At 42.7% G+C, this 72,089-nt stretch overlaps 1 protein-coding gene and 1 long non-coding RNA gene across 2 annotated transcripts in view; both read left to right on the forward strand.

The window, feature by feature from the left end:
- LOC310875741 overlaps positions 1-5,305 on the forward strand; it is an 8,623-nt gene extending 3,318 nt beyond the window's left edge. Inside the window, exons 2-3 of the long non-coding RNA XR_014570681.1 lie at positions 2,039-2,243; positions 5,139-5,305. This is a non-coding gene — a long non-coding RNA (uncharacterized lncRNA). The remainder of the gene's footprint in view (positions 1-2,038; positions 2,244-5,138) is intronic.
- A 43,464-nt stretch (positions 5,306-48,769) lies between these two features.
- Positions 48,770-60,552, forward strand: caap1 (caspase activity and apoptosis inhibitor 1). Its single transcript, XM_083788421.1, has 6 exons — positions 48,770-49,010; positions 53,861-54,052; positions 57,761-57,845; positions 59,577-59,634; positions 59,747-59,814; positions 59,977-60,552. Exons 1-6 carry the CDS (start codon positions 48,903-48,905, stop codon positions 60,459-60,461), a joined length of 996 nt encoding a protein of 331 aa, XP_083644547.1. The 5' UTR covers positions 48,770-48,902; the 3' UTR covers positions 60,462-60,552.
- The last annotated feature ends 11,537 nt before the right edge of the window (positions 60,553-72,089 follow it).

A 72,089-nucleotide genomic window follows, 5' to 3' on the forward strand; every position in this document is an offset into this window, starting at 1 on the left:
ACAAACAAATTATAGACAAATCTTTATTTACAAAATGTTATGATGGTAAAAATGGTACACAGTTGCACATTGTTGGGTGTCCTTGGTAAAAATGAAAATGAACAATTACCTTAAATTAAAGAACGATGTCTCAGCTCTGTACAGCATGTCACCTTGTCTGTAAAATTAAATCAAATTCAAGTCAAATTTCTTTCAAATGTAACAGCAAACTTGAGGCAAGAGAGATTGTAGCATGCAACCTAAAACTACAACATTTCAGATGACCTAAATGACTGTTTCATGCTGTAATGATGCAGTGTGGACTGTGTGGTACCAGAGAGACAGCAGCAGGATCCAAGGGCCAATACTGTATATACAGAAGTTACACAAGATATATGGCTTAACCTTGTTATGTATAGCTGCTACTGTTGTGTAGTACTTTGCCATGAAGTAACTGGAGTATAAACCAGGGACAGGGCGGTAGAGAACGCAGGATTCCAGTCCTGAGAAGTTTAGAGACAGGAAAAGACAAAGATACAAAATTGATGTTTGTTTTCAGTAAAAAACGTTCAGTTGTTTCAAAAAGTAATTACTTAATTCAGTGGTTCCCACCAAATAACTGTTCAGACAGAGCAGAGAGTTTTTGTGAGTTCCTTTAGAGGAGACAAGAACAGAGAGAAGAGTAAAAGAAATGGCTCAGAACGTACCTGCATGGCAATGCTCATGTTGGTCACTGCATCTGCACCTGTAATAGAATAACAAAAAAAGTCTGTTTTAAACATTAGCCTACTATGTGATATTTTTTTACATTTGCAAGACAGACATTTTACGAAGATTTAGCCTTGCAGACCCCACATTTCCATGCTGTATTGATGTGGTAACATAGGATAAGTTCTGAAACAAAGAATGACAAAATAATTGATTTACAGCTAAATGCTGTTTATGTAGCCTACACAAGCAACGTATCAAATCTTATCTAATTAGAATAATTGTGTTTAAGGACTTATCAACACAAGAAGAAGTTACAAAAGAGGGGGGCTCAGAGTGCATCTACTAAGGAAAGTAGGCTTTAGTTTTTGTTTTGTCCTCAACGGCAGTAGAGTCCAGATTGGGCTATGGACCAGAGCTACCTTAATATAAAACACCATAAGGCTTAAGCTGCAGTAGCTTTCTCTTTCTTTCCAACGGAGCTAGATGTTTTTAAGCCTGTTAAAATAGCATGAGTTATACGTTTGCTAACCCTATCCCCCCGTCCAAACAATAGATTGCCCAGGTTGCTAGCTAGCGAGAGAGAGAGAGTCGAGTCGAGTCGGGCGGGGGAGGCAAGCCTTACGTCAGCGTGAGGAGGGGCTGTACATCGCTGTAAATTCACGAGGCATTAAAATTAAATGAGCGCGATCGTTTGACGTGAAGACAGCGGGGCGAAGTCCAAGCCAGCCCGGGCGTGCTACGCTGTGAAATAGACAGCGGGAGGCGGTAGCTAGCGGGGAAATGTTAGCTGGGGCATAGGTTTTGAAGGAATTTGAGATTCACATTTCTTAATTGCTGTTGGTAGGGCGTTCCACATTTTAGTGGCATAGGAGCAAAATTAATGTAATCCATTATTTGAGCCGAATCTGGGTTGCATGTGGTTTGTTTAACTCCCTCTGGTGTTGAGATTGTGGACTTGTGGGATTGTGGACATTTACATTAAGGAAGTATTTAGACAGGTACATGGGTATCTTAAGGTGTAGTGAATCTTGTAGGCCATTCCAGCAGCAGCCTATGGAAATGGGCAGGGGTGAGGTGGGTTCTGGGAGTGATGCCAAGTGGTAGCCTGACCAGTTTGTTTTGGGACATCTTGCCGTATATAGGTAATGGTATGGTCAAACCTTATAAAATACATTGCTCAATACCGACAGCCGGTCAGCAAGTGGACTCATTAATATAATATATAAGTATTTTTAAGTATATAGGCAATCTTTTAGGCCAATAAAAACACATTTCCCACTCCCCACCCCTGGCTGCCGGACTATAGATCTCCAGTTATTAAAGTCCTTCCTCATTCACTTGATTTCAGACCGGAGTCCAGACTGCAGGTGAAGAAGAACTCTTCAGACTCATAAGAACTACAATACCCATGATGCATCACTCCCAGGTGAAGATGAACTCTCCAGACTCAGCCAGGGACGTTTCTATTAAACAGGAAGCTGAAGACGTTTCTATTAAACAGGAAGCTGAAGACGTTTCTATTAAACAGGAAGCTGAAGACCAGCCACACCTCAGTAAGTTTCATGTTTTCTTCCTTTCTTTAATATGTTCTGTTCTGTGGGGCTGCCACAATGTCTTATTTTCACTGTACAATAACAATGGCAAGTTCCTGAAGAAACAATGTGGGCTGGCTGCATGTCATAACATAGTAGTATAAATTAGTGATGGGAAACAGGCAAACATCGGTATCGGCCGATTTTAATTGTTTTTAGATTAATCGGCATCAGTTTGATTAATCAATCAGACCGCTGAATTAATCGGTCTGTCTTTACAAATAAACAAGCCCAAAGTAACAGCTTGATCAGATCTACAAGCTCACAATATTAAATATAACAGTGTTTAGGTTAAAACTGACTTGCCTAAGCCTGCAGTGCAGACACCCTGTTACATGTATTTTTCAGAATGGATAAAATAATTATCATTTTTCAATACAGAATGAGATCATATCGATATCAGTTATTGGCCATAACGGCAATTAATTACATTGGATATCGATATCGTCCAAAATGTCTCTGTCACATCACTAGTATAAATAGTACAAATTCAGTTTGACTTGGTATCTCTGTCTGTGTGTTGTGTGGTTGAGGGTTAGTTCACTAAGTATAGTGTTTAAGTACAGATGGTGTAGATTTGCCTCCTCCGGATAATCAGATTGGAAGCACCTGTTTCCATTCTCCTAATTGTCGTCCGTTACACACCTGCTTGCATAGCTGATGGTAGTCAGGGGGTGGAGGGGTATGGGGGGCAGGAGTGATGGGTGTGGGGTGCTCCCCCTGGCTCAGGGGGTGGAGGGGTATGGGGTCAGGAATGATGGGTGTGGGGTGCTCCCCCTGGCTCCAGTGAGCTTGTAGATAAGATATTCCCAATGGTTTACACCAGAGGTTCCAAACCGCCGGTACATGTCCCACTGGTACGCGAGAAGGGAATCCCATATCCTAAGTTTTCCCGAGCGTCACCAGGACCTTTTCCAAAGTTGACTCTGTCCGGTTGAATGAAAATACCAAGGATTCGTCATCCACGCGTCACTGACTGTGGTTTTTAAACCGCTTCGAGTTACTTCCGTGTTGCATAACAGTGATGTCACTGTTGAATCCTTTGTATATTTACAGTTCACGTGTGTTCAGAGCAGCAGCAGCAGAACAACACCAAGCTGTAGCCTATTTTGTCACGCTTGAGCTAATGAAACATCACATGGTACGGGGTTATTATTTTAACAAAATGTAACCCAGCTTTACCTGAGTGCTGCATGTTTAATCAAAGTTTTCCACATGTCCAAAGTATTTTCTGAAAAAAGACAAAAGACAGCCTAACCCTATTTTAATGCTACTATCCTTGTTGATATAAAGCCATTTAGGTCAACGATATGACATTATGTTGATATAATATAATAGCAGCGCAGCAGGTAGGCTACTTAGGCCAGTCAATGGTCTTCCCCGTGGGTTAGGTTTTGGTATGCTGATGCGCAGCCCCCCCCCCCCCCCCCCCCCCCCGTTTGCCCCAGACACACAGGCAGACAGATTCACAGACTCACAGATACATTTACAGACGTGCTATGCTTGTTGATATAACAGCCATTTAGGTCAATGAAATCTCACAAACTGCTGTAGCGATGGTAGCTTAACAATCTATGTAAGAGAGTGGAAATCTTTTACATAGATTGTTAAGCTAACATCAGTCCACATTTCAAGCTTTCATTGTCAGAAGTGCTTCTGTTTCATAACGTCATGCTCTGAGTGGCATGACTAATTTACTTCCAAATCAGAGCCCAGGTGAGAAGTATCATGTTTTTAAAATTGTTTCAGAATTTCATGATTCAAATTAAATATTTGCTCTAACATCTTTATTAATTCTGTTGTTAAAGTAACAATATATTACTTCACACTAGAAGTAGGTCGGGAGTGGCTTATTGTCAGTATCAGCATCACCGGTAACATGCAGGAGGCTATCCCCGTCACAATGCGCTATACACCTGGGAGATGGATTCTGAGGTGGAGCGCCACACCTACCATCAGCTCCCAGTACTTCCCGCACGACTTGCTGCACCAAGCCGTGCTACTCATACGCTGAGTTGGCGGTGCCCGGGATCGAACCCATGACCTTGTAGTCCAAAGGCGAGAGCTCTACCGACCGAGCTACCCGGTGGAGGGCAGCACGGGTCCATAAAATTGGACCCGGTTCGAAACGGGACCGGTGATATCTGAACCGAACCGCTACGGATCCAAGAAACATTCTAATGTAACCGGAAACGGCCCCGAAATCTTTGGATCCGGCCCGAGAAGGATTTGACTGGCTAATATAGGCTAATATTAGTGCATTTTAGCGCACCGACATTCTTACCAGCGCTGTTGACAATCACAGCAAAACTGTCCCACATTTTTCCTCCGAGGTAGAAAGCCTGGTGACACGAGGTTAGTCCCACATTGCTAGTTGCTTTGCGCTTCACCTCGCTCGCTCAAGGGGGTCGTCATGATTGCATTATAGCCAGCGGGGGGGTCTATTTTTGAAACCTATTTTTAAAGTTGAATGGTTTAATATATAAAGCTCGGATCCTCACGGGTAATTTCGGGTAACTGCGTTCCAGACCCGCGGAAATTTGGAATGGATCCGACCATGCCCGAGGGACAAGTCAATATTTTGGGCCCGAACTGGCTCGGTTCTCGGTTCGGCTCTCGGGTATTCGCAGCCGGATGGACCCGTGCTGCCCTCTACTACCCGGACACAAAACTGCACATTACTCTTTTTGTATTTTGCAAAAAAAAATCTGAACAGTAATAAGCTGTAGTTGGTAATGGTTTAGTCAATCTTATCTTGGTAGGTAATAGCTCATTTAGTACATGGAACATGGAAGAAGAATGGTTTTACATTTTAGGAATCCAGTGTTGACCATAATGTTATGTTTCTGCTCCTAGACATCCTGCACATGTCTTCCCACTGCTCTGAGGTTGAAGTTCAACTTGAATCTGACACTGAAGTCACTGAAGACAGTGATGATTGGGAGGAGACCAGTGAAGACGATGATGACGAACGGCGTGACAAGAGTTTCATTGACTCAGGTTCTCTGAAGAAGCACCAGTATGTCCACACTGGGGAAAAACCTTTCCAATGTAAACATTGCGACAAGAGTTTCAAGTGCTCAAGTTATCTGAAAAGCCACCTCCGTGTCCACAATGGAGAAAAACCTTTCCAATGTAAACATTGTGACAAGAGTTTTAAATTTTCAAGTAATCTGAAGTCACACCTTCGTGTCCACACTGGAGAAAAACCTTTCCAATGTAAACATTGTGACAAGAGTTTTAAATATTCAAGTCATCTAAAGTCACACCAGCATATCCATACTGGAGAAAAACTTTTCCAATGTAAACATTGTGACAAGAGTTTCAAGGGCTCAAGTTATCTGAAGAGCCACCTCCGAGTCCACAATGGAGAAAAACCTTTCCAATGTAAACATTGTGACAAGAGTTTCAGTCAGTCAAGTTCTCTGACGCGACACCTTCTTGTCCACACTGGAGAAAAACCTTTCCAATGTAAACATTGTGACAAGAGTTTCAAGTGCTCAAGTTATCTGAAGCGACACCTTCTTGTCCACACTGGAGAAAAACCTTTACAATGTGAATTCTGTGGCAAGGGTTTCAGTTTCTCTACTCTCCTGAAGCAACACCTTCGTGTCCACACTGGAGAAAAACCTTTCCAATGTAAACATTGTGACAAGAGTTTTAACCGTTTAAGTCATCTGAAGTTACACCTTCGTGTCCACACTGGAGAAAAACCTTTCCAATGTAAACATTGTGACAAGAGTTTCTATAGTTCAATGGATCTGAAGAGACACCTTCGTGTCCACACTGGAGAAACACCTTTCCAATGTAAACATTGTGACAAGAGTTTTGACTCTTCAGGTCATCTAAAGTCACACCTTCGTGTCCATACTGGAGAAAAACCATTCCAATGTAAACATTGTGACAAGAGTTTCAAGCGTTCAAGTAATCTGAATTCACATCTTCGTGTCCACACTGGAGAAAAACCTTTCCAATGTAAACATTGTGACAAGAGTTTCAGGCGTTCAGATGACATGAACAGACACCAGTATGTCCACACTGGAGAAAAACCTTTCCAATGTAAACATTGTGACAAGAGTTTCAACTCTTCAAGTAATCTGAATTCACATCTTCGTCTCCACACTGGAGAAAAACCATTCCAATGTAAACATTGTGACAAGAGTTTCAGTGAGTCAGGTTCTCTGAAGCGACACCTTCTTGTCCACACTGGAGAAAAACCTTTCCAATGTAAACATTGTGACAAGAGTTTCAACTCTTCAAGTAATCTTAATTCACATCTTCGTCTCCACACTGGAGAAAAACCATTCCAATGTAAACATTGTGACAAGAGTTTCAAGTATTCAAGTAATCTGAATTCACATCTTCGTCTCCACACTGGAGAAAAACCTTTCCAATGTAAACATTGTGACAAGAGTTTCAGGCGTTCAGATGACATGAACAGACACCAGTATGTCCACACTGGAGAAAAACCTTTCCAATGTAAACATTGTGACAAGAGTTTCAGTAGTTTAGGTGAACTGAACAGACACCAGTATGTCCACACTGGAGAAAAACCTTTCCAATGTAAACATTGTGACAAGAGTTTCAGCAGGTCAGGTGAACTGAACAGACATCAGTATGTCCACACTGGAGAAAAAACTTTCCAATGTGAATTCTGTGGCAAGAGTTTCAGTTTCTCTACTCTCCTGAAGCAACACCTTCGTGTCCACACTGGAGAAAAACCTTTCCAATGTAAACATTGTGACAAGAGTTTTAACCTGGCCGGGAATCTGAAGTCACACCTTCGTGTCCACACTAAAGAAAAACCTTTCCAATGTGAATTATGTGGCAAGAGTTTTAGACAATCATCTGACCTAAAGGATCACCTCCGTGTCCACACTGGAGAATTCCAATGTGAATTCTGTAACAACAGTTTCAGAAATTCATATGTACTGAAGGAACACCAGCGTATCCATACTGGAGAAAGACCTTTCCAATGTAAACATTGCGACAAGAGTTTCAGGCACTCATCTCAACTGAAGGATCACCTCCGTGTCCACACTGGAGAAAATCCTTTCCAATGTAAACATTGTGACAAGAGTTTTACTAGATTATCTTCCCTGAAAACACACCAGAGTGTCCACACTGGAGAAAAACCTTTCCAATGTAAACATTGTGACAAGAGTTTCAGGGCATCAGGTGCTCTGAATATCCACCATCGTGTCCACACTGGAGAAAAACCTTTCCAATGTAAACATTGTGACAAGAGTTTTACTAGATTATCTTCCCTGAAATTTCACCAGTATGTCCATACTGGAGAAAAACCTTTCCAATGTAAACATTGTGACAAGAGTTTCAGTGCGTCAGGTGCTCTGAATATCCACCATCGTGTCCACACTGGAGAAAAACCTTTCCAATGTAAACATTGTAACAAGAGTTTCAGTCAATCAAGTTACCTAAAGACACACCTTCGTGTCCATACTGGAGAAAAACCTTTCCAATGTAAACATTGTGACAAGAGCTTCAGTCGGTCATCTCACCTGAAGACACACCAGAGTGTCCACACTGGAGAAAAACCTTTCCAATGTAAACATTGTGACAAGACTTTCAATTATTCAAGTAATCTGAATAAACACCTTCGTGTTCACACTGAAGAAAAACCTTTCCAATGTAAACATTGTGACAAGAGTTTCAGTCAGTCAGGTAACCTAAAGCAACACCAGCATGTCCACACTGGACAATAAAAAATATGTCTACTCTAAACGGTGAGACCTAAGTTTAAATAACTCGGTCACTTGCTAAGACACCATTGCATTCACATCATGGTGTAAAAAAAAAAAAAAAGTTCCTGTCTGATTATGGAGACATAATCTATAGACATGCAGCAGCATCCACTCTTAAATCCCTAGACTCTGTTTATCACTCATCGATTAGGTTTATTACGGGTGATGGCTATGGTACCCAATGTATCTTATATAACAAGGTTGGATGGCACCTGTTCATGTATATAAAGCCATGCTTGGAAATTGTCCTAAATACATCTCATCTTTTCTGAAGTACACCCGCACCCGGTCAAGTAGTTTCCCCAAATTCAAGGTACCAAAAGTTAGCTCTGAACTTGCTTTTGGCTTCTGTGGCCCTAATACATGGAACTACCTCCAAACGACATTGAAACTGACCACATTGGTACGCTTAAGTCGTTTTAAAACTTTGGTGAGCATACAGACCCCAACAATATGTAACTGTTAGGTTTACAAATGACTAAGAAACATTTCAAAACGATCTATGTAATTCACAATACAGTACCTATACATATCACCAACCACCAACAAGAGCTGTTTCGACATCGACTCATTTATCCCTGCGTAAGATCCACTATACCCGGTGCCTCAGTGGCCTTTTGAGTTTTATTGTTGTCGACAAATAGCCACTACAGCGATGATTTGATTGGCTGATGTACATATTGAGGATAGAAAGTGAGGGCAGAAAAAGTGAAGACGACAAAAATGATTGGCCGGAATTACATTTGTGATGATTTGATTGGCTGAGCATGGAATATGATGTGATAAGAGCGCCCCTCACTTCACAAAAAGTGTGATTTTTGTTCTTCTGCTATTATGAATTGATTACATAGGGCCTGAATGGAATTGTTTCGCAAGGACTCTGTTTTTGTGTTCTCCCTTTTGGAATCAGTGTTTGACTGAGCTGTTTTTACATTAATGTCTAATAAACTATTCAATCAATCCTGTCAATAGAGCCCTCCATTCTCCTGATCTTTTGTTTTTCTCATGTTAAACCTTAAAGGACAACTTTGGTTGTTTTTCAACCAAGGTTCATGTTTAGGTTATTAGAGAAAGTAAAAGATGAGTGTTATATATTGTTTTTTATTTGCTAGCTGCTTTCTTTCATTTTAACACTTTTTGGCAGGGGCCGGGGGCAGGGCTCGACGCTTAGCATTTTTCCAAGTAGCACGTGTGCGCCTAAGTTGAAAAATCTAGTAGCACACAAATTATTTTAGGAGCACGATGAAAAGTTATCAAATGATGTGTTTTTGAGGGGCGCTAGCCCCTCCTATATACAGCTTTAGTCCCCACACGTCTTAATATTTTCCATTGACAATGAACGGAGAAATTAGGTCAAAATTCCAATAATTATGACGTAAATTAAACCATGATGTATGATGATAAGAGTGCCCCTCACTTCACACAGGTGTGATTCTTCTTTAATAAAGTGATATGAGGTAGGGGCAGGCAATATGACAAAATATTATATCACAATATATTTTCAGAAATGATCACAATATTGATATTCATCTGGATATCATATTCTTTTTATATAATCTATATAATCAATTTGTTTTTATACTGATAGACTATTAGTTTGGTATGCAGAATTGCAGATAGATAGATAGATAGTCAATTCATTTTATGAATGGATGGACAGACAGACTATCCGTTTTTATCTTGCTGTTCCATCATGTGAGTGTGACATTTAAACAGTGCAGAGGCTACTCAATGGTGAATTAGTATTGTAACATTCTCCTTGGCTCTGACTGCTTCAGTTCAGACAGAACATCAGACATATAGGCTACACCTCGGCGTGGTGGAAGGAGGTGGTGGGGGGAACTTTGCCTTTTTTACGTTGCTCGTTATGCAGGCCAGTGAGGCCACTGACTAGCTCTGGTCCATAGCTCTAGTCTAATGCGTTGCATTTAGAGTTATGGACCTGAGCTAGCCACTGACTAATAATATATCCAGCCAGGTCGGTCATTCGTATTGCGCTGCGCACACGCTTTTAGCGAGGTGCTAAGCAAGGGTTGTTTTGGTATACCAATCAATCAGTCTACTCCATGTGCGTGTGCACGTGCACTCTTTACGTGCGCGGCTGCACGCTGTTTCACCCACGTTTGGTTAAAAGTTATATCATCAAGTGATGTTTTAACATTACAAACTTTCTAAATAACTTTAGTATTCAACGTGTCGGGGTCCTAGCAACTCCTTCTGTCTTCTGTGCTACCCTGCTGCGTTCGCTCCGCTGCTCAGTGGGGAAGAGAACTGAGCAGCAACACAGGGAGGGGCGGGCGGTGGGAGCAAAGGGGACAGATCTCCAAATGAACGCCGCATTGAGCCTCGACACGTTGTTAGCTTGTAGCTCTGCTCTGTTTGGCGAACGACACCGCCGTTCAGAAATATAGATTTAGGTATAGAACCGCGACTATAGAATGTGCACTTGCTGTAGACAGAGACTTCTCTTTATCACGATTGAATGGTCAAATCATGTAGTCGCACCTGTGCGACAAATTTAATTTTACAACTCGCACAGTGATATTTGTAGTCGCAAATGCGAGTACCTAGTCACACTGTCGAGCCCTGGCCGGGGGCATTAGAACAAGTGGGTAAATGTAATTGTTTTACCAAATTGTACAGCGATTTCTTAATTATTGTTTTCTATAGTCCTACTAGACCCCAGGAAATTACACCTGGCCACAAAAGATCACAGAATCTATTGAATGTGAAGTTGGAGGTGACAAACTGACATTTTTGGAAAACAGTGAATTGTATTCCAAATACTATAGGGATTCAGTTATTGAAATGTTAGCCCATGTTTTGAAATATCAGCTAATACCAATATTGCATTTTGAGGTCAACATCAGCCCATACCGATTTGATAAAATATTGTCCATCCCTAGATAAAATACTTTGGAAGTTTTCATTGTTAATGTGTGTGAAAAATGTATTGAATTAAAAAAATAAAGTCTGTATTCAGTTTGCTTTTTATTTTATTCTTATTTTTCTATTCTAAACCAATAGTTTTGATTGTATTCAAATGTCCTTTTATTGTGAATGCATCACACTTTACAGTGCTCTTAACCCATTTAGACCCCCATCTAAAAATATGTTGTTCCAGGGACCCCCAGGAGCAACGATTAGAGTTAAAAAAGTTCGCTGTGAAAGAATATATATTCAAAGATTTGCACCATATTTAAAAAATAAATAAAAAATAGCAGATCTACAAGCTCGTAGCGTGGCACCGAGTGCACAAGCTTGTAGATCTGCTATTTTTTTTTTTTTTTTTTTAATTGCCATTTTAAAATAGCCAATAGCTATTTTTCAATAGCTAAAGTATAACATAATGCTTAAAACACCAAAAGGGGTTTCCGCCCAGATGTTGTGTGTGTAAAGCACACTGCCTTCCTTGTTGAAATGTACAAATAAACATGCTTACTCTAACGGGCAAAGCAGTGCTGTAACTTCATTACACTGTTTAGTAAATCAATTCATAAATCTAAATCTTATTATTAGACAATGAATCAATTTGTATATTTATTCCAGAGTAAATTTGCCTTTTATGATCCAATAGAATAATAGAATAAAGTAAGTCTATGCCATAGACTATGGTACATGATGTGTATTGAAATCAGACACCTTGACGTCTCTCCATGTTGCAGTTGGCATACAGTCTGAGTCAGGATACACAAAGCAGCAGCAGATACAGTTAATTAAACACAGTCTGAGTTGGGATACACAAAACAGCAGCAGATACAGTTAATTAAACACAGTCTTAGTCAGGATACACAAAGCAGCAGCAGATGCAGTTAATTAAACACAGTCTGAGTCAGGATACACAAAGCAGCAGCAGATACCGTTAATTAAACATCTACTGATTCATGAACTTGGACACATCATCAGTGTTGTAAACCTGGGATCGTTGGGTGTTTCTGGGACTTACAACAGACACCCTCCTCCATGCGACTCAACCATATATACCATATAGTAGTATATATGTATAGTTTCATTATATAGATATTCCACCGTTACTTTCTTAGCTTACGCATGTTTCATGATAAATGCTTTTATGTGATGTATTCCCATGCTTTTTTTTGTTCTTGCTTAATGTAAATCGCTCTGGATTATGTCTGATAACTTAGCCCTGTTTTTGGCGCTCGCTGCATTTACAAGATTTCCGTATATAAACATTCACTCGCCTATTAATCTGTTTTGGCAGGGCGGTCAGCGTGCCTATATCGAACACACCGAGTGCCACCCTCCTCCCGACCGATAGGGGCGCGTAGTTGAAAGCCAATGGCAAAATAACACCTCGGATAAAAATGCTTTTTATTAAACAACGCGGGATGCAGAAATTCTAATCGCTGGAGCTGCTACTAACTAACACCCGTGGGACAAATTGTGAGTACTTTATATTTGAAATCTGAATGTTTATATATACGGAAATCTTGTAAATGCAGCGTTCGCCAAAAACAGGGTGAAGTTTCTTCATGACTCTCGTATGAATACGAGAGTCATGAACCATGGCTATAGTTGAGTAGAGTTGTGTTTCAGCAGAGCTGTAGATCTCAGCCTGTTGTCATGTATGTGTAATGTCCCTCAGAGCAGCAGAGCTGTAGATCTCAGCCTGTTGTCATGTATGTGTAATGTTCCCCAGAGTAGCAGAGCTGTAGATCTCAGCCTGTTGTCATGTATGTCTAATGTGTAATGTGCAGCAGAGCTGTAGTTGAGTAGAGTTGTGTTTCCTCACAGAGCAGAGTGACAGCAGAGCTGTATATCATGTTGTAATGTAGTGTGACTCAGAGCAGAAGAGCTGTAGTTGTAATGTGACTCAGAGACTCAGAGCAGCAGAGCTGTAGTTGTAATGTGACTCAGAGACTCAGAGCAGCAGTTTCTGTTATCAGCTTAAAGTCACACTGACTGAGGCTGAGCTGCGTTCAAGATAAACTGTGAAAACACAACCTGAGAGAATAACCTAGTAGTCCTAGAGCCAGGGACCCCCACCCTGACTATAGAATCAACCTGGGGACCCCACCCTGACTATAGAATCAACCTGGGGACCACCACCCTGACTATAGAATCAACCTGGGGACCACCACCCTGACTATAGAATCAACCTGGGGACCCCCACCCTGACTATAGAATCAACCTGGGGACCACCACCCTGACTATAGAATCAACCTGGGGACCACCACCCTGACTATATAATCAACCTGGGGACCCCCACCATGACTATATAATCAACCTGGGGACCCCCACCCTGACTATAGAATCAACCTGGGGACCACCACCCTGACTATAGAATCAACCTGGGGACCCCCACCCTGACTATAGAATCAACCTGGGAGTGGGGACCCCCACCCTGACTATAGAATCAACCTGGGGACCACCACCCTGACTATAGAATCAACCTGGGAGTGGGGACCCCCACCCTGACTATAGAATCAACCTGGGGACCCCCACCCTGACTATAGAATCAACCTGGGGACCACCACCCTGACTATAGAATCAACCTGGGGACCACCAGCCTGACTATAGAATCAACCTGGGGACCCCCACCCTGACTATAGAATCAACCTGGGGACCACTGTACATAAATATGTTTCTCAACCATAGAGAACCATCTAGATCACTGATTACCAAACCTTTTCATGTCAAGGATGTTGGATGTTGGATGTTGAACCAACAACATCCAATTGTGTTATAATAATAACACAATTATTATTATAAAATAATATATAATTATTATATATTATTATATATATATATAATATATAATAATATATTATATTATTATATATTAATAATAATATATATATATATATATATAATTAACACACACATTTTCCCCCCATAGAAAAAATGTATTATTAATAATGATAATAATAATTATTAATAATATATATATTAATTATTATTAATAATTATTATTATTATTATTAATAATAATATGATTAACACACACATTTTTTTTCACCATAGAAAATAAATAAAGATCTTCTCTTATGGGGGTCCCTGGCATGTCTTTTCAAATGGGGGTCCGTGGGGTAATTAGTGTCAATTTTCGGGGTCCTTGACATGAAAAAGTTTGGGAACCACTGCTTTATGGTGTCGTCCACAGTTAACAGTTTTGTTTTGAGTTGTGCTTGAAAGGCTACTGTAATTCTGCAATAATTATGTCAATGAATTCATCTAACAAACAATCAATCAATCAGACAGACAGGTCCATTTGGTTCCATTTGTACACTCTCAGAGTTAAATGATGATGATGATCCAATGTAAATGGGGGTCTCAGAATTATAAATGCCATTAAATGGGGGTCCGTAGACTAACGCATGTAAAACCGGGGGTCCACTGTTGTACAGAAGAAGTATAATTCTACATCTGTCAGTAAAATTCCACCACCAGATGGCGTTAATACCCACTTTTCCATGCATTCTGCAACACAGTGCAGCTCAAAGCACTGGTTCCATATTTACGGCTCTAGCAGTGATTCTCAACCCGTTTCATTTCAAGGACCCCCGGCGGTTTTACATGCGTTAGTCTACGGACCCCCATTTAATGGCATTTATATCTCTGAGACCCCCATTTACATTGTAACATCAAGGTTCATTTAACTCTGAGAGTGTACAAATGGAACGAAATGGACCTGGTCCTGTCTGATTGTTTGTTAGATGAATGGTGTGTGTGTGTGTGTGTGTGTGTGTGTGTGTGTGTGTGTGTGTGTGTGTGTGTGTGTGTGTGTGTGTGTGTGTGTGCGCACGCGCAAATTAGTGTGTCCTTCATGTATCTCGAAAACGGTTTGACCGATTCACTTCCAACTTGGTGTCTGTGTTGCTGAGATGCCTCTTCTATATAAATCCACACATCTGTCTGTATGCCCATATATGGATATCCATCTTGTCATCAATATGAAAAAGTGAAAATAGGGACCTCATAAGTGCACTCCTTAGAGAATAGGTCTCCACCAGGCCGGGTTACCTACCAAGGGCCTGCACATTTTCTGAAAGCGGTCATAGCCAATCCGAATGAATGCAGAATATCTGACTGATACATCTTAACCACTGATTAAGATGTATCAGTCAGATATTTTGATAATCACATGACCCCAGGGTTAATGTGTACCAATTTGTGTACACAAGTATTCTGACACTAAGTACGTACTCTGACAATGGAATGAAGGAATTGCATTACAAAAGGGCCATGCCTTCCAAACAGCATCGCACTTAGTGAGGATACAATTCCAAATGTCATTCAGGTTTTGAGATACAATTCTGAAATTGACCACTACTGCATCTACCAAGATTTGAAAAGTTTTTAAATTATTGAAGTAATTTGCTGTAGATGTTTGCAGCATTGTTTACAGTAAGTTGCATATGGGCTCCATTTTTCCTTTTTCAAAAGCAGTGAGTAGCATTCATTTTGAGGTTTAGTACAGAATATGATAAAAAGAGAGATGTACTTTATAATTCTCCCAAGTTGCAAACATTTCCGCTTTACTTGAACCTATATTTTGGTAAAGAATGCAGTTCTAAATGTTGCTGTCGTGTTGCTGTTGCTGTAGCCCTATCATTAGGACTATTAGTCCGCAATGCCAGTTGAGGAAGTTTGACATAGGACTGGACCTGAGTGACACGTTTCTTTGTCATGCATCAAAGGAAGGAAGGAAGGAAGGAAGGAAGGAAGGAAGGAAGGAAGGACGGACGGACGGACTACTGTTGCCTACAAGAGCGACAGGCTGCAAACAAGTCTAGTTCAGACTATATTTATTACATTTCTATGAAGAGATCATGGGTTTACACCAAGACTGCATTTTAGTTTTTATTCTTTTAGTTTACAACATGGAATGACGGACATTTCGGCTATCCAGCCTTCATCAGTGTCCAGACTGTCCACTGACAACTGATGAAGGCTGGATAACCGAAACGTCATTCGATCAATGAATAAAAACAAAAATGCAGTCTTGGTCTGTGCGACCCATCACCTTTATTACAATGTTGATTTGAACGGGTAACACACCTTAAGTCAGAGCGCGGTGGTCACAAGAAAAATGATCCGAGATCAGGTTTACCAAATATGTTATGCAGATGACAGAGGTTAAGGTTGTATTTGTTTGTTTATTTATTTATTTATTTATTTATTTATTTATTTATTTATTTATTTATTTATTTATTTATTTATTTATTTATTTATTTATTTATTTATTTATTTATTTATTGTGGCTCAGTGGCCCACTACGTATGCAGCTTGTATATGTCAGAGTTTTACATGTTCTCTTCACAATATACAATAATGACTCCACATTAAATATCAGGTAGAGGTTAAATATCATATTAAATATTCTTGTGGTACGTACGTACTGAGGTGAAGTTCCTGTTCACCAGCTTGACCAGCAACTTTAACATAAACAATGGGCTAAAATGCACACAGAATAACTGTTCCTACTTCTGGGCCGCTTCCCTACTTCCTTCAGGTGTTACTGATTATACTAATTAAGGCTCTGTTCCATTTCGTGTGCAGTGGTTCTCAAAATTTCAAGGACCCCCATAACTCAGACAGTGTACAAATAGAACCAAATGGACCCACTCAAGGACACTCTGAGAACCACTGGTGTGTCGGTGTCGCACAATAGCACTGCAGCACCCTGACTCTGTTTGACCAGAATGGAACGGAGCCTTCATTAGTATCAGCGGTAACACCTGTAAGGAAGTAGGCAAGTTCTTTCCAAAATGGTGTGTGTGCATTCTGTCACTGCATTAGTAAGTCCTACAGGGTCCTAAAGATTCACGTATTCCTCTGCATGTGTTACATCATCCCAGTGAATTGTCGGGTGAAAAGGGGATGGCAACATAACCGGTCTACCGAAAATCAGTAGGGGAAAGCAGTGATGTGGACTACTAACCCAAAAGGCCTTAATTAAGTAATACCAGTCCTGTGACGTAAGACACTTTCCAATGTTTAAAAGGAAGGTCGCAACAATAAAGCTGTCAGAATTCATATTATGCAAAAGAAATGAGTTGAGCTATTTTCTTGGCCTATTGTCAGTGTTCCAATCACTGTGCAACTATATTACAATACATTAGAATAGCATTCAATAGAATAGAGAAAAGATTAAAGAGAAGACGTGAGCATTTTTCTGTGATTCAAATAGGTCACTTAAAGAACATTCGGAGTTCAACAAGATGGTTTCATTAAAATGGGTCAAGACATTTCTAGGCAAGAGAAGAAATACAAAATACAGAGATAATCCTTTGATTCAAGGAAAGGTGAGAGAGGCAGAAAAAAGTAGACTGCTCCAGTATCACCTGAAATACACCCAGGATGAACAGAGACACAAAGTGAATCGTTGCTTCACGGAACAGAAGAAATGGGATGAGACGCAAATTAAACTAGATGGAGAAATAGTTCAAGACAAGTTTCCAGTGGCTGAAAAGAGTAGACAATTCCAGTATCCCCTGACATACAACCAGGGTAAGCCGAGACCCAAAGTGAATCTTTGCTTCATAGAGCAGAACAAATGTGAGGAGCGACAGCATCTAGTTGGACAACTTGTTCAAGAAAAAGTGCCAGTGGCTGAAAAGAGTAGACAATTCCTGTATCCTATGTCATACACACAGGACGAAGTGAAACCCAAAGTGAATCTTGGCTTTATGGAGCAGAAGACAGAAGACGAGGAGCGACAAAACCAAGTTGGACAACTGTTTCGAGAAAAGGTGGCAGGGGATCAAAAGAGTAGACAATTCCAGTATCCTATGTCATACACACAGGACGAAGTGAAGCCCAAAGTGAATCCTGGCTTTATGGAGCAGAAGACAGAAGACGAGGAGCGACAAAACCAAGTTGGACAACCGTTTCGAGAAAAGGTGGCAGGGGATCAAAAGAGTAGACAATTCCAGTACATAGAACAGAATAAATGTGAGGAGGAGCGACAGAATGTTTTCCAGTATCCCCTGAAACAATCCCTTGATGAACTGAGACCTAAAGATAAGCTTTTTATGGAGCAGAAGAAAGGTGCAACAAATTCTATTGATGACCTGAAGCTAAATGGAGAGCAATCACTTGGAAGAGTGCTGTTGCCCCCTAAAGAGGACATCTTCAACCCTGAGATCTTTGTGGAGAAACTCCACTGTGAAACGCCAGAGGTCTTTCTGGAGTTGGTGATTAGTAAAGTAATGAGTCTTATTGACCTGACCAAGACAGAGTGTCCTCCAGTGCTGGGAGAGGAGGGGCCCAAGACCCCCACTGGGGGAAAAGGAGTAGGAAGCATATTCTGTTCTTCAAATGTCCTCAAACGCACACCTCTGACAGAAGGGGGCATCGCACAGATCAAACAGCTAATTGTGTACCTAGACAAACTCCTCCCTGTGAAACCAGCACATTGTCCAGAGGTCGCAGCAGCCGAGGATGAATCTGGTGTGGCTGCCTGTCTTGAACTCTCGGTGGAGTCTGGCAACATGGCAAAGCCTTTAACCCTGCAGGTGAAAGCATACCCCGTCCCTTTCACCGTCCCCATCGCTCCCACCAAACTGACACCCTGTCCAGAGCCAGAGGTCCCAGTGGTTGAAGACAAGTCTGCGGTGGATACCAGCCCTGCACCCTTGATAAAAGCTCAGGAAAGGGATGCTTCCATGGAGCCAAAGTGTCAATCAGTCATCAAACTCAAGAAGACCTTTGAACTGGAGGATCCCAGAGAGAACGAGGAGGATGGAGATGATGGAGGACGCCATTCAGTCAACAAGCTCAAGAAGTTTTTTGAGTCGAAAGGGGAGCCAAAATATCCATCAGTCCTCAAGCTCAAGAACAACTATGAACACGACGAACCTAGCGACATTGAGGTGCCGAAACTCAAATATCAGTCATTCTCCAAGCCCAAGACATTCTTTGAACCTGTTGGCCAAGAGGGTCCCAGAGAGAGGAAAGCACGTCCAAAATCAGTCCTCCAGCTCAAGAACATCTTTGAACAGGAGGATCTTAGTGAGAGTGAAAAAATGAAGAAACTTAAATGTCAGTCAATCTCCAACACCAACATTGTCTCTGAACAGTTTGGCCAAGAGGGTCCCAAAGTGAGGAGAGGGAGGCAAAAATATCCATCAGTCCTCCAGCTCAAAAATATCTTTGAGCAGGAGAATCTTGGTGAGAGCGAGAATGTAATTAATCTCAGTCAGTCAATCATAAAGCCCAAGTTTGGCCAAGAGGGTGCCAGAGAGAGGAAATATCCATCAGTCCACAAGCTCAAGAATGCCTTTGAACAGGAGTATCCTACTGAGACTGAGAAGGTGGTGAACCTCAAATGTCAGCCTGTCCCCATACACAAGAAGTTATTTGAACAGTTTAGCAAAGAGGGTCCCAGAGAGTGGAAAGGGAGGATTGAGAAAGGGAGGCCTAAATATCCATCAGTCCTCCAGCTCAAGAACATATTTGAACAGGAGAATCCTTTCGAGAGTGAGAAGGTGATGCCCAAACATCCATTAGTCCCCAAGCCCAAGAATGTCTCTGAAAGGTTTGGCCATGAGGGCCCCAGAGAGAGGAATTATCCATCGGTCCTCAAGCTCAAGAATGCCTTTGAACAGGAGAATCCTAGTCAGAGTGAAAATGTTGCAATGGCCAAATGTCAGTCAGTGCCCAAGCCCAAGACACGCCTTGAACAGTTTGGTCAGAACAGTTTGAATCCTAGTGAGAGTGAAAATGTTGCAAAGGCCAAATGTCAGTCAGTGCCCAAGCCCAAGACGCGCCTTGAACAGTTTGGTCAGAACAGTTTGAATCCTAGTGAGAGTGAAAATGTTGCAAAGGCCAAATGTCAGTCAGTGCCCAAGCCCAGGACGCGCCTTGAACAGTTTGGTCAAGAGAGTCCCAGAGAGAGGGAAGTGAAGCCAAAATATCCATCAGTCCTCAACACCTCTGCACAGGAGAATCCCATTGAGAGCAAGATCCCATTGAGAGCAAATCTCAAATACCAACCAGTCCCCAAGCTCAAGACATTATTTGAACAACTTGATGGTCCCAGAGAGACCACCCAGGTCCTGCTCAGGTGATTCAGGGTATACACATGGTGGAGCTGTAGATATCTGCGTCTAAGTCCTATCAAAATCAATTTGAACACCTTTTATTAAATGCCTTCAAAGTCTTCAACACAGATATACGAGTATATCTACACAAGTATACGAGTCTGGTCTGAAATTGATAAAGTATGTAAAATTTTTTGTTCTTGTTCTGTGTAAATTTGTAAAAGTGGGTCTAAATCTCAAGAACAATTTATTTTTGAGCAGTTCTAGTCATTCCAACACGTGGCTTTGTGTGTTCCCCCCCCCCCCCCCCCCCCCCCCATGATGACATGTGGCCGCCAAGTCTATGGATTTTTACAGAACGTTTGATCCCGTATAAACTTTTCAGGCCAAGTCAATGGCAAAATAAAATTACTATGATGTCATGTAGTTATAGTGGGTGCCCCCTTTTATTCTGCATGAACTTTTTAGGGCATGTGGGCCTGAAAAGGGATGTATGATGACGTTAATCGTCTGGTTTCCTCCACTGAGTGGAGTCAGAGTCTGATAATCAGGCTAGTTAATCATACCATCATCATCATGATAAGAGGCACCGCTCACTTCACACAAGTGTATTTTTTTATTATTAGTCCTAGTAGAAATAGTAGTAGTAGTAGTAGTTGTAATAGTTTTAGTAGTAGTAGTAGTAGTGGACTACCCAGTTAGTGAGAGCCTAGTTATTTTATTTTCACTAATTGGGCTCATTAACATATATCTTTATTCTCTCGCCCGATTTCTTTTTGGGCTGTGACGTCATGTGGGTCAACCAATAGGAAGACGGATCGAGGGACGTCATGTGGGTCAACCAATAGGAAGACGGATCGAGGGACGTCATGTGGGTCAACCAATAGGAAGACGGATCGAGGGACGTCATGTGGGTCAACCAATAGGAAGACGGATCGAGGGACGTCATGTGGGTCAACCAATAGGAAGACAGATCGAGGGACGTCATGTGGGTCAATAAATCATCATCGTCGAGTAGGGAGCGACTCGAGCCCACACTGTTTCTTCAGGAACATTTTCTAGTCTTTTATTTATTATTTTAATTAATAAATAATGTATTTAATCATAGTTATGTTTTTCACTTTTCTTATTATTATTTTAATTAATTCATTATTAATTTATTAATTATTTTATTATATTTATATGTGCAGCTGGATACTGGACTTCCTGACGGTTCACTGCTGGTGACCGGTGACTATTAGCCTAATGCTAAGAATGCTGATAGTTTGTTAGTGTTGAGAGTGTTGAAAATGTTAATTATTTGTTATGAGTGTTGTTAGTGTTTGGTATTGTTAGCGTCATAGTTTTGTAATTTGATTGTTAGTCATTGCATGTAAAAACATAATTGTCAGTTAGTGTGGCCTGAAAAGCAGTAAATGGAAACTAAATAAAAACTAAGCTATGATGACTAAAACTAAGACTAAAGTAAATATATTGACAATTTTGGACAAGAGTCATTTTACAATTAGTTGCATGCTGAAAATAGACGATCTACAATAACGCGTCGCAACGCGACACTGCTGAAAAGGTATAGGTATGAAACAACACTGCTGAAAAGGTATATGGACAATTTTACTTCAGTGTAAACTAAGTGCACCTCACTTCACACCTGTGTGAAGTGAGGTGCGCCCACTGTATTTATATCGACCACATGCATGTCTTACATCGTCATTTAGTGCCCTGGCTGGCCACGTCACCTGAGGCTTGAAATCACAACAAATTAGGAACCAAGCAGTGTTGATTTCGTCGACTAAAACTAGGACGAAAAATATTCGTCGACTACCTTTTTCCACTGACGAAAACTAAATGAAAACGAAATAAAAACTAAGCTATGATGACTAAAACTGAGACTAAATATACTGACAATTTTGTCAACAAATAAAAACTAGACTAAAGTGTCAGGAAGGGACTAGTGGACAAGAGATCCAGTCATTTTACAATTAGTTGCATGCTGAAAATACAGTAGACGATCTATAAAGCGTTGTGGGCTTGTAGATCGGCTATTTTCAGCAAGTGAAATAAACGGTCATTGCGACGGCATCAAGGCCCGCCAAAATACATTTTGTTCGACTAAATCAACTGTAGATGTAAAACTACAGTAGACTAACACTAAAACATTCCGGGTGACTAAAATGTGACTAAAACTAAATGAAAACTATTCAACAGACTACAACTAAAACTAAAATCAAAATTTGCTGCCAAAAACAACACTTGGGCTGTAATGAACAGTCATGAACTTGCTAGGCTATAATGGAGCAGTGTCGTGATCAAATAGATCATAGAATGACAGCAACTGGAGATGAGGTTTGGAGGACAACTGCTATTATTGTTTTCACGCAACAGAAACGAAGGATTCAAGACCAAGCTCTAAAGATCACAGAAAAACTAATCCTCAGCATTTCCTCCATACTGGGAGAGAATGTGCATCTAAAAGTTTGGGATGCATTTTTACATGTGAGTGCAGTGAGCACTTTTCACGCATTCCTTTTCACGCATTGCTCGGAGCAATGCTCCGAGGTGCGCTGGGGGTCGGGAGAGCGTTGGGGTTAGATTTAGGTGTCTGCCCCGGGGGAGGTTAGGGTTAGGGTGAGGGTTAGGGTTAGGGTTTGAGGTAGGTTGTCGATCGGACCAATGCTCCGTCGGACCAAAGTATAGTAACCGCTTGCAACTGTTTTGTGTGTTGTCTGTTTGTGTGAACACAAGCACGATGATTTGCAGTGGTGGAAAGTAACTAAGTACATTTACTTAAGTGCTGTACTTAAGTACAATTTTGAATCATGTAGGTTCACACTCTATAACATACGACGAATTAGACCGTTCCTCACCCAGGAATCAGCCCAGCTCCTAATCCAGACAACAGTCTTGTCAAAACTCGACTATTGTAACTCCCTCCTTACTGGCCTACCAGCATGTGCACTTAAGCCTCTCCAGCTGATCCAAAATGCAGCAGCTCGCTTGGTCTTCAACCAGCCAAAATTCTCACATGTCTCCCCCCTGCTCCGCTCCCTCCACTGGCTCCCGGTCGCTGCCCGCACAGAATACAAAACTCTGATGCTGGCATTCAAAGCAACCAAAGGTATGGCTCCCCCATATCTTACAAGTATGATTGAACCCTACAAACCCTCCCGCGCACTCAGATCAGCCAACGCAGGGAAACTGGAAGTACCCTCACTAAAAACGCCGGGACAACGCTCCACACGTCCCAAACTCTTCTCCCTTCTGGCTCCAAAACTGTGGAATGCACTTCCCATTGCAGTCAGAACTGCAGCATCACTGCCAATCTTCCGCCGTAGCCTGAAAACCCACCTTTTCAGACTCCATCATGGCCCATAGCACTTACCCTAACCCCTTAGATAGTATTTCTGTTGGCTTAGATAGCATTTGACACAGACTTATAGCATGTTATGTAGACAGCACTATAATTGTATTGTATATAGTCATAGCACGCCATAGTACATGTGTATAGCATAGTAGTACTAGTAAATATGTATAGTTTATATGTATAGTGTATGTATAGTTTCATTATATAGATATTCCACTGTTACTTTCTTAGCTTACGCATGTTTCATGATATTGATAAATGCTTTTATGTGATGTATTCCCATGCTTTTGTTCTTGCTTAAATGTAAGTCGCTCTGGATTAAGAGCGTCTGCTAAATGCCTAAATTGTAAATTGTAAATTGTGAGTCATTTGTACTTTACTTGAGTATTTCCAATTTCCAATACTTTTACTTCTACTCCACCTCCACTACACCTCGAGGCAACAATTTTACTTTTACTCCACTCCACTACATTTATTTGAAATCTTTAGTTACTAGTTTCTTTGTAGATTTGGATTATTATGACAAAACGTACAGTAACCACTTCAGCCCTATAGACATTTTGGCCATTTTGAAAATGGCCGATCCACAAGCTCACAATGCATCGCTATGCAACACATTTTGAGCTTGTACATCTGCTTTTCTTCTTTTTTTGTTTGAGATTAAGATTTGCTTTTGGCTTTTGTGCCTTTATTGATAGTTACAGTGCAAGACAGACAGGAAAGAGAGAAGGGGAGAGACATGCAGCAAAGGTCGTCATGAACGGGACTCGAACACGTGACACGCTGTGAGGCAAGAGCCTATATGTGGCAATGGGGCATGCGCCTGGACCACTAGGCGGGCCAGTGGTCTTAATGTTTGTGTCGGACGGAAATCTACACTAATAGCTGAATATAGGAGGGGCTAGTAGTAACTCAACAATCACGCCTGTGTGAAGTGAGGGGCGCTAATATATTAAAGTCTAACTCATGTTGATTATGTGATGTAATGGTGTAAGCGTAAACAAACGGTGCCAACACAAACATTAAACGCCATTTAGCAATAAAGAGACAATATGACGTAATGAGGGACAATATGACGTACATTTTCCCTTCATTTTCAATGGCGTTTCTAAAACAAACATTTCCCACCACTGATGATTTGATTGGCTGATCACGGCCATAGCGATGATTTGATTGGCTGAGCATATTGAGGAACAATGATTGGCCCGGAATGAAATGTGTGATGATTTGATTGGCTGAGCACGGAATGGGATGTATGATGATGTTGATACACCCCTCACTTCACACAAGTGTGATTAAATCCATTTCATCCAGCTTTTGGTGTGTGTAACCCACCCCTATTTTGAAGTAGGCAAAAACTTCTATCTAAAGAACAAAAACAGTCCCATCGGTTTACAAGTATCTAGGATCCACTTGTAGAGATAAAAAATAAAATAAAGCAAGGATATCAGTTGAGGAATGCAAGCATAGGCGAGCGCGGCGAAGCGTCCTCACTGTACGTAGAGACAGTCGCAATGAGGAAACGACAGGAAGCAGAGCTGGAGGTAGCAGAGACTAAAATGTTCTCTCTTGGAGTAACAAGGATGGATAGGATCAGGAACGGGTACATCAGGAGATAAAGCCAGAGAGGCCAGACTGAGATGGTTTGGACACGTACAGAGGAGGGTACGTGAGGATGTTGAGGTTGGAACTGCCAGGCAGGAGGCCTAGAGGAAGACCAAAGAGAAGATTTATGGATGTAGTGAAAGAGGACATAAAGTTAGTTGGTGTGAAGAAGAGGAGGCAGAGGACAGGGTGAAGTGGAAGCAGATGATTCGCTGTGGCGACCCCTGAAGAGAAAAGAAGAAACTGCAAAAGATGGGTTGAAAAACGGAAAGGGCAAAAGCTGGGGTGAAAACGCAGAGGTAAAGGTGAGTGACGTCAGAGCACAGGCGTTCCGCAAATGTCCCGATTGTGAACACAAAAGTGCGAACAGGTGAAATTAAGTGGATGGTAATAATAGATTAGTATCGCTCGTTCATGTTTGGCCCAAGCTGCAGTACCTATATGATCAGCCAGCATGTCAATTTGGCTTCATTCTTCCTCTCGGCTCTGGGGGCTTGTACTGTAGGTGTAGGCATACCGTCAGACGTTCTATCTGAAGCAGAACATTACAGAGGTGACGACTGCAAGGTAAAAGCACACTAAATTATCCCAAAGTAAAACATTTATTTTAAAGAAAGGTCCATATTTGGCATTTTTACAACAGTTTGTGCTGTGATGACATTAAACCCCACTCGTTTAACCCCACAAGTGACATTAAACCCCACAAGTCAGATCCCAGCCGTAAATAACTGTTAGTTGTTGAACTGTTTGTGAAGTACATTAGTGAATACTAGCGATTCATTGTCTGCTTTTATCCCAACTCGTATATTTCTGAACAGGAAACTTTGTCTCCAGAGCCACTGTCAGTGTTCCAGGCAGAGTGGCAGCTTTTTGGGCATTTCAAAAAACGAATTAACTAAATTAACTAATTAACTAAAAAAGATAATTTTTCGAGTTCAACAAGATGAATCCAATAAAGTATGTCAGGAAGATGCAGGACAGAAGCAGAAGGCAAGAAAGCAAAGAACAGAAGAAATGTGATAAGGAGGAGCCAAAAGAAAAAGATGGAAGTGCACTATTGACCCCTTCAGCTAATCATGAAAGTGCCATGGTGGACAAACTTCACCATGAACATCCAGAGCTCTTCTTGCAATTGGTGATTTCTAATTTGAGTGAAATCACTAACATGCCTAGGACAGAGTTTGACCCAAATACCCCCAGGTCCCCCACTGTGGTAAATGAAGAAGGAGGCTTCCTACGCTCTCTGAACTTCCTCAAACACAAAGAGAAGAGAAGAGAAAAGAAGATGAAGAAGAAGATGAAGAAGAAGATGAAGAAACATGCCAAATGTGTCCTTGGGAGCACTGAAAAGATTAACAAGCTAATTGTGTGCCTCAGCAAAAATCTCCAGGTGGAGGATTTGTTCAGCATCAAAGTGATTAGCCATAATATCCAGAAGCTTCAGGAGAACCTGAACACTGGGGCTGATGTTGACCTGGAGTCCGCGGGCTTTCACCCCCGCGATGTGTCCCACGTACTCATGATCTTACTGGACAAGCTGCCTGAACCTTTGCTCACACACAGACACTTCAACGCCCATATGAAGATAGCAGACATGACTCTGTTCGATGAGCAAGGCAACAAGACAGACACCCCAGACGAGAAGCGTCAGATTGAGGCATTGCAACTGCTCTTCCTGCTCTTACCCGAGGCTAACCGATCATTGCTCGAACTGCTCTTGGATCTGCTGTACCACGCCAAGCAGCAGGACGAAAACAAGATGTCTCCCTGCAAATTGGCCAAAGTGTTTGCTCCACGCATCCTCTTGCCTAAATATATGACAGCTGGTGCCCAGAAGGCGAGCAACGAGCAAATTATGAATAATGTAGTAGTAGTAGTAGCCTTCCTCATCGAACACTACCAGAAACTCTTTAGGTCCCCAGTCTCCTTGCAGAGATTTGCAGATACACCCCTTGCTGGAAGCAAGACCCTTCAGACAAAGTATGAACTGGAGCTGTTGGATGTAGGCCAGGAAGAGCTGAAGTGCGTGATGAGTGCAAGCCCTGAACAGTCAGCAGAGGCAGAGAAGGTGGAAAAGCCCACCGACGACCCCACTCTTGTCACTCCCCCAACTTCTCCTGTCTTATATGAAACTACTACCTATTCAGAGCAAGAGGTCCCAACAGTCGAGGACGAGACTGTGGTGACTGACGGGCCTGAGCCCTCAGTGGAGATCCTAGTGTTCAAGGATGAGTCTGCAGTGGCTGCTAGTGCTGAACCCTCGCTGGAGCCTTCAGCTCTGCAGCTAAAAGAAGACTCCACCCCCTTCACTGACCACAGCCCTGATGCCACACATGAACAGACAGACTTGTTAGAAGTAGTAGAAAATGAATCTGTGGCGGACACCAGTCCAGAACGTTTGCCAGTGCCTGCTCTCCTGGATTCCAAATTTCCATCCGTCCGTGAGCTCAAGAAGAACTTTGAGCAGGAGGAGAGTGATAAGGTGGAAAAGCTCTCAGTCCCCAGATCCAACAAGTCATTTGAACCGTCTGTCCTTTACAAACCAACACCCCATTCAGAGCCATCGGTCCCAGTAGTTGAGGACAAGTCTAGGGCAGCTGCCATTCCTGTACCCTCTGCAGATTTCGAGGGGGCAGAGAAGGCTGCAGTCATGCAGCTGAGAACAGAACACACGCCTCTTTCAGGTCAAATGACTGCCGCCTCCTTATTAGAGCCAGTGGACAAGGAAGAGTCGGTGGCAGTCTTCAATGTTGATCACGCAGTAGAGTCTGAGAATGTGGCAAAGCCTGCAGCCATCCAGACAGTAGATCTCACCTTTGTCACAGCTGCCAGCGCTGATACCTCCTATGATCTGACATCCTGTTCAGTGCCATCAGTCCCAATGGTCGAAGACAATTCTGTGATGGCTTCCAATCCAGAACCTTTGTCAGAGGCGGAGGAAGAGTTGGAGCCTGTTGTCGTGTCATCATTCCTTGCTCTCAAGAAAATCTTTGAACAGGAGGATCCCAGACCGAGACAGGAGGTGGCAAAGCTTAAATGTCCGTCAGTCCCCAAACGCCAGGTGATTGTTGAACAGCCGGTCTTCTATGAACAGACACCTTATTCAGAGTCAAGGGTTCTATTGGTCAAGGACAAGTGTGCTGTGACTGCCACTAATGAACCCTTGGTTGAGTCCGAGGAGGCAGCGAAGCCAACAGCTGTGTCGCTGAAAACAGACCCAATTGATGCTGCCTTCCATAAACAGACACCCTGTTCAGAGCCAGGGGAACAAGAGACATCTGCCGGTTCTGAACCCTTGGTGAAGCCTGCAGCCCTAGCAGTCTTGTCAGAGCCAGGGGCCACAGTGGTTGAAATTGAGTCTGCAGCAGCTGTTACCAGTCCAGAACCCTTGGCGAAGATGGACCTTGCTGTTGTGGAGCAAACAGCATTCCTCAAGCTAAAGAACATCTATGAACAGGTACTTCCCAGAGAGACAGAGAAGGTGGAGCAGCTGAAATGTCATTCAGTCCCCAGCCATAAGGTGTCCATTGAACAGTTTCTTGTCTATTCAAAACCAGGGGTCCCAGAGGTCCAGGACGAGTATTTGGTGGATACCTGTCCTGAACTGTCATCAGAGTCAGAGAAGGTGGCTGAGTCTGTGAACATGCAGTTGACAGCCAATCCCAAACCTATCACCACCCCCATCACTGCATTCTATGAACAGACTACCTGTTCAGATCAAGGGGTACCGGCGTTCGAGGAAGTGTCTGCAGCGGCTGCTTGTCCTGAAACCTCAGCAGAGTCCAAGAACATGGTGAAAACTGCAGTTGTGCAGCTGGAAACAGACTCCACTCCTGTATCTGGCCCCATTGCCGCTGCCTTCCATGAACAGACACCCTGTTCACAGCCAGACTCAGCACTTAAGGGTGTGTATGCAGTGGCACCTAGTGCTGTACCTTCAGCAGAGTCCGAGAAGGTGACAAAGCCTGAAGCTATGCAACTGAAAGCAGAACCTACCACTCCTTCCTTTGCTGCTGCCTTATACAATCTGACACCCTGTTCGGAACTAGTGGTCTCAGCGGTCGAGGACAACTATGCAGTGGATGCCATTCCTGAATCCTCTGCGGAGACCGAGTATGAGGCTCAGCCTGAAAACATGCAGCTGGGAGAAGACCCCAACCCTGTCCCCACCCCCATTGATGCTGCTCCACTCTGTTCAGAGCCAGGTGTCACAGTGGTCAAGGATGATTCTGTGGCGGCTCTCAATCCAGAACCCTTGGAAGAGGCAGTGGAAGAGGTGGAACCTGCTATTGTGGAATCAAAATCTCCATTAATCCACAAGTTCAAGATGTTGCAAGAAACACCCTGTTCAGATCCAGTGGTCGAGGATAAGTCTGAGGCATCTACCAGTCCTGAGACAGCAGAGGTAGTGAAGGCAGAAAAGCCTGTACTCATGCTGCTGAAGGCAGACCCCACCCCTGTCACTGCCCCCATAGCTGTCACCTTCCACGAACCAACACCCTGTTCAGAGCCAGTGGTCTCAGCAGACGAGGACGGGTCTGTGGTGACTGGTAATCCTGAACCCTCAGTGGAGTCTGCGAAAGGGGCTAAGCCTGCAAGTGTGCAGATGACAGCAGATCTCTACCCTGTCACCACTCCCATTGTTACTGTATTGTACACACCAACACCCTGGTCAGATCCGGGTGTCACAGCAGTCAAGAATGAGTCTCCAGTTAGTACCAGTCCAGAACCCTTGGCAGAGGCCGAAGAAGAGGCGGAACATGCTGTTGTGCAATCAAAATTCCAGCAGCTCAGGCAGATATATGAAAAGGAGGATCCCAGAGAGAGCGATAAGATGGCAAAGTTCAAATGTCAGTCCGACCTCAAGCTCAAGAGGTGCTTTGAAATAACCTGTTCAGAGACCGAGTTGAAAAATGGAAACAGCAAAAGCTGGGGCGAAAACGCAGAGGTAAAGTGAGTGACGTCAGAGCACAGGCGTGAAGGGCACTTCCGCAAATGTCCCGATTGTGAACACAAAAGTGCGAACAGGTGAAATTAAGTGGATGGTAATAATAGATTAGTATCGCTCGTTCATGTGTTTGGCCCAAGCTGCAGTACCTATATGATCAGCCAGCATGTCAATTTGGCTTCATTCTTCCTCTCGGCTCTGGGGGCTTTTACTGTAGGTGTAGGCATACCGTCAGACGTTCTATCTGAAGCAGGACATTACAGAGGTGACGACTGCAAGGTAAAAGCACACTAAATTATCCCAAAGTAAAACATTCCTTTTAAAGAAAAGTCCATATTTGGCATTTTTACAACAGTTTGTGCTGTGATGACATTAAACCCCACTCGTTGTTGTTTAAAGGTCAGATCCCAGCCGTAAATAACTGTTAGTTGTTGAACTGTTTGCGTAGTACATTAGTGAATACTAGCGATTCATTGTCTGCTTTTATCCCAACTCGTATATTTCTGAACAGGAAACTTTGTCTCCAGAGCCACTGTCAGTGTTCCAGGCCAGTGGCAGCTTTTTGGGCATTTAAAAAAACGAATTAACTAAATTAACTAATTAACTAAAAAAGATAATTTTTCGAGTTCAACAAGATGAATCCAATAAAGTATTTCAGGAAGATGCAGGACAGAAGCAGAAGGCAAGAAAGCAAAGAACAGAAGAAATGTGATAAGGAGGAGCCAAAAGAAAAAGATGGAAGTGCACTATTGACCCCTTCAGCTAATCATGAAAGTGCCATGGTGGACAAACTTCACCATGAACATCCAGAGCTCTTCTTGCAATTGGTGATTTCTAATTTGAGTGAAATCACTAACATGCCTAGGACAGAGTTTGCCCCAAATACCCCCAGGTCCCCCACTGTGGTAAATGAAGAAGGAGGCTTCCTCCGCTCTCTGAACTTCCTCAAACACAAAGAGAAGAGAAGAGAAAAGAAGATTAAGAAGAAGATGAAGAAACATGCCAAATGTGTCCTTGGGAGCACTGAAAAGATTAACAAGCTAATTGTGTGCCTCAGCAAAAATCTCCAGGTGGAGGATTTGTTCAGCATCAAAGTGAGTAGCCATAATATCCAGAAGCTTCAGGAGAACCTGAACACTGGGGCTGATGTTGACCTGGAGTCCGGGGGCTTTCACCCCCGCGATGTGTCCCACGTACTCATGATCTTACTGGACAAGCTGCCTGAACCTTTGCTCACACACAGACACTTCAACGCCCATATGAAGATAGCAGACATGACTCTGGTCGATGAGCAAGGCAACAAGACAGACACCCCAGACGAGGAGCGTCAGATTGAGGCATTGCAACTGCTCTTCCTGCTCTTACCCGAGGCTAACCGATCATTGCTCGAACTGCTCTTGGATCTGCTGTACCACGCCAAGCAGCAGGACGAAAACAAGATGTCTCCCTGCAAATTGGCCAAAGTGTTTGCTCCACGCATCCTCTTGCCTAAATATATGACAGCTGGTGCCCAGAAGGAGAGCAACGAGCAAATGATGAATAATGTAGTAGTAGTAGTAGCCTTCCTCATCGAACACTACCAGAAACTCTTTAGGTCCCCAGTCTCCTTGCAGAGATTTGCAGATACACCCCTTGCTGGAAGCAAGACCCTTCAGACAAAGTATGAACTGGAGCTGTTGGATGTAGGCCAGGAAGAGCTGAAGTGCGTGATGAGTGCAAGCCCTGAACAGTCAGCAGAGGCAGAGAAGGTGGAAAAGCCCACCGACGACCCCACTCTTGTCACTCCCCCAACCTCTCCTGTCTTATACGAAACTACTACCTATTCAGAGCAAGGGTTCCCAACAGTGGAGGACGAGACTGTGGTGACTGACGGGCCTGAGCCCTCAGTGGAGATCCTAGTGTTCAAGGATGAGTCTGCAGTGGCTGCTAGTCCTGAACCCTCGCTGGAGCCTTCAGCTCTGCAGCTAAAAGAAGACTCCACCCCCTTCACTGACCCCAGCCCTGATGCCGCACATGAACAGACAGACTTGTTAGAAGTAGTAGAAAATGAATCTGTGGCGGACACCAGTCCAGAACGTTTGCCAGTGCCTGCTCTCCTGGATTCCAAATTTCCATCCGTCCGTGAGCTCAAGAAGAACTTTGAGCAGGAAGAGAGTGATAAGGTGGAAAAGCTCTCAGTCCCCAGATCCAACAAGTCATTTGAACCGTCTGTCCTCTACAAACCAACACCCCATTCAGAGCCATGGGTCCCAGTAGTTGATGACAAGTCTAGGGCAGCTGCCATTCCTGTACCCTCTGCAGATTTCGAGGGGGCAGAGAAGGCTGCAGTCATGCAGCTGAGAACAGAACACACGCCTCTTTCAGGTCAAATGACTGCCGCCTCCTTATTAGAGCCAGTGGACAAGGAAGAGTCGGTGGCAGTCTTCAATGTTGATCACGCAGTAGAGTCTGAGAATGTGGCAAAGCCTGCAGCCATCCAGACAGTAGATCTCACCTTTGTCACAGCTGCCAGCGCTGATACCTCCTATGATCTGACATCCTGTTCAGTGCCAGTAGTCCCAATGGTCGAAGACAATTCTGTGATGGCTTCCAATCCAGAACCTTTGTCAGAGGCGGAGGAAGAGTTGGAGCCTGTTGTCGTGTCATCATTCCTTGCTCTCAAGAAAATCTTTGAACAGGAGGATCCCAGACCGAGACAGGAGGTGGCAAAGCTTAAATGTCTGTCAGTCCCCAACCGCCAGGTGATTGTTGAACAGCCGGTCTTCTATGAACAGACACCTTATTCAGAGTCAAGGGTTCTATTGGTCAAGGACAAGTGTGCTGTGACTGCCACTAATGAACCCTTGGTTGAGTCCGAGGAGGCAGCGAAGCCAACAGCTGTGTCGCTGAAAACAGACCCTACCTCTCTTATCGACCCAATTGACGCTGCCTTCCATAAACAGACATCCTGTTCAGAGCCAGGGGAACAAGAGACATCTGCCGGTTCTGAACCCTTGGTGAAGCCTGCAGCCCTAGCAGTCTTGTCAGAGCCAGGGGCCACAGTGGTTGAAATTGAGTCTGCAGCAGCTGTTACCAGTCCAGAACCTTTGGCGAAGATGGACCTTGCTGTTGTGGAGCAAACAGCATTCCTCAAGCTAAAGAACATCTATGAACAGGTACTTCCCAGAGAGACAGAGAAGGTGGAGCAGCTGGAATGTCATTCAGTCCCCAGCCACATTGAACAGTCTCTTGTCTATTCAAAACCAGGGGTCCCAGAGGTCCAGGACGAGTATTTGGTGGATACCTGTCCTGAACTGTCATCAGAGTCAGAGAAGGTGTCTGAGTCTGTGAACATGCAGTTGACAGCCAATCCCAAACCTATCACAACCCCCATCACTGCATTCTATGAACAGACTACCTGTTCAGATCAAGGGGTACCTGTGTTCGAGGAAGTGTCTGCAGCGGCTGCTTGTCCTGAAACCTCAGCAGAGTCCAAGAACATGGTGAAAACTGCAGTTGTGCAGCTGGAAACAGACACTGCCTTCCATGAACAGACACCCTGTTCACAGCCAGACTCAGCAGTTAAGAGTGTGTATGCAGTGGCACCTAGTCCTGTACCTTCAGCAGAGTCCGAGAAGGTGACAAAGCCTGAAGCTATGCAACTGAAAGCAGAACCTACCACTCCTTCCTTTGCTGCTGCCTTATACAATCTGATACCCTGTTCGGAACTAGTGGTCTCAGCGGTCGAGGACAACTATGCAGTGGATGCCATTCCTGAATCCTCTGCGGAGACCGAGTATGTGGCCCAGCCTGAAAACATGCAGCTGGGAGAAGACCCCAACCCTGTCCCCACCCCCATTGATCCTGCTCCACTCTGTTCAGAGCCAGGTGTCACAGTGGTCAAGGATGATTCTGTGGCGGCTCTCAATCCAGAACCTTTGGAAGAGGTGGAACCTGCTCTTGTGGAATCAAAATCTCCATTAATCCACAAGTTCAAGATGTTGCAAGAAACACACTGTTCAGAGCCAGTGGTCGAGGAAGTGGTCGAGGATAAGTCTGAGGCATCTACCAGTCCTGAGACAGCAGAGGTAGTGAAGGTGGAAAAGCCTGTACCCATGCTGCTGAAGGCAGACCCGACCCCTGTCACTGCCCCCATAGCTGTCACCTTCCACGAAACAACACCCTGTTCAGAGCCAGTGGTCTCAGCAGACGAGGACGGGTCTGTGGTGACTGGTAATCCTGAACCCTCAGTGGAGTCTGAGATGGGGGCTAAGCCTGCAAGTGTGCAGATGACAGCAGATCTCTACCCTGTCACCACTCCCATTGTTACTGTATTGTACACACCAACACCCTGGTCAGATCCGTGTGTCACAGCAGTCAAGAATGAGTCTCCAGTTAGTACCAGTCCAGAACCCTTGGCAGAGGCAGAAGAAGAGGCGGAACATGCTGTTTTGCAATCAAAATGTCAAGTCCAGCAGCTCAGGCAGATATATGAAAAGGAGGATCCCAGAGAGAGCGATAAGATGGCAAAGTTCAAATGTCAGTCCGACCTCAAGCTCAAGAGGTGCTTTGAAATAACCTGTTCAGAGACCGAGGTCCCAGCAGTCGAGAATGAGTCTCTGGTAGCTGCCAGTAATGAACTTGTGTTGGAGTCATTTGCGGCAAAGCCTGAAAATGTGCAGCAGACAACAGACCTAAACCCTGTCCATATCCCCACCAGTGCACCATGCTACGAACCAACACCCTCGTCAGAGCCATGGGAATCGGTGGTGGATACCAGTCCAGAACCCTCAGTGGAGACTGGGAAAGAGGTGACACTTGCTGTCACAAAGCCATCAGTCATGAAGCCATCAGTCATCAAGCTCATGAAAATATTTGAAAAAGAGGATAACAGAGATGCAGAGAAGGTGATGAAGTTGAAATCATCAGTCCTCAACCTCAAGACATTCCAGGAGACGCCCTGTTCAGAGTCAGTAGTGTCACTGATCGAGGACAATTCTGTGGCTGCTGCCAGTCCTGAACCCCTAATGGGGTCCTATAAGGCGACTGAGACTGTAAACGTGGAGCTCACAGCAGACTTCAACCCTGCCATTGCCCCCATCACTACTGCATTATGTGAACCAACACCTTGTTCAGATCCAGGGGTCTCAGCAGTTGAGGATGAGTCTGCAGTAAAAGCAGACCCCACCCCTGTCACTGCCTTCGTGAATCTGACACCCTGGTCAAAGCCAGAGGCCCCAACAGTCAAGGATGAGAATGTGTCAGCTGCCAGTTCTGAACTTTTAGCAGAGGCAGAAGAAGAGGAAGAACTTTCTCTCAATCTAAAATGTCAATCAGTCCTCAAGCTCAGGAAATTCTTTGAACAGGAGGATGCTAGACTTTCTAGAGAGAGTGAGAAAGTGGCGACGCTCAAATCAATCCCCAAGCCCAATAAATGCTTTGAAACACCCTGTTCTGAACCAGCAGTTGAGGATAAGTCTGTGGTGGGTGGCAGTGACGAACCTGTGGTGTTGCATGCAAAGCCTACAAACGTGCATTTGAGAGCGGAACCCACCCCTACACCCGGCGCTGATGCCTTCTGTGAATCGACACCCTGGTCTGAGGCAGGGTTCTCATCGGTCGAGGTTGATTCTACATCTAGGCCAGAATCCTTGACGGAGGAGTTGAGACCTGCTGTCATGGGGCCAAAATGTCGACAAACAGTCCTCAATCTCAAGAAGATCTTTGAACACGAGGAACCCCGAGAGAGAGAGACTGTAGCAAAGAACAAATGTCAGTCACTCCCCAAGCTCAGGCAGAAGTCTGCCTGCTATGAACAGACACCCTGTTAAGAGAGCTAGAGGTCCTAGCGGTCAAGGACAACTCTTTGATGAATGCTATGGCCGAGCCTTCAGCCGATCAGAGAAGGTTGCAAAGACTTCAGCTGTGCAGCTGAAACACTGAGCACCCATCAGTGCTGCCTTCTATGAACATGACATGACATCCTGTTTAGAGACTTGGTGTATTAGCGGTCAAGCATTTGTCAGAGACGGCTGCCAGCCTTCGCTGCTGCTTAGGGGTCTTAATAGTAGAGGACGAGCTTGGAAAGGTTTCCACACTTCAGCCCTCAGCAAAGTCAGAGAAGGTGAACAAAGCCTGCATCGATGCACCCCACCCCTGTCAGTGCTGTCATTGCTGCCGCCTTATATGAACAGAGCCAGGGGTGTTCCAGCAGTATTCTGTAAACCAGCTGAATCCGAGAATCAAATTTTACATTTTGCACAATGCAGTCTACAGCTTTGTTGGCAAAATAATAAATACAAATACAATTTAAAAAATAACTGTAAGACCACCTCCCCAAAAAATAACAGCTGTACCTTGGGCAGAATGGGAATCGGGCAATGCACATGGTACTAATGTTACTTTACAGTGCTGACAGTGGGGATTGGCTAAAGTTTTGTAAAGAAAATAATAGTAATTTAAAGTCAGAGAGTGTACAAATTATGTAAAGGGAGGTTGGTCCTCCAAAGTGGTGGTGTGTTCCTGGAAATCACTGGACAGCCTCCTACGAACCTCATATGAAACAACGTCCTGTTCAGAGCCCTGTCTGAGTCTGTGGCAGCTGCCAATTCCAAACTCTTGGCAGAGGCCAGTGATTTTTCAGATTTTTTTTTTAATGAGGTACCTGGGTGGTGTAGAGACATGCATCCTCCCAGATTTGATTCCTGGCAGCAGTGACATCGGCTTGAGTTTCTTTTTTAGAATTGCGGCAATCACCAGACTATAATTGCAGAGAGAGAGACGTACTTAGGCCTAAAGGTCAATATGGGGTTGTTATTGCATCTACATGCATCAAAACAACCAATACTGGCATGAGATTTGAATGTGAATTGGAGGATGCACAAGATAGTCTACACCCGCCCCAGGCCAACAGTGAAGGCTGGAGGAAATTAACCAAAAACAGAGAAACAAAAGTTTCTTACTACTCTATACCCTGTCCAGTCCAACATTGGGGATGTTAATTTTATTTATTTTTCTTTGTTATCTCCCTTTTTTGAGTGGTGCAACCAACTCAACCAACTCTTATAGACAGCTATGTGTGTCTCTGGCTGGCTGGCTGGGCCCCTGGGTGTGTCCCTGTGTCCGAGCACGAAAATAGCTTTTGGTTGGTTTTCACAACCAAGTGTTGAACGCGCACACGCGCGCATGCACACACACACACACACACACACACACACACACACTCAACCGTTTTGGACGCAGGGCGACTCACCGGAATCGGAGACCCCCCGGGGACCCCCACACGGTAACTGTCATTTCTCAACCGTTTGTGACGTGGCTCGCCGGAACTGGGCCGGCATCCTGGCCGCGTTATGTGGGTCTGGAACTTCCATGGACCCCCTGGGGACCCCCACACGGAGTTGCACCACTCACTTCACACGGGTGTGATTTGTTTTTCTTTCTTGGAGGGCCATGTAAACACAAACATTGTCCTAACATAAAATTCCATTGAAAATGAATGGCCTTTTTTGTGTTCGTGTAAACACAAACATTGAAGACAAAGGTGAGGACGCAAATTGTGATTGGCGAGCGCCCCTCACTTCACACGCGTGTGATTTTTTGTGCCAAATCCTGGCTTTTGTGAGAACACTTTTAACAAACATCCATTGGCAGCCAAGTCTATGGACTTTTATGGACGTTTGTTTACAGCAGTTAAACGAACAACGACGTTGTGAGAGATGTCATGTGGCCAATATAAATACATCTTGTGACTGGTTTCGTTTTATACAATAACACTGCATTCATGTCTCATAACATAGATAGATACATAGATACATAGATAGATAGATAGCGGCAGTGAATCTGCAATGAATGTGCCATGCAGTATATGTACCACAGTGGGTGCCCCTCACTTCACACTAGTGCCATTTTTTTATACTGGGGCCTGGGGGGCATCTGGGTGGCATTAAGGTAAAACACCCAAATCTTGCAGAAACCCAGGTTTGATTCCTGGCAGTGCAGTAACTCCAGCTTCTCCTTTTAGTTTTATTGGGGCATTTAAGTGGTGTAGAGCAGGAGTGGGCAACTTTGATGATCACAAAGGGCCACTATAAATTTCCACACTCACTCCAGAGAGCCACTACATTTCCACACTCACTCCAGAGGGTCACTATATTTCCACACTCATTTCAGAGGGCCACTATATTTCCACACTCACTCCAGAGGGCCACTATATTTCCACACTCACTCCAGAGGGCCACTATATGTCCACACTCACTCCAGAGCATTGCCTTATGTCGCCGTATTTTTACTTTTTTCCTAAATTAATGCCCTACTTCGTCATTCTATGTCACACAAAAGTAAAAAGAAGCTCAAAAGGTGTTGCAGTGTGACACGTTTTGAGCTTGTAGATCTGCTATTTTTGCTATTTTTGAACATTTTTATTTAATTTAAAATGCATTTAGTTATAGTTTAACTTTGTGAACAATACATTGGACATAAAACATTTTTATTACAAATGTAATACTAGTCATTTAAAGGACAACTTTCGTTTTCTTCAACCAAGGGTCATGTTTTAGGGTGTTATTAGAGAAAGTAAAAGATGGGTGTTCATTTTTTTTCATGTGCTGCTTTAGCAACTTTGTGCTGTTTTAGCGATTTTTGCTATTTTTGACAGGAGGCGGGGGCATTCGAACATGGGGCCAGATATGTTTTTATTTTTTTACTGGGAACTTCTCCTTTGGTCCACACATTCCTAAGACATGTGAGAATGGTCCGATGAAGAAAAAAAAGTCCATTGTGGGTGTATTGGATTTTTCTCTTATCACACAGGGGGGCAGTCAGCCAGATATTTCGTGAAGCCTCATTTGAAATCGGTAGTTCATATAATGGCCTGTTGTGGCGCTGGACTGGACCCCAAAAGCCCCATAGCTCCATAGAGGCCCATGTATTTTGGCCCAACTTCACCTAGACTGTATTACCTTAATAAACATGGTCATGAATACTTTCTTCTTCCAGTCACTAGTTTAAAGTCTCATTTCTAATGTCATAATATTCTTTTTGGAAAATTATGGTCCCATTAATTAAAAAAATGACCATAAAGAAATAAAACCATCGCGTATGTTCTGAGGGGCGTGGCTACCGTTACAGTCTATGATCGGGATTCCCCTCCCACTCGAGTCAAAATAAAAACCAACGGAGAAGAAGGGGGGAAGTCCCGCCTCGTTGTCTGGGCAGCCAATGGCCAGCTGGTCCAAAACGGAGCCAGCCAATGGCCAGCTGGTACCAAACGGATCTAGAAAGATGGCGACTTACAGTGCAGGAATAACAGGCTTCATTTTACGTCCATGTTAGACCCGGCGAACGCTTTGTCCATATTTTTTACAGTCTATGTTATCACACTATCACTAAAAACATGGGTGAAATTCACCCATGTTTTTAACAGGGATGTGGACAGGGAAACAAATTCATACCTTCTGTCACTCATGATATGAACATATGATACATATTTGTTGTGTACATTTTACACTCCCTCAGAATTAGGGTGGCCACCTGCAAGACCTCAGAAAGGAGGACACTTTTGCGGGGCTCGCTCCCCCGACCCCCCCCCCCCCCCCTCCCAGATCCCCCTGTAGTAGTAGTATTAATACTACTACTATTGCACCTGATTTTCACCACCATCATCTCCAGCATTATGTCCACAGAGAACATATATTTGCTAATTAAATTAACTTTTTTAAATTATAGGGTACCACAAAGGCCATTCATTTTATAATCAATTTATTTTATTTCATGTTTAGATATGTTTTATGTTTAATCTCTTTCTTGTGGGTTTTTTTTATACAGTTTTATGGTCATCGGTGTGGGACATAGAATGATGCCAGTAGCCTATATGTTCACACAGCCTCCCTTTCTTTATGATGTCGAGTTCCTTGCTCCATTGCTCATTAAATGTAGTTTTTCATTTCGGCATATTTGGTTTGTTTATCTCTGCATTAACTATACTAAAGTGATTGTGAGAGCACAACAAACATACCGACCATCCCACTGGCAGTGTTGCCAGGTTTTGGAAGAGAACCAAGCAACCATGTCTATGAAAACAAGCCCAAAAGAAGCCTGACTAGGCTTAGTAGCCTATTATATAAAACAAGCCCAAAGTCGCTTATAATTAAGCGGACATGGCAACACTCTGAACGTCTCCACTACCTCTCTCTTTTTAAGACAGTGTGGCCGGCTCGCTGCGGAGGCGGAGCTGAGCAGCGCTGCGGAGATTTTAATACCCAGGCTGCAGGCAGACGACGTAAATGACAGACTATGACAGTAAATGACACAAGCACTGTAGGCCTATATCACAAAAAACCGGACAATTATGTGTCCGGCCAGAGGTTGAGGTGGGAGGAGGACAGGTGGGTCTAAAACCGGACTGTCCGGCGTGAAACCGGACGTCTGGCCACCCTAATGTGGGTGCACAATTTCACGGAAATCACGCGATGTGTTCATGATTTGCAGCATTTTGTTTGAAACTGAGCACTCCTGTGAACATTTGCAGCATTTTGTTTGAAACTGAGCACTCCTGTGAACTTTGGAAGCCAATGTTAACCAATCAGGATGGAGTCTGAGAAATGTGAAAGACCGGTTTGGTTGAATGGCTCTAGAGAGACTGTGTACCAATTTCAATTTGCGTGATGTTTGGACAAAATCTGTAGGTGTACTGTGCAAAAACTTGTTTTGCACAAAGCGGCCTCCTGGTGGCGCTATAACAGGCCGTTGTGGAAAGTTTGGGGCAGAGGTTCATCGTTGGCATCCAGGGAGTGTGTGTGCAAAATTTGGCATCGACCGGGTTAACGGTGGCCGAGATTAGCTGCTCACGGACGGACGGACGGACGGACGGACGGAGTGCAAAACATACTCTAGTCTCTCCCCCCATGCCTTCGGCCTGGTGGAGACAATAAGTAATAATAAGTTTCATGATCTGGTTATTTCTAACACTGATAATGACTCACATGCTGTCAAACAAGTCTGAGCAGCACATCCTGTACCTAGAAACTGGGCTAGGATGATAGAGGGAAAGAGGGGTTGGTGAGTGGAATGTCACCCTAGAGTAGACGGATGATGTCACCCTAGAGTAGACGGATGCTGTCATGTTCAGGCATGTGCACAGCTAGAGCCCAGTATTCACTTTTCCCAGTTCAGTTATGGTGAATAATAATGAAATGGATATTGACAATGTATGTGCATGCGCGTGCACGTGTGTGTGTGTGTGTGTGTGTGTGTGTGTGTGTGTGTGTGTGTGTGTGTGTGTGTGTGTGTGTGTGTGTGTGTGTGTGTGTGTGTGTGTGTGTGTGTGTGTGTGTGTGTGTGTGTGTGTGTGCGTTCGACGTGAGTGCGTAAGGGCAACTTACGGGCACTAATCATATTTAACATGAATTAAAAACATGATTAAAAGATAACTTAAATCTTAAAAACTTCAATATGTAGGCTAACTGAGTGAATGTGTAAAGAGACAAATCACAATTCATGTATTGGGAGAATCTTTTTTATCTAACAGTATTTTTTTTTTTTTTTTTTTTACAGGCTGGCATCCAGCTCTATGTACATTGTCATCATCACATGCAAGCTGAGATTAATTTGCTCACCCTGATCTTTCACACTACTACTAGTACTAAAGTCATGCTTTTTGCATTGGGAAGGCTGCTGTCTTGCAGGTGCAGCTAATGGCCTGTAAGAGTCGCTGTGGAGCTGGTGGTCAGCTCAGGACAGGGACAAGCTCCCCATCACTCTTTAATCTACAGGCTGGCAGTAGTTCATCTATGGTTCCCTTACAGATGTCATTATAGACATTAGAGTCATATGGACCGAGGCATCCTGCATCAGGCATCCCTAATCAAATATTGGGAGCTTATCTTTCAGTGTCTGGATATTTCTTAATTTCTCTACCCTGTACCTGAATCCATTTTGTTTGGATGAGCACACCAGCTCTCATTTCTTCCAGCCATTCCTCTTACCAATGAAGATTGGCTATGTTCTGTGCTCATCATCAGTGGCCAAGCAAAGAGGTACCGTGCTGTTATGTTGTTTGCTCGAAGCACAGATGATTGTGTGTGCTGCTTATTCACAGTTAACACAGATACAGTTTATGTAATTGTCATAGTTTTGTCTTTTTATATTACAACAGCCACTGTTCTGAAAGTAAAGGCAGAAATATTGACACATTTGACAGTTTCCTTCACATCACACTCAAACACATCATTCCCATTCAGGGCCGATCCATCTTGAGTCCATGGGTTGACTCAATCCTGAAGGCCTTTTTGGTCAAGTAGAGCAATTTTAAAAAACAGACAAAAACATCTCATCCACCGTCCAATCATGCTCAGGTTTGCTGGTTTGAATGTGAACCTCAACGAATCAGTGTGGGCTGTGCAGGTGAAAGCAATCCAGCCTAACTGCACAAATCTGTTTTAAATGGAACTTGTTTTATTCTCTCACCACTTTCGTCTTCTCCAGTCTCTTCTTCAGCTGCATTTGAAAGAGCCACTGTCTGTTGCACCAGTTTGTTTCAATCCTCCTGCATTCATAAACGATAGTGATGAAGGCCCCTGTTAGAGGAACAAGGAAAATGAAACAACCAAAGAAGATGAGAGCAAGGGCTCACTCCACTGTCATCTACAGAGCTATAAAAGAGGTCAGTACAGTGCCATTCTTCAGCAAAGATTTTAAAGCTTGTTTAAAATCTATATGAATTGCATCACGACACATTGCATTGTAGATGGGCTATTTTAGAAGAAATATAACTGACCTTTTTTTAAATGGGGTATTTTGTTGTGTGGTACATGAAAATTATATAGCCTAATTTGAATCCAACTATAAAACAAGTGTATTTATCATTGTACATTTTCAACACATTATGTGAAATGTCTCCTCTACAGGGCTTTTCTGATGCGACTGGAAGAGTCTCCCTGGCAGGCCAATGTGGCTGTCCAAAACCTAAAAGGATTCTGCTTCAAGTGGTGGGTCTGAGGCTTCCCGGCCGTCTAAGACCAACAGGCACAGACTCATCACTCCACAAGGGTGACACTGTGACACTGGTGAAACGGAGGCTAACATCCAGGCCTGCAGAATGAACACTCCAACCTGAACATTTAAACTTTTTACATTATTAAAGATGTATTTTCTTATGTAAATGTTTGTTATGTGTATTAAAATGTATTTTAATTAACAATTTACTCATTACTCTGTCTCCATTCATGGCAAAGTAGCTAGGCTCTTAAACGCTGAACTGAAAGTATGTAGCTTTGGGACATGCCAAGTTGTTGACCATACTGTAGAATCATCAGTGTTTTAGTTGTTTGAAAAGTATCCTAAGGCCCAAACCACACTAGTTGCAACTCCTTGCAACAAAACCGTTTTAAGGTATGTCACACCAATGCAACTAAATTTAGTTCCGAGTTGTGTGGTGAAGCAGAGAACGACATTACACCAGGCAGTAGGTATCAAGTATTATACAGAAAATATACACGTAGAGAATATATGTACACATGGCGTGAACAGAATATGAGACCTGGAGAATGGAATTGAGTAGGAAAAGTGCATCTTTGTATCATTGTGCACAACTGCACATGACGTCTATTAGTAGTTGATGGTCATTGTATCAGATTAGTGATTCATTCAACACATGCATGTATTGGGTCAAGCAGAGAAATGTCAGTCCTATAATGGGATGCTTGTGGTGCAACATCCACCACTGCTATACAAAGAACCTACTTGGACTTTAACTCAAGCAACAAAACTATACACAGCTGTGCAGTGTGGGGGAAATGCATTCATCAGAGGTTTTATTTATATATCCAGTTATGTGTAATGGGAACCTGAACCCCAATGGTTCTCACTATGGGGTCCTCCTGGGTTCCTTGGATATTGCAAGTTTTGGACCAACAGTATCACATGGGGTCCATTGTGTGGCCTAATATAAAACTGGGGTTCCTTGAAATTAAGGATAAGCTGGTGTTGTGTAGACTAGTCTAGGCCCTAGACTCTAGGGGACAAAACTAGCATACATTAGTCATGAATGAATTTTACAAAATTACAGCCCATGATTAAGGTGCTGTGATATTTTGGTTAAAATAACGTTTTTCTTTTAACTGCTCTAGCCTATATTTTGTTATAGTGTTTGTTCAGTTGCGTCCCTCCCATCTCCAACGCTTTAGTAAAGAGAAAATACATTTCCAGGTGGTTCAGTCAAGATCGAGAGAACCCCCACTGACATTTTTCCAGTCATTTTATTTTTGTTTAGTTTGCACCAAAATAACTAGTGAGTAGTAGTGACTGTGTGTGTGTGTGTGTGTGTGTGTGTGTGTGTGTGTGTGTGTGTGTGTGTGTGTGCGCGCAACGTGCATGCATAAGGGCAATTTACGGCCACTAATCATATTTAACATAAATTGATTGATTAAAAGATAACTTAAATCTTAAAAACTTAAATATGTAGGCTAACTGAGTGAATGTGTAAAGAGACAAATCACAATAGGCCTACATGTATTGGGAGAATCTTTTTTATCTACCGGTAATTTATTTTATTTTTTACAGGCTGGCATCCAGCTCTATGTACATTGTCATCATCACATGCAAACTGAGATTAATTAGCTCACCCTGATCTTTCACACTACTACTAAAGTCATGCTTTTTGCATTGGGCAGGCTGCTGCAGTGTGTCTTGCAGGTGCAGCTAATGACCTGTAAGAGTCGCTGTGGAGCTGGTGGTCAGTTCAGGACAGGGACAAGCTCCCCATCACTCTTTAATCTACAGGCTGGCAGTAGTTCATCTATGGTTCCCTTACAGATGTCATTATAGACATTAGAGTCATATGGACCGAGGCATCCTGCATCAGGCATCCTTAATCAAATATTGGGAGCTTATCTTTCAGTGTCTGGATATTTGTTAATTTCTCTACCCTGTAGGCCTACCTGAATCCATTTTGTTTGGATGAGCACACCAGCTCTCATTTCTTCCAGCCATTCCTCTTACCAATGAAGATTGGCTATGCTCTGTACTCATCATCAGTGCCAAGCAAAGAGTGATATTATGTTGTTTGCTCGAAGCACAGATGATTGTGTGCTGCTTATTCACAGTTAACACAGATACAGTTTATTTACTGAAATTGATGTTGTGACAATTAATCTCTCAATAATTCAGGTAGAATTCGTGTCACTGTTCTGAAAGTAAAAGGCAGAAATATTGACAGTTTCCTTCACACACACTCAAACACATAATTCCCATTCAGGGCCGATCCATCCTGAGTCCAATCCATGGGTTGACTCAATCCTGAAGGCCTTTTTGGTCAAGTAGAGCAATAAAAAACCCAGATAAAAACATCTCATCCACCGTCCAATCATGCTCAGGTTTGCTGGTTTGAATGTGAACCCCAACGAATCAGTGTGGGCCGTGCAGGTGAAAGCAATCCAGCCTAACTGCACAAATCTGTTTTAAATGGAACTTGTTTTATTCTCTCACCACTTTCTTCTTCTCCAGCTGCATTTGAAAGAGCCACGTCTGTTGCACCAGTTTGTTTCAATCCTCCTGCATTTACAAACGATAGAGTGATGAAGGCCCCTGTTAGAGGAACAAGAAAAATGAAACAACCAAAGAAAATGAGAGCAAGGGCTCACTCCACCTTCATCTACAGAGCTATAAAAGAGGTCAGTAGTGCCATTCTTCAGCAAAGATTTGAAAGCTTATTTAAAATCTATATTAATTGCATCACAACACATTGCATTGTAGATGCTTTTTTTATGGGGTATTTTGTTGCGTGGTACATGAACTAATTTGAATCCCACTATAAAACAAGTGCATTTATCATTGTACATTTACAACACATTATGTGAAATGTCTCTTCTACAGGGCGGTTCTGATGGGACTGGAAGAGTCTCCCTGGCAGGCCAATGTGGCTGTCCAAAAAGGTTTCTGCTTCAAGTGGTGGCCCTGGAGGCTTCCCGGCTGTCTAAGACCAACAGGCACAGAATCATCACTCCACAGGGGATCCATATGGCTGTGACACTGGTGAAACGGAGGCTAACATCCAGGCCTGCAGCATGAAAACTCCAACCTGAACATTTTAACTGTTTTATATTATTATAGCTGTATTTTCTTATGTAAATGTTTATGTTATGTGTATTAAAATGTATTTTAATTAACAATTTACTCATTACTCTATTCATGGCAAAGTATAGGATTCCGCTTAAACACTTGAACTGAAAGTATGTAGTTTGGGAACATGCCAAGTTGTTGACCATACTGTAGAATCATCAGTGTTTTTAGTTGTTTGACAAGTATCCTAAGGAACAAACCATCACTAGTCGCAACTTCTTGCAACAAAACCGTTTTAAGGCATGTCACACCAATCTTGCAACTACATTTAGTTGCATGTTGCGTGGTGAATCATTGGTGTGGTTTGGGCCTAAAGTCCTAACTACACCATAGGGTCTTGCAACTACTTGCAACCATTATTCCCAATGGCCGTTGCAAGGAGTTGCAACATGGCACCTGACCACTGCTATACGAAGAACCTACTTGGACTTTAACTCGAGGAACAAAACTACACAACTGTGGGGGAAATGCATTCAGAGGTTTAATGCTGTGCAATTTTTATATCCAGTTATATAGTGATAGTGTAATGGGAACCTGAACCCCAGGTTCTCACTGTGGGGTCCTCCTGGCTTCCTTGGAGGATAGCCTATTGTTTTGGACCAACAGTATCACATGGGGTCCATTGTGTGGCCTAATATAAAACTGGGGTTCCTTAATTTAAATTAAGGATAACTGGTGTACTAGAGGACAAAACTAGCATACATTAGTCTAATAGTCATGAATAAAGTCTACAAAATCACAGCCCATGATTAAGGTGCTAAATATTTTTCTGTTAACTGCTCTAGCCTATATTTTGTTATCCGTGTTTGTTCAGTTGCAGTTAGGGTGGCCACCTGCAAGACCTCAGAAAGGAGGACACTTTTGCGGGGCTCGCTCCCCCGACCCCCCCCCCCCCCCCCCCTCCCAGATCCCCCTGTAGTAGTAGTATTAATACTACTACTATTGCACCTGATTTTCACCACCATCATCTCCAGCATTATGTCCACAGAGAACATATATTTGCTAATTAAATTAACTTTTTTAAATTATAGGGTACCACAAAGGCCATTCATTTTATAATCAATTTATTTTATTTCATGTTTAGATATGTTTTATGTTTAATCTCTTTCTTGTGGGTTTTTTTTTATACAGTTTTATGGTCATCGGTGTGGGACATAGAATGATGCCAGTAGCCTATATGTTCACACAGCCTCCCTTTCTTTATGATGTCGAGTTCCTTGCTCCATTGCTCATTAAATGTAGTTTTTCATTTCGGCATATTTGGTTTGTTTATCTCTGCATTAACTATACTAAAGTGATTGTGAGAGCACAACAAACATACCGACCATCCCACTGGCAGTGTTGCCAGGTTTTGGAAGAGAACCAAGCAACCATGTCTATGAAAACAAGCCCAAAAGAAGCCTGACTAGGCTTAGTAGCCTATTATATAAAACAAGCCCAAAGTCGCTTATAATTAAGCGGACATGGCAACACTCTGAACGTCTCCACTACCTCTCTCTTTTTAAGACAGTGTGGCCGGCTCGCTGCGGAGGCGGAGCTGAGCAGCGCTGCGGAGATTTTAATACCCAGGCTGCAGGCAGACGACGTAAATGACAGACTATGACAGTAAATGACACAAGCACTGTATATCACAAAAAACCGGACAATTATGTGTCCGGCCAGAGGTTGAGGTGGGAGGAGGACAGGTGGGTCTAAAACCGGACTGTCCGGCGTGAAACCGGACGTCTGGCCACCCTACTATATGTCCACACTCACTCCAGAGCATTGCCTTATGTCTCCGTATTTTTACTTTTTTCCTAAATTAATGCCCTACTTTGTCATTCTATGTCACACAAAAGTAAAAAGAAGCTCAAAAGGTGTTGCAGTGTGGCACGTTTTGAGCTTGTAGATCTCCTATTTTTGCTATTTTTTAACATTTTTATTTAATTTAAAATGCATTTAGTTATACTTAGTGTGAACTTACTTTGTGAACAATACATTGGACATAAAACATTTTTATTACAAATGTAATACTAGTCATTTAAAGGACAACTTTCATTTTTTTCAACCAAGGGTCATGTTTTAGGGTGTTATTAGAGAAAGTAAAAGATGGGTGTTCATTTTTTTTCATGTGCTGCTTTAGCAACTTTGTGCTGTTTTAGCGATTTTTGCTATTTTTGACAGGAGGCGGGGGCATTCGAACATGGGGCCAGATATGTTTTTATTTTTTTACTGGGAACTTCTCCTTTGGTCCACACATTCCTAAGACATGTGAGAATGGTCCGATGAAGAAAAAAAGTCCATTGTGGGTGTATTGGATTTTTCTCTTATCACACTATCACTAAAAACATGGGTGAAATTCACCCGAACACCTGCCTGTAGAAAAGAACAGGGATGTGGACAGGGAAACAAATTCATACCTTCTGTCACTCATGATATGAACATATGATACATTTTGTGTACATTTGTGTACATTTTACACTCCCTCAGAATCTATCTCTGAGTAGAAGGCATAGGCTATAACAGAGCGGGTAATGCTTGTTAAATATTTTTGAATGAACACTTTTTTATTTAGTTTGATTTTGTACTGCATCATTTTGGAATTTAAAACTCCAGTCCAGGTGGTGGCGGTAATGCACCTTAAATCGTTTGCCAACTGCCAATACTAAACCCGGTAGAAGAAGCCGCTTTCTTTCTGACGTAAACAAGATGCGACGTTGTTGTGCAAATGTGCACGGAACTTTTCTTGAGCAGCTCTGTGAGTGTGTGTGACGAATGCCTGCGAGAGAGAACAACTGAACGAGCAACAAAGGGGAAAACAACAAACTCAGACCGACTCGTCTTTTCCAGAGAGAAAGAAGAATGCTCAAAAAGAAATGTACCAGCAGAGAAAAGAAAAGGAAACACGCTCAGCCTGAGGAGCAGCAGCATGTCGACAGAAGACGCAGATGCACCGAATCCAGTGTGGAGGTGAGGTTTTGTTGTTGTGTGGTTACTGTGCCTGCACTGCGTACACCAGCCATACACGATGATGATAGACTAGCCTAAGATTTAGACTCTTGTAGATGTATTTATTTGTCGATTCTGACGCCCCCGCCACGAGAACGGCTCGAGCTGTTTAATATTAATTTAATACCCATTCAAGTTTGAAGCCGGCATTAACGTTTCGAGCGTCCACACTGCCGGTTATGTTAATTATGCATGTTGTCCAGAAGAGAGCGGTAGCGCTCCGGAGTCAGGACAAGGCTGTAGCCTGACAATCTGCCGAGCCTTTGATCCACCGTAGACATGTTATGAGCTACTTTCTGTCAAGAACTTCTGCTGGAGTTTGGAAGCATTCGTCGAAGTCTTTGTACGTTTTTTACGTCTCTAAATGTTTGTATGTCTTTAAATGTTTTGATGAATTGAACAATGTGGACCCTGTTGTAAACAAGTGTAATGCTTAATTGGGTCGTCCACTCACAGTTGACAGTCTTTGTATTGAGTTTGTGCTTAAAATGTACTGTAAATTCTACAAACTGTTAATAAATATTTCAATCAATCAATCAATTGATGAATTGAATAAGGTGGACCCTCTTGTAAACAAGTGTAATGCTTAATTGGGTCGTCCACTCACAGTTAACAGTCTTTGTATTGAGTTTGTGCTTGAAATGTACTGTAATTCTGCAAACTGTTAATAAATATTTCAATCAATCGGTCCTGCGTAGGTAGTGGTACCACCTGTTTCGAATTTGCACATAATGCAGGAGGCAGCAGCGCGACCCGATAAAAAAACGAGTGCTTCCAAACTGCAACACTTAGAAAAATAATCACATGTACAAAATGTATTGACAGAAAGTAGCTCATAACATGTCTACGGTGGATTTTTATGAAACAAAAGCTTGGCAGATTGAAAGAGGATCATGAATTATCCTCCAGTAAAGTAAAAGTACCTCAAAATTGTACTTGAGTTACTTTACAGTACACCACTGAGTTTGAGACCAGATTCATGGACGCCATCCGTCTTTTCCCGTTTTGGCTGGCCTGGCCGTGGCGGGCCCCGGCAGGCTTGCAGAGCTCTACTACAAACTACAGCTGTTGAACACGTCAACACAGCCAAATAACACGTACCCGATAGCTTGCTTTACCAGAAGTTCATTATCCTATTATCCTCAAAGCCTGATCCAACCCTGCTCGCTCAGATCAGATCATGGGAAGCTGGCAGAACTTTAACAAAAACACCCGGGACAACGCTCCACACGTCCTAGACTCTTGAACTCCCCATTGCAATTAGAACGGCAGACTCCAAATCTTCCAGTTAAGACTCACCTCTTCAGACTCCACTTAGCCTGTAGCACTTGCCCTATAGTCGGGGGCCCCGGGGATTTTTTGGTTCAGATTCTCGCAAATTCGCCAAATTTGGCACAGATGTTGTCCATACCGTACTTAATCATTTTAAGATGGGTGCCAAGATTGGCGCCCCATGGTACTGCCATATTGCGCAATCCAATATGGCTGCCACCCGAAAAAAACCGGAAAGTCATAGAATCATAAATGATACCACTTTTTAGAGGGTTTCTGGGTCGTAGAATCTGATTCTGGTGTTGTTTTAATGATTTGAGGTCAAGATTACCCCTCAAGGTCAAGTTTACTCATCAAAGTTAGTATATAAAGGTAATATTGGGGTAAAATCCAATATTTCTGGTGCGCCATGCCAGATGCTACCCCCAAAAAGTTATTTTTTTTCCATTATAAGTTGTAGTTGTATATGTATCAATGTTTCACAACTCAAAACAGTAGATTGTTTATTATAAACAACAAACTAATACAAGTCCAACTTCAACAACAGTAAACAACAGTAGGGGACAATGTAATCAAAATAGTTACTCCGTAAAACTTGCTAAAATCTAAAAGTTAGATCACAATGTTGTCTTTCACATTCTTTGTGTCTCCATCCCTTGCAAGGTGTGGAGTTACTGGCTGTCATCTTCATTATTAAGGCACCCACCTTCGCATTTGCAGAGGATTGTGCATCGGACACCGATGCGGTGGCATTTGCACCTTCCCATGCATCCCTTGAGGCAGCCACAGCGCACAAGAAGGTCACATGCTGCTGATGCATCACTAAGAGTGGTCCACAGTGGTTGCCATGTGCCAGTGCCATCTTTGTGCCAGCCCCACTCACTGAAGTCAGGAATTTCCTGCTGGACAGAGGTCGTCTGATTCCAGTAGAAACTTGCCTGCAGTAGCGCTCGCTTGACATGCTGGAACAGTGCAGCTTGGGTAGGTGGGAGGTTTTCCAGTGATCTACTTCCAGTGGTGAAGAGGCAATGTCTGGCCTCATTGACACCAGCTGCACCACACCCCTTGCTGTACATGAGCACGACAAATCGTTCAATGTTCTGCATAGGACCCCTCTCACCCCAACCACAGTCTGTTTGCCCTCCTCCCCTCTGGGAGACGTTTTAGGAGCCTTGGTTCCAAGTCCAGCAGACTTAGGAACAGCATCTTCCCCTCCACTGTCATCTACCTAAACTCCTCATCCACTCCTTTCCCTCCCCCAGTGCCAGCCCCCCCTCCAACCCAGACTCATCCTAGTCTGTAACACTATGTGGACTCATGCGATATGGCCACTGGACTTGTGGAATATGGTCTCTGGACCTTAGTTTAGCACTGGGCCACGTGCAATAAGGGCTACGTGCAATATGGACAGATCATGTTTTTCTTCTTCCTCCTTATTTATTACTTATTTAAATGACTACTGCTCAGTTCATTACTACTGTACTACTGTAATTAATGTATCCTCCTTGCTGACATGTTTGCACTATTGGTGAGATGCGAAAATACTTTTCGCTGTGCTGTACTTGTACTGTACATTGACAATAAATTGAATCTCTCATCTCATATGCACAGACTCAAGACTGAAGAGGTCAGGGGTGTTTGTGAGAGCAACTAGTGTGTTGGTGAGGTCTGGTATGCTTCTCCAGGCTGCCCAAGCTGTCTTCTTGCCACATCCAAGAAACTGGGAAGTTGTGTCACACCCTGTTAAGCTGTGGAAGAGGGGTAGTGCCAATGACTTTGATGGACCGAGATCAGAGTAGATGGTATGGACTGGTATGTCACGATATTTGTGGGTGGGTGGGTAACTCTAACTCTGGGTGGGTTTCGGTACTGGTCGAAAATATCGTGACATACCAGTCCATACCATCTACTCTGATCTCGGTCCATCAAAGTCATTGGCACTACCCCTCTTCCACAGCTTAACAGGGTGTGACACAACTTCCCAGTTTCTTGGATGTGGCAAGAAGACAGCTTGGGCAGCCTGGAGAAGCATACCAGACCTCACCAACACACTAGTTGCTCTCACAAACACCCATGACCTCTTCAGTCTTGAGTCTGTGCATATGCAGAACATTGAACGATTTGTCGTGCTCATGTACAGCAAGGGGTGTGGTGCAGCTGGTGTCAATGAGGCCAGACATTGCCTCTTCACCACTGGAAGTAGATCACTGGAAAACCTCCCACCTACCCAAGCTGCACTGTTCCAGCATGTCAAGCGAGCGCTACTGCAGGCAAGTTTCTACTGGAATCAGGCAACCTCGGTCCAGCAGGAAATTCCTGACTTCAGTGAGTGGGCTGGCACAAAGATGGCACTGGCACATGGCAACCACTGTGGACCACTCTTAGTGATGCATCAGCAGCATGTGACCTTCTTGTGCGCTGTGGCTGCCTCAAGGGATGCATGGGAAGGTGCAAATGCCACCGTATCGGTGTCCGATGCACAATCCTCTGCAAATGCGAAGGTGGGTGCCTTAATAATGAAGATGACAGCCAGTAACTCCATACCTTGCAAGGGATGGAGACACAAAGAATGTGAAAGACAACATTGTGATCTAACTTTTTGATTTTAGCAAGTTTTACGGAGTAACTATTTTGATTACATTGTCCCCTACTGTTGTTTACTGTTGTTGAAGTTGGACTTGTATTAGTTTGTTGTTTATAATAAACAATCTACTGTTTTGAGTTGTGAAACATTGATACATATACAACTACAACTTATAATGGAAAAAAAATAACTTTTTGGGGGTAGCATCTGGCATGGCGCACCAGAAATATTGGATTTTACCCCAATATTACCTTTATATACTAACTTTGATGAGTAAACTTGACCTTGAGGGGTAATCTTGACCTCAAATCATTAAAACAACACCAGAATCAGATTCTACGACCCAGAAACCCCCTAAAAAGTGGTATCATTTATGATTCTATGACTTTCCGTTTTTTCCGGGTGGCAGCCATATTGGATTGCGCAATATGGCAGTACCATGGGGCGCCAATCTTGGCACCCATCTTAAAATGATTAAGTACGGTATGGACAACATCTGTGCCAAATTTGGCGAATTTGCGAGAATCTGAACCAAACGGTCCTTTTTTCCCCCCGGGGCCCCCAACTACTAGCCTCGACGACCTTGCAGGCTTATATGCAAAGGCTAAAATATGTATTTAGATAGCATGTTGCCATGTTATGTATACAGATGCCATGTCATTATTGACCTGGCATACTATAGTCTATTGTTTATAGTTTCAATGTACAGATTATTGAATTTCTTTGGAAACTGCTACTGTTAGACTGATTTATAGGTTATTGGTTTAGATCACTTTCTATGCATTTGATGTATTACCGGCTTGTGTTGTCCTTGCTTACTGTAAATTGCTCTGCATTAAGAGTGTCTGCTAAATGCACACATTGTAAATAGCATAATAATGTTTCCTAACCAGGCCCATTTTATGTAATCTATATGAAATGTCCTTGAACGAGCATGTGCCTCCTTCCAAAATAGGACTCTAAAGATGATCTGGCAGACGCAGAGCTGGATAAGATTGGCAGTGACATCGAGGAGGGCGGGCTGGACCTTAGTGTACCATTCCAGCCCATCAGTGCCTATGTGACTGACAGGAAGGAGATGCTGGGGCAGTGTTTCCAGGTGTTAGGGGAACGGAAGCTGCAGAAGATGCTACCTGATGAGCTGAAGGTGAGTTTTGTGTGTGTGTGTGTGGTTTTCTGTGTTTGCCTGGTTTATTTTTGTTTGAAGACAGACATATTTGTACTTTCATCATGTGCTGAAGGGCGGGCTCTATGGTGATTGAAGTGTGATATTTTTGAAAATGTATAAACATTTTTATACATGTAAACAAGTCTGACGATTGTGCAAAAATAATTGCTATCAAAGAATTGTGATTATGTAATAATTGTGACAGGCCTACACATGGAGTGTTCCAATAACATGACATCATAAAAGTCAGCTGAGGAAACAAATAGTTTCCAGGTCATTTGTCAGTCTGTATGGGACAAATTAAGTTAAAGGGGAGTTTATACTATGTCACAGTGTAGTGGGACATGGGGAACAGGACTAGTGACGTCATGTCAGACTTAAGATTCAGGGGTTAATTCCGCCTACTTTCAATGCCATTTATTTATGTGTAATAACATCAGTCTGTAGTTCTATGCTTGTTGAGTAAGCAGCAAGTACTCGTGACCGTGGTACTGTGTAGACTGTAGAGTCTAGACTGTGTACATTAAGTTCATCTCTTGTCTATCTCTAACTTGTCTGTCGCTCTAATTTAGCAATGGTGCTGCGTTGTGTGTTGCAAATTGCAATGGCAAACAAGTCTTCAGACGTAGTTACAAAATACGGAGATATCAATATCAACTAACACTCTGTGTATACCCCAGTGAAATGTCAAGAAGGCATGAAGATGTGAAAAAAGAGATGCCACCCAAGGGAGTTTATAATTTATACAATGTGTGAATGTACGGACTGAACCGTCACCGGATGGGTCATTGTTCTAGACCTTGTCATGCTGTTTAGATCACTGGTTCCCAACCTTTTCTGGCTGTGACCCCCAAAATAAAAATATTTGAACTGGGGACCCCCTCACCCTGACCCATAGAACCCTTAGAACTGCAGGAGTTGGGGCATAGAGCACCGAAGTCCTGACGTCACTCGCTCATCCCCTGGTTCTGCCTGGTTCACGGAAGTCATTTCTCTATGGAGAATTACATGGGGCCATCTTAAAATCGTTTCATATAACCATTGTGGTCCAAAAATAAACAAGTTGTCTCTGCATTATTGTCAGGGAGGTGTCTCTGTAGTCTGTATCGTTTATGACAGTCAGTCACTCATATTTGATGCAGTCTGTTCTAGTGAAAATGTAAATAATTCAGTAGCAGTAACAATAGAGTTATCTCTCAGTCAGTTGATTCTTCTTATCCATATGAGTGTAACGGCCTGGATGACATGTTTATTTTTCAAACACAGTTCTTATATGAGGCGGGCTAAAATCCCCCTATGGGGATTACAATGCGAATTAAAAGGTGCATGAACCCGTGCATTTGCGCTATGTACCGATATTGACATCAGACTTCGGTGCTCTATTACATTTTGTTTGACTCAGTTCCACAGATAAAAAATTGGAAAATAGCAGATTTACAACTTCACAACGCCTCGCAATGCATGTGTCCTTCTCTAAAACATGCAGGGGCCTGTTTCACGAAACTTGGATTAACTAATCCAGGATTTAGGCCAAAACCAGGCTTTTTAAATCCTGATCTTTACAGCCTGGTTTATTCCGTTCCACTAAAGCCAAGCAAGGCTCAGAATTGGCGGATTTGGCGAGCCGGGATCAGCAAGCCTGGCTTAATAGACAGTCTGGCTTTTTGTCTCTAGACCCATTATGTAGATCACAGATTTACTGATCCTTCTTCTTCATGGGGTATTAAGGCAGTTTGCATCCTTAATAGTTGCATTACAGCCCCCTTCTGTATATCTCATTATCTTTACTAATCTATTCAAGACTTACTGATACAAGGACTTAAGCTTCTAAAATAAATACTGCTGCTGTAATTAAAGAGAGAACATACTCTCAATAGTGGATAGACTGAATGATTAACTACCCCAAAAATATAGTTTACATTTTACCACTACTATTAACTTAAAACAGAATTCTTAATATTGTAAGCATAATGATATTGTCGCATTGTGATATTTGGCCATAACTCCCTCCTCTGAGGGAGCTACCTTTGGGGAAGGGGGTTGTTGTCCAGACAGGGGCCAGACTGGTGAGGGTCATGGGTTCATGTAGCATGCCAAAGTTTGTGCTATTGCCATTGAGAATGCATTGGGCGTTTAAGTTAAATAACTCAGAAACTACAAAACATTTCAAAGTAAAAAGTTCCAGCATGTGTCTCCACAGTAAGCTGAATTTTACAAAGTGTGAATGGAGTTTTTAGGTGAAAGTGATTTTTTGAAGTGCCACTATCTGCCTATAAATGTCTCAAATTTGAAAGCACTATATTTCTAAAACTATGAAACATTTCAAAGATTCCTTTTCAGGCACACATGTCCACCGTAGGATGAACCTAAATAGGTTTGAATGGGGTTTCTAGGTGTAAGTATGTAGGACTAGTAGTGGGTGAAAGGTTACAATGGTAATATGTTGTAAAACAATGAGTAATGGTAATATTTAGTGGTTTTCACTTTTACAAATAAATAAAAAAATAATATAATAATTCTTCTTAACCGTGCACTTGCACGACAGCAAACCTATTCATGGGGAACATTCACCCAAAGCAGCTGATCTACAAGCTCACAAGCTGTCATGATGTTGTGCAGCCTATACATTTTGGTTATTTGATTTTATATAGTGCTTAAATTAGTCCTTTAATGCAGACCGATACAAATAAGGCAACATAAACCCATAATAATTGAATAAATCTGGAAAACATCATTGGTTTGTGATCAGTTTGACTACTTAATGGACAGTCAAGACATCAGGATTAGGTTAAACCTGGCTGTTAGCCTGGTCCGGAGCAGGCTTAAGTCCAAAGCATTAGTTTCCATGGTAACTAATGTAGCATCACTTTCATGAAACCGAATCAAGCCTCAACATATCCAGGTTAACTGGTTAAGTTAATCTGGCAAGATCAACCAGCTTTCATGAAACCGGTTAATCACTGATCCAGGATATATTAAGCCAGGATATGTGTTAAAGCCCGGCTTAATCTCTAATCCAAGTTTCGTGGAACGGGCCCCTGATCTATGAAGAAGTAATGCAAATATTGGGACAAACAAGAAGTTGTGCTGTAAACACTGCAAAAGCATGAAGTGAAACCCACTGAAGCACAGTTCTGTTCCCTCCCCTGGAGCGAAACCATTAACAAACAGCTGTTTTATATTTGCCGTTTTCTAAAGGGATTGTGACATTAAAAAAAAGGTTTTGGAATTGTTCTTATTTTTTTTAGGTTTTCTAATCTCAATTGCACCCTAAAAACATGAACTTTTAACATTCGGTAGATTTTCTGTGATCTGGGGTTTTCTGGCTCAAACAGGTGCTCTGATTTGCCGGCAGTAAGTGACATCACTTACTGCAAATCCAATATATGTCAATGGGATTTGCCAGCAGATGTCACTGTTTCACTGTGTTGCCTGTTTTCATTGTAGCTCAAAAGTAGCTCCAAACCCCAAAGAAAACTTCAGACCACAGAAAATCCACTGAATGTTCAAAGTTCAGGTTTTTTGGGTGTAATTGATGTCATAAAACCTAAAAAGAAAAATAAATTAAAATGAATGTCATAAAACCTTTAAGGTGCTGGTGCCGCAAATTACATCTGAGGCCAGACCAACCTATGATTAATTCACAGCTTTTAATTCACAGTTTTTAAAATTCATTGTTGTCCACAGGGCTGCAGTTTAGAGGACATCAAGAAGCTCTGCCACGACCAGCTGGAGCAGCTTTCACAGAAGAACCTTCTTCAGATCCTGGGAGGTAATACCTGTGGTCCGATCTGCACCCCAGTGGTTTGATTGATTGAATACTTTATTAGGCAGAAATGTTTGTAGTGTAGTTTAATGTGAGCTTTAATCATATTCAAGTGCTTTTTTGGAGAGAAATGAAACTTTCAGTAGTAGAGCACTGCAGAGAGGAGCTCATTAATACATCAAGGAAGGCAATTATGTTTCTGCACTGTCAAATAGATCTACATCTATCCTAAGATGCTATCAAAGAAAGCTTTTTTTTTACATGGTGACTCGAGCTACGTTCTCAACAAGAAAGCATGTTTACAGTTGTTGCACAGAAATTAGAGTTATCCCGATACCATTTTTTTCAGACTGAGTACAAGTACTTCATTTGTAGTACTCGCCGACACAGAGTACCGATACGAGTACTTTATTCTTGTTGCGTAACGACTTTATTTAACCCCTTTTTCTCATAGATGCAGTTGGATCTCTGATCCACACTTGTCAGTTGTCATTTATGCTTGTAGATAGGCTGTTTTTGGCGACTTGCTGCAGTGTTGGGTCAGACTTGTTCCCGTTGCATTCGTTCAGCCTAGTGTCAATTGGATGTTTTTGGTACTCTGGTCAGAGTATCGGGGCCGGTTCCTAGTACCGAGTACGAGTACTTAAGGGTGGTATCGACCCAAGTACCCGATACCAGTATCGGTATCGGAACAACTAACAGAATTTGAGTAATTTTACATGAAAAGTAATGCCACTTTTGCACTATTGGTTGTCGGCTTTGTGTGTCGGCACACAAAGCATTATCCTCAACAAAATTATATAAAACACTATATGTACATTGTACAAACTGGAAAAAAGTGGAAGGTAAAGTGCGTCAGGCATGTTTTGAAGGAAGCCAGTGAGATATACACACACACACACACACACACACACACAGGTTGACACTAAGGTCTCAGAGGCAAGGCAAGTACAGGTCATGCCCACTTGCCCGAAAAGTTAATTGTGATAGGTACAGATACATTTTAATTACCTATTATTAGGTAATTATTTTTTTACTTTACTTGCAAATTGTGCATGAATATGGACATGCCTCAATATTTATGCAAACTATCTCAAAACGTCTTATTTGAAATTATACAGACACTTGCCCATGAGGAGTCAATTAAAACAAGCGCAAACATGAGATGTGCGATGTCAGCCTGAAACTGTTTCCATACGTCGTTTGGTCCACTGAAACCTTTACAAAATGCTAATGTCAAATTAATCACATTAGTTCACATTTAAAAGCAAACAAAGCACACAAACCTCGAAAAACAACGAGCATTTAAAATATATGCGGCAACCTGAAAGTAAACGCCACCTGCCAGAAAGTTCTATTTACTTGCCACGAGCAGTCGGGCAACCATTGAGTCCCTTTGACTATCTTGAAAACGAATCCCATTTTGAATGGCTTAACCCTGTCTTCTACCTTGAGCCATTCCAGCATGTGTTGGGATTAGGTGGGTCATGGACTCCAGGTCGAGAAGTAGTCGAATTAGTTTGTTTTGGGAGGTGTGAAGCTTAGTTTTAGTGACTTTGGGATGTTGGAGAAGCAAAAGGTGCAATCATAATCAAAGTGACATTGAATTGATCACTTTTTTCACCTGTCAGTTTATTATTATTGTTGTTCTAAGAATACAGTCCAAAAGGGTAACCTTTTTTGTGAATCTGGCATTGTATGTGGTGTTTTAAATGCATTTAATTCCATGCTACGAAGGGGAAGAGTTGACATCTGGAGATGACGATGAAAATGCTGATGCAAACTTGGAAAGCCAGTGAGTAGACTTCACTTTGCAAACTATCTTAATATGCACATTTAAGGAGTGAACTGAATGAGTAATTTCCCTTTTTTGTCTTTTCTTTTTCTTCCCTCATTTCTTCATAAAGGCAGGACAGTAATATAGACTCCACATCCTCCCTTAAAGAAGTAGGAAAACCAGAGGACCCAAAGCAAGGTACTTGCTCACGGTGTAATCATAGTCAAATGGAAATATACTGCTGGCAGGACCCAAGTACAGTCTAAATATATACTGTACAGTACATTCACTGCAAATTAAATAAACGATTGCATACAATGTTGTAAACAAACATTCAATACCTTGTCATTTTCTTGACAGAGGTCGGTGGCTCAGGCGAGGAGAATGACGTCCTCAGCATCAACGCAGACACGTACGACAGTGACATCGAGGGGCACAAGGAGGAACAGGCTGCCAAACGCGAAGAAGTCCCAGCTAAGCCAGTGGAGGTAATTAGTCCGGAATGTGTCGATCCTGTCCCAAATCCAGAACCGGTCAAAGAGGAGGGGTCTCAGGCGGCCGCACAGCCCACGGCGGCAAAGAAGGAACTGCAAAGTGACATAGACAGAAGTGTTAGTGAGATTTTAGCATTCTCGTCCTCTTCCGGCAGCGAGGAATCAAAAGAACAGAAAGCCTCGTCGTCGCAATCCACAGATGGGGGAGTACCTGATCAGAGTGGGCCTGCCTCGGGTCTGACACCAACCATCTGTCAGCCCTCCGTTCAGCAACTGGAACTCCTAGAACTGGAAATGAGGGCCAGGGCTATCAAAGCTCTCATGAAAGCCAGTGACGGCAAGAGGCCCTGAGGAGGTGAAATCTGTTTTTTTTTTCACCTTCAAAAGCACGGTTTAAAATTATTTCTAATGCTCAGAGATGTTATGATAGACTAGGGGCCGATTCATACTCCTATTTTAGAGCCGAATAAAAGTCGGTTCGGCTCTGTAGAGCCTACAATTTGACGTCATTTGAGGTTCGGGAGGGGGGGGTGGGGGGGCGGGTACCGTCCTAAAGTCGGCTCTTCGGTGCTACTGGAAATTTCTGACGAGCCGAAATTATTTCGGCACTACAGCGCCGAAACGCTGTAAAATAGGAGTATGAATCGGCCTTAATTGTTTTTTTCTTTTTTTTCAACTTGTGTACTGGGTTTATTTAGTGTGATTTGCATTCATTCAAACTGTTGTTTGTGTCAGAGTACATCCACACAGAAGGTGAGCAATAAAGCAAAATCATTGTCAGATGAATAGTTTGAAATAGCCATTAATGCATTTTTTTTGGATAATTTATTCATCGCGGACGTGAGACTGATTTTTTTTGTACTGTCCAATGTTCATAATTGAATGCATATAACAGCGTTTCTCAAACTTTGTTTGAAATTTTGCAAAAATGTTTTGCCAATCAGTCTACACAAGTGGCTAGATTGATTCTGATGCTATATTCGGTGTGTGTGCGCGCGCAATGTTTGGGGAGAAACTTTCTGACTTTCAATTGTACATAAAATGTTCCACTTTTTGCTTTGACATTGTACACATGTTTTTTCCATGCCAATAAAGCCCATTGAATTGCTCACTAGATGGCAGTGTTACTCTACCTGAATTATCACATCCTATCCTGAAGAGGCCCTGAGATGGAATGTTTGTCATTTGCATTTGCCCAATGCAATTTCTACAGAAATGATGGAATGTTGGAGGTAATAAACCCCTTTCACACAGGAATCATCCACATCATAATTTAATAAGTCAATTGCATAAAATGATACAATTTTACATCACAGTATTGATTCTATTTTGGGGACACGTTTCAATGTGCTGCAGGGGAAGGATAACAGGCATGCATAAACAAGCAGGGAGGAAATGCAGGCCTATGCTGAGCAGACCAAATGCGACAGCCTCTGGGGTTGTGGTGGGGAAATGGTGGCAAATGCAGAAAAGTTAACAGTGCAGCAAGCACCCGTTGAGTGTTGGTATAGGTCCACTAGACATGTAGCGTTAAAGTGCCTGTGGCCATACATACAACTCCACATGATTTGTAAAATAAATTGATAATGAACGGTTTATCTTACACTGAGGTTATAGCTCAGCTGGGCAAGTGGGCACCTGTTGAAACATTGGGCTTGTGCAGGGGGTTGCGTTTTACTCTTTAACCCATTCTGACCTGAGATCAGATTCTAAAAATGTCAGTCGTTCTTCGATTTTTTTCAAAAATAGCAGACCTACAAGCTCGTATCGCGCCACTCGGTGGCGCGATATGAGCTTGTAGATCTGCTATTTTTCAATAGCTAAAGCATAACATGATGCTCACACCAAAATGGGTGCCCGGTCAGAATGGGTTAAGGGCGGCAAACATTGTAGAGTCATAAGCTTTTTTTCCTTTTCCACAGTAGACAAAATCATCTTCAGAGTGCAATATGCATTCAGTTCTATATGGCTAAGCACTGCAGCAGAGGAAACCAACTAAGGGTTTCATCAGCCCTACAGATAAGCCCCCTGCTTTAAATACAATGGAGATAATTGGCCTAGCCATTCTCACTTATACAGTAGATCAAGTGTAAAAGCAGCACCTACCTATTTCATCCACTAGAGTAGCTTTTAAATTAATTTCTGCTTCCCTATACACTCTTTGCCGTTACTAGAATTAATGGATTCCTTTCACCCAATTTTTTAACGTGTTGTTTCTTTTGTGCTGTAATTTATTCCGAGGCTGCTTTGTTCTGGTAAACTGAGGCTGGGATGGGTGCAATTACATGCAGATGTGTAGCACAACACTCCTCTACTAAACCACCACCACCACATGCCTGGGGAGACAATGAAATCCGTAATAAACACCCATGTGCCTTTTGGGTATTTATTTGCATTTAAAAGGTTCATTTTGGGGGGATGGGGGAGTTAAATGCATCACGTGTTTAAGCAAGGTATCTTATTTATTGATTCCAGGGGGAAATGCCCACTTTAGTAAAAAGGGATGCAAAGTGACTTAAGTGCTCATGGTGTCTGAGATTGATGGCTATTTGGTGTCACCCCCGCATTAGAGGGTGAGTTATTTGAGAAGAGCCAATCTGGAGAACCCATTGGTATCCACGTCTCAGGCAAACGTCAAGGAAATCAGAAAGTCAGAATGATTAGACTCAAATGGCTCATGAACTGTGGACTCATTATGTCATTATGGGAGAGTACTTCAGAAAGTAGCAGAAACCATGGCTCATTTCTTAACATCAGAGGGATTGTGGTTGAATAGTGACGCAGCTTTAGCTCAGGCAGCATAACCCATTCTGAACGGGCACCCATTTTGGTGTCAGCATCATGTTATGCTTTAGCTATTGAAAAATAGCAGATCTACAAGCTCATATCGCGCCACCGAGTGGCGCGATACGAGCTTGTAGGTCTGCTATTTTTGAAAAATCGAAGAGCAACTGACATTTTTAGAATCTGATCTCAGGTCAGAATGGGTTCATCAGACCAGTGTGTGTCCGGCGGAAACCTCGTCTGAATCTGATCTCAGGTCAGAATGGGATAATGGTGTCTCATGGGTTGCACCTGCTCATTTAGAACCATGGATGGAAGCCATACATGAAGTGCAAAACATGAATATAAATTGTCAATAATTCAACTCTTAGGATTCCCTCTGTGATATATTATATTCCACTTATAATCCATTCTTAAACACTTGAATCCCCTATTCTGGGCATGTCGTAGAAGACGTAGAAGTAGAGACAAACGTTCTAGCAAAAATGGGCAAACATTCCGTGAACATTCTGTGAAAATGGCAGATCTACAAGCTGTTGCGTTTGCAATTGTGTTGTGAACTTGTAGATTGGCTAGTTTTGCTGTTTTACGTACAATCAAGTATTGGGGTTTTTAAACTACAACGTGGGAGATTGTAGATTGTAGAAGTGATATCTGAAGAAATATTCACCGTTCAATGAGGATAAATTGCTGATCAAATGACAGCAATAATTCAATAATAACATTCATTGTGCAGAAATCATCTGTTTCATGGTCCAAGTGCACATTCTGTGGTTCATTTTTGGGTAGCATGGAAAGTACAATTTGTCACATGGCGGCGGTGGCTCAGGGGTAGAGTGGCTGGATGGTAACCGCAAGGTTGCCAGTTCGAACCTGGGCTCCCCCAGAGTTGGTGTCAAAAGTGTCCTTGAGCAAGATACTGAACCCCTAATTACTCCTGATGTGCTGGTTGGCGCTATATAAATGCACCATTTACCAATTAAATAATCACTCTAATTGTAAAAAGAGTTGCAGTTAAAGATGCAGATCAGAGAATACTTGTGCATCTGTCCAGTATAGGAACGCTAATGTTGATTGTGATGAATGCGATCAAAGTGCTCTGTTGAAAGCATGCTGCTGCTGATGTAGGGGTGTGTGTGTGTGTGTGTGTGTGTGTGTGTGTGTGTGTGTGTGTGTGTCTGTCTACAGTAGGAACAAAACTGCAGGATTGGAGCTATCCAATCCTGCATCCATGTGAGTGGTACAGTAACTGTTAGGCGGAATATAGCCTCGGTACCAGGCTTTCATTTTTGTTGGTGCAAAAATTGAAAGCCTGGAGGAACGCATTGGCCGCTCTGGTCTAAAAGTGGGAGTCAACCCTTCCGGGTGGGCACCGCTCCAAATGATGTGACGTAGCGCTGCACTAGGGGGGAGAGGAGGGGCCGGGGGTGACGGACAGATCGATGAGATCCAATCAGGGCGTGCGCAAATCTGAGCCGCGACCCGCCCCTCTAGACCAGAAACCTAACACGTTAGCTCAGGCTAGGCGGAATATAGATACCCAACCATATGTTATTATATTGTTTAGAGTAAAAGGACATCTTGAAACATACAGATGTTGTTTTCTTTAGAGAACATGTTTCTCTCAGTCCGCCCCTACGTATGTGTAGCCGCTCTTCTTCTTCCCCCACTACAAATTAAATTGAACTAACAGCACATGCTGACAAGCAATAAATAACTTAGCACCTCTGTGTGACTAAATGAATCGATTTCCCCAAGCAATGATTCACCGGGCACGTTTCATTTTCATCAAGTTCAGACCGCATATAGTACACTTGATCAAAGTAAAGAAATGTTTAATGTTGGATATCCCCGAGCATTTGTTTTAATTAAATGGTCAATTCTTTGATCGTGTAATGGCAGTTGCATTGCCAATCTTCAAAGTGTATGGTGGTGGAAGGGGAGGCGTTTACGGTACTTTTCATGTTGGAGAAGACTTTGTCTCTGAGCTATGGAAACCCCTCAATGTTTGTAAAATTATATATATAGCCTATATCCTATATATATATATAGGCTACACTACAGAAACCTTGGTTTTTAACTGTGACTCCGGTGTAGCATCAGCATGTTAAGAAATACTTCCACCTCCCCAACATCTGACTTTCAGATTTCCTCAGTGCGCTCTGCACAAGTACCCCCCCACACACACACCTCTCCTCCACGACCTGCATTCAAATGGTGCATTAATGCTATCAAACACCCATTGATATTCTGGCGAGTCGACCAGCAAGCCAATAAAGCAAAATGCTCCTGACGGATACGAAGAGACATCAGGCAGGATGGATGACCTCGCACAATCAAACCAGCATAATCGAATGAAATATCACAATATTACATCAAAGCCAACTCCCTGTGTGACAGCAACTGCAACGAGATCAACAAGCACAGTCCATAGGGAATCAGCTCTTTGTCTTTCTGGAAAAACTCTGACCAGTGCAGGGTTATTTTTTATTTAATTATTTTAACTTTTTTACTGAAAATGACCATGGCTGACATTTACTTTTTTACGTTTTATAGCGCAGCATAGGCCAAAATGTAAATGTGTATGGCTGGCTGGCTGCATATATTGTAAATGCTCGTTGTTTTTTTGGCTTTGTGTGCTTCGTTTGCTTTTAAATGTGAACTCTGAAATGATTAATTTGAGCATTATAGCATTTTGTAAAGGTTTCAGTGGACCAAACAACGTATAGAAACAGTTTCAGGCTGACATCGCATATCTCATGTGTTTGCTTGTTTTAATTGACTCCTCACTCAGGGAGGCAGGCTGTTCTTGGCCTTATTTGAAATGGAAAGGTCTCCGGCTTCTTCCAACAGTCCGGTATACGGTTGCATATCATCATTCATATGACACAGCATTGATCGTATGCCTTAAAAAGGTTCAGGCTCCACTTACACATACATTAACCATATTATACTTGTTGGTAACCAGTCTCCTTCTGGGTTCTATCCTAGAGCCCCTACGTGTTTTCCCTCTACACCAAACCACCTCACAGAAAATGGCCGATCTATAAGGGGTCCCACTCCCAACGTGACACGTTCTAAGGGTGTAGATCCGCTATTTTCACAGAATGTTTGAAAAGGGACGCAGGGGTTGATATGGTTAAAGCTCCCCTGACATGAGAACACTTGATTCTAGCACTAATATTTTAATACACTCCATTGAGAACCAACACAAATATGGAAGAGTGTGATCATGCTCAAAATGTATTTATGAGGGAAGGAACAATTGTCTCGCTCTACATTAATAACCAATTATATATTGAAACTCATTTGGGTGCAAGTCAAGCAAATATAAACATTAATTTCAAAATGAAATATCCACCATTGGAAGAATATCACCCTACTGCACACAAAATAATTGCGTTGAGATTATTATTATATAATAATACTATACTATACTATATTCACATATTTGTAGAAAATTAGTGTGCAAGGGGATCCAATTTGATGAATAATGTTTACACTTTTACAAAGTCACCTCTCACACTTACTTTAAATGGAGGCAAGTCAGTCTTGGCTTTCTGCTTGCCAGCTTTTGAAAAGGTGCCTGAGCTATGAGTGACATGAAAATCGGAGAATTGTAATAGCTTTAATATCCAAAACTCAGCAAAGTTTTTTTTCATCTTTTTCCTAGCAGATGAATTGCACTTTGCTTTTACGCTTGATTGACATTTGATTTACAGCTGCCATCACTGCCACTTGAACATAAAGTGTGGAAGTTAGAAAAATGAACTCCAAAACTGAACCTTGGGACCATTTCATGTCCAGTTTCTTTGAACTAATGTCACTTTCTGGGGAACTAAACTTCAACAGCTGCATGGTTATGGCCCCAGCTGTCCCTGTGAACAGCAGAGGACCACCAAAGTGTCCCCAAGACAGACACTAGATCACAGTATTATAGCCCCAGTGTCTCACAATTTTATGATGGTGAATGAACACAACCTCGGTTGTGCAGGGGTTCGGAAGACATTGAGCTGTCAAATCCCGGAGGGAGCTGATTTATTTATTTTTATTTGGTGCATGTATTCCCAACAGAGGCACAAAAGGGGTGAGCCGAGTAAATTACTTTTGTCAAAGTTGCGATAAAACTGTCATATTGTTCACCACCAGCTGGCAAGCAATTGTATTACATAAGTAATTGTCGAAAGGAATGTCAAGAGAAGATTGTAGTGCCTGATGAGTTTTTGTCATTCTTCCTTTTAGGGGGATGGTTGTTCTTTGACTTAGTTTAATGTCCTTGGCATGTGTGTTTAGTGCCACATAGCCTGAGCTAACGTGTTAGGTTTCTGGTCTAGAGGGGCGGGTCGCGGCTGAGACTTGCGCACGCCCTGATTGGATCTCATCGATCTGTCCGTCACCCCCGGCCCCTCCTCTCCCCCCTAGTGCAGTGCTACGTCACATCATTTGGAGCGACGCCCATGACCCGGAAGGGTTGACTCCCACTTTTAGACCAGAGCGGCCAATGCGTTCCTCCAGGCTTTCAATTTTTGCACCAACAAAAATGAAAGCCTGGTACCGAGGCTAAGTGCCACATAACATTTCTCCTGGGTCAGTGCAAAGGTCTAGAAATGAAATAAAATATCTCTTAAGCACATGAATCCTAACGTCCCTGTATGTCATAATAAAGTGAACATTCGGTGAAACAGCCGATCTACAGCACGAAGAGAGGCTATTTTCGAAGAAAAAGAGATTTGGTGTAGAGGAGCTAGGACATATCCCTGGGGAACCCCGTTCTCTCAGCATTTAACCATGGCACGTGTCTGTAGCAGTCGAGGTAATGATTGACCTTGATTCACTTGAACTAGGATATCAATGTTATTGATATCGGGACAGCATTTGTGCAAAACATAACTCACTATTTTGTGTTCCGTGTATACTTGGCTGTCGGTTTTCACATGTCCCTACTGGTTTTCTTTTCATGGTACCTGCCCTCTGTTATGCTCCATTTTGTCCATGCCTGTCAATCACACTATTGATTGAACTTTTGTTATCTTCAGCGGAACCCAAGGTCTAAAGGCACGGCCCTACGCTCTAAAGCTAATGGACGACCAGTGAGACATTTAAAGTCGCTGTCCTTTTGTTGGAACTATTACACGAAAAGGCATGAGTCATACCAGCGACAGCAAAGTGGCGCCATGCAAATAGTCCCCCACTCCCCAGTCCCCCACGCGCCGTCTGCCACCACTCCCAGGCTGCATCCTCTGCTCCTTCATCACATCATAGGAACAGAGTGGTATTTCAGCTCTGCCTCTTGACAGCCAATTAGCCAGCCGATGTCTGCTGTACACACCCCCAAAGTGATTGCTTGTCCCATCCTCTGATTGTGAGGGGTCGCACAGAGACAGTGTTGTCTGACTTTTAATTATATTTGAAGTGAAAAGAGTCTGAATGAAGCGAATCAAGGGCTTTTAAACAGTTTCTCTTTACTTTTCCCCCCTCTTTTACTGGAAGAGCTTCTGTTGTGCACTTTAAGAGATTACGGTACTAATTTACTCAAAAGCTTTATGGTATCCACATCCAAAATATATTATTATTACTGTACTGTATCATTGATTTACAATAAGGTGACTACTGAATAAAAGTGAATATAGACGGGACAGTTTCCTCTTGAATCTTATTTAGAAATTAGCTTGAGTAACATAATGAACTACACATGACTGCAATGATGCTTAATAAGAAATCATATTCATATTTTGAGTGTGAGAAACCAGTGCCAGTCATATTCTAGAAAGTTACTGTTTCAGTACCTGCTTGTCCTCTGCACATTAGGATTGTCTGCTCAACCGTTCCAAAGATGCAGCTTGGCTTCTTCTTTGTGGCATCCATTTGCAGCTATCTGCAAGCCTGACAGTGCGTTGTGTGTTCGAGTCCCGTTCATGAGTCATGATGGCCTTTGCTGCGTGTCTCTCCCCTTCTCTCTCTCCCTCTTTCCTGTCGGTCTTTCACATATCTATCAATAATCATGGACATAGACATGAAAGCCAAAAACAAAATCTTAAAAATAAATAATAATAATAATTAATAGGGAGGGGTGTTCTTATTATCATACATCTCATTCTGGCCAATCACAATTTGTGTCCTCACTTTTCCGTCTTCACTTTTCTGCCCTCACTTTTATCTTCTATATGTACTTTGCTCAGCCAATCAAATCATGGCTATGAGGGAGGGAGTAAATTCTTCTTCTACAGCACTGCCACACTCGGGTGACAGTGCTCCAGCCAAATGGCATGGCGACTCGCCAAACGTCATGGCCACCCGTCGCGGTCGAACTTGGATTTCGCTGTCTCTCCCGTGCTGTAGAAGGAGAATTTACCCATGTTTGTTTTGAAAGTGGGTGGTACCAGATCATTGTTCTGGAACCCCCCTCAAGGATCCCTGGGGGTCCCGAGACACCACTTTGAGAACCACTGTGCTAAAGGACATGTCTTGAACAACGACCCACCAAAATGTCATATTTTGTTGTGCCTTCCGGTGGGACATTATCCCCAACACATAGAGAGAGGGCTATAGCTATCAGCTTCACACTGCACTATTGTCTTTGTAAATGTATTTATGAATAAAATAAAAGAGTTGCTGAGGAGCAGATTGTAGAACGGATACAGTAATGTGAATAGGTTTGAGTCCTGGGACCCAGGGTGGTCTTTTAGCCCATTCTGACCTGAGATCAGATTCATACGAGGTTTCCGCCGGACACACACTGGTCTGATGAACCCATTCTGACCTGAGATCAGATTCTAAAAATGTCAGTCGCTCTTCGATTTTTCAAAAATAGCAGACCTACAAGCTCGTATCGCGCCACTCGGTGGCGCGATATGAGCTTGTAGATCTGCTATTTTTAAATAGCTAAAGCATAACATGATGCTGACACCAAAATGGGTGCCCGGTCAGAATGGGTTAGATGGGTCCCAGGGACATTGTATGAGTCCTACTTCAACAGTATTGCATCCCAGGACCCCCGGAGGGTGCCACGATTGCGTCCTTTCTCAATTTAGTGAGTCTAAGGATGCAGGATGGAGGCTATTTTGCATCACTGCAGATAGATAAATATAGTCTTTATTTCTGTCACGCACCACATGGACTTACAGGAGACAACACATAAATCATTGCACATGTGTACAATATAAAATAGAATAAAAACGTTTGTCAAACTTTCAAAACTTAATTCAAGTCTTTCATGATCATCTAACAAAAAAGTTAACACAAATTGATTACATTTTACAAAATAATCCATCCATCCGTCTTCAATTGCTTATCCGTAGTCGGGTCGTGGGAGCAACAGATCCACGAGAGAGCTCCAGACTTCCCTCTCCACAGCAACATTAGTAACTTTTTTCTCTGATATTCCGTGCCGCCAGATATTGGAGTTCTAAATCCTCCTGGTCTGCCCCGGGGTCTTCTTCGAGCGGGATGTCCGTGCATTGAGGACCTCCCTAGGGAGACGCTCGAGAGGCATCCTAACCAGATGCCCGAACCACCTAAGCTGGCTCCTTTCCAAGCAAAGAAGCAGCAACTCTACTCCGAGTCTCCTGTGTTACTGAACTTCTCAGCCTATCTTAAGGGAGATACCAGCCACACACACTTCATGACCATAGGTGAGAGTAGGAACAAAGATTGCTCGGTAGACGGAGAGCTTTGCCTTCTGGTTCAGGTCTCTTCGTCACAACAGTGCGGTACCGTGACTGCAATACCGCCCCTGCCGCTCCGATTCACTGGCTGATCTCCTTCTCTGTCCTCCCCTCACCCCGAGGTACTTAAACTTCTTCACCTGCCAATCCATCCAAATTAAACTTCTACTGGACTACACAATCCATCGGTTTCCTTCTTATGACCATGGCCTCAGATTTGAAGATGCTGATCCTCATCCCAGCTGCCATACGCTCGACTGGGAACCGTTCCAATGAGAGCTGAAGGTCTTGGACCAATGGTGCCAACATTTTTGGTGGTTACAAAATAAATAATAAATGCCTAAATTCATCATATAATGTACAGTAAAACAAACAAATTAAAAATTTCTTCCAAATCACAAACAAATTATATCCTCCTCAGGACAATCATTAATTAATAACTACCTACAAAAGGGGAGAACACAGAATCAGAACATAACAAAAACAAAGAACAAATGTTGTCACAGAGTGCATATTGTAAAACAAATTCAGTATAGCAGTATGTAAATGTTGCAGAGTAGAGGAAGTGCAGATTGTCTAGATCGCTTTGTTGGTTGTGCAAAATGTTTATTGCCGCGGGGATGAAATATTCCTCATAAGTGCTTCTCCCTGCCAGTTGTACTTTATCACAGCGACCAGATGGGAGTGGTTGGAAGGAGTTGTGAAGGGGGCGTGAGGCAGCAGTGTGAAAAGTCTGCCCTTCCTTTTAACTTATTAATTGTACACTTCTTGTAGATGTGGCTCGACACTAGTGCAGGTCTTTCTTTTTTCTAGCTTGACTGATGAAGTTTATTTTTGACTCTTAACAGAGAGGGAATTGTTCCAGTATAGGCTATGTGATGTTGAAGCAATGCTGGCTCGCATTCAATGAGGGATTTGTAGACTGCTGCTCTGCATTGGGATGCTTGGACACATGCTTTTCATCCATGTCTATGTAGCTGTGCCTGCAACTTTGATTGATTGATTGAAATATTTATTAACAGTTTGCAGAATTACAGTACATTTCAAGCACAACTCAATTCAGATTTTACGGGGGCCAGTTTCGAATTGCAGCCTATAGGTGCCCTTTGAGAGCGGTTTTGAAGGCATGTCTTAATGACTGTAGGCTAGGTAGGGCATTTGATTCCACATTTTGGTGGCTTGTGGAATGGGATTCAGATCAGCCACTGAAGAGTACATTTCATGCCAAGATAACCACATGCACACATAGCGTGAGCGTCCCTATTCTGGACATTATTTTCTGTGTGTGGTTCGAATGTTCGCTCGTTAGGGTTGGCACTCAAATCTTTTTATTTTATTTATTTATTATAATTATTTTTTCCTCCTTTTTTAACTCTAAAATATATCTGGCTGAGAATGCGATATGCATATTAAGAGTAGGCCTACTATGTTCATGTTGTCTGTTGTGTTTGCATGTTCATGTTTAGATGTTATTAATCAGGGGGGTACACAACCGGTGCGCCAGTGAGCATATTATCATCAAATGTTTTCT

The sequence above is a fragment of the Protomyctophum parallelum genome, assembly GCF_964188405.1.
Source record: "Protomyctophum parallelum genome assembly, chromosome: 18".
In the NCBI taxonomy this organism is placed as follows: Eukaryota; Metazoa; Chordata; class Actinopteri; order Myctophiformes; family Myctophidae; genus Protomyctophum; species Protomyctophum parallelum.

Coding starts and splice junctions, on each gene's coding strand:
- caap1 (XM_083788421.1), top strand. CDS start 48,903: ATGCTCAAAAAGAAATGTACCAGCAGAGAAAAGAAAAGGAAACACGCT. Junction 49,011..53,860: donor GCACCGAATCCAGTGTGGAG/GTGAGGTTTTGT, acceptor CTTCCAAAATAG/GACTCTAAAGATGATCTGGC. Junction 54,053..57,760: donor TGCTACCTGATGAGCTGAAG/GTGAGTTTTGTG, acceptor TGTTGTCCACAG/GGCTGCAGTTTAGAGGACAT.